We start from the raw sequence: 70992 nt of genomic DNA, 5'->3' as shown, positions 1-70992 counted from the left end.
ACCCAAACCCTAAACACTAAATTCTAAACCCTAACCACTAATCTGTTAACCCTACCTTTTAAACCCCTTACCCCAAAATATAAAAACTAAACCCTAATCAATTAACCCTATCTTTTAAACCCTTAACCCTAAAATATAAAAACTAAACCCTAAACCCTAAATATAACAACTAAACCATAAACCCTAAAATATAAAAACTAAACCATAAACCCTAAACCCTACATACTAAATTCTAAATCCCAAACCCTAAACACTAAATTCTAAACCCTAACCACTAAACAATAAATTAAAAACCCTAAATTTTAAACCATAAACCCAAACCCCCTAACCCTAAATCCTTAAATCCTAAATTTTAAACCCTAAAACCTAAGGCTTAGACACTAAACCCGAATACTTAAACACTAAACCATAATGACTAAGTCCATAGTTTGTCATTGTAGATAGTTAAAAAAAAACTAAGGTAGAGAAAAGAAAATAACTAACGTTTCTAACTAACGATCAACACCAATGTCACTCAACCTCGATTGATCCACTCCATTTATTTCAACTTCTAAATGTAATTTTATTTCATTAGAAGTACACATTCAAAAATAAGTAACTGACAATTTCATTGAAGACCAAAAGGTAAATACATTGAACAAAACCTAAAGCAATACAAGTCACTCATCTAACATACATAAATCAATTAAATGAATTACTCCCACGGTCAGATTGCATTGGACATCGGCGCCTATTGTGTCCTTCTGCTCCACAGCTACTACATTTTTGTCGGTGGTCAGATGGTTCGACCCAATCCATCTCATTCCTTATCCTTGTTGATTTTGGCCGACCTTTCGCACGAATTATAGTTGGGTCAGGGATTAGTGTCCATGCCTCATCAAAAGGAGGAATTGCTGCTTCATTCCCAAGAGGCCACCACTGTGCGGAGTATGCTTTTAAGATGTGTTCATTGGCGTAAACAACATCTATATATTGGTAGTAGTTCATGCTCACGTAACCACAAGCTGCAATAATGTGTGAACATGGATAGTGAAGCGCAGAATACCTTCCGCATTGACAATAATGGCCATTCAAGTTAATTGCCCACTTTTGTCCGCCACGTTGCGTTATAGGATTGAAGGTCTCCTCTACTTCAAACCTTGTCATGTGGATATCATACACGCGAACGATGTGCGGAGAAGCTTGTTCTTGATTTTTCCTAAGTTTTGTAACAAGCTTAGAACAATAAACTTGGCCTTCTCTTAATTGTCTTTGGGCTTGGCGACCACGATCAACAAAGTACTTTCGGCACCTACTATATGTTGACTTTACCAACGCTGTTATTGGAATGTTGCGACAATCTTTCAACACCTTATTCACACATTCTGATAGGTTGGTTGTCATGTGACCATATCGTCGTCCAGATGTATCGTAAGCCATGCTCCATTTTTCCTTTGAAATGCGATCAATCCATCTTGCTATGGCTGGACTCAATTGACGAAATTTTTCTAAGTTTTGATCAAACACATGCTTGCAAGGAGTGTACGCTGCATCAAATTTGTTATCATCAAAAGTTGTACGTAGACATGAAACTCAAATTAAATTAATGTATAAAATAAACCTTACCCAATTTCTTGAACATCTCTTTTTGTATTGCGTTGTTGAATTTGCGATTGAAATTGCTGGCTATGTGTCGGACGCAGTACACATGATAACCGTGGGGAGGTTGCCAACCAAGTGCTTCGTTAGCGACAACAGACTTTATACTCGCGTGACGATCAGATATTAGACAAATTCCATTCTTATCTGTGACATGTTCACACAAGTGGGCCAAAAACCATGACCATGCTATTAGCGTCTCGCCTTCGACCACGGCGAATGTTAGAGGAAGAACACCACCATTTCCATCTTGCGATGTGGCCATTAACAGGGTCCCACGGTATTTGTCATATAAATGTGTGCCGTCAACTTGTATGATTGGCTTACTGTACTTAAAAGCCTCTTTGCATTGACCAAATGTCCAAAATACTCTATGAAACTGACGATGTTTGCGACTCACCCTATTACCAACAATAAAATCGTCATGTAGTATTTGAAAGTAAGAGCCAGGAGAATGATTTTGCATGTGTGTTAGCCATGACGAGAGTTTCGCATACGACTCTTTCCAATCGCCATATTCAATTGCAATCGCCTTTTGTTTTGCCATCCATGCTTTTCTGTATGAAACCTTATAGGAAAATTCACTATTTATCCTTTCTTGAATCAAAGAAATTTTTATTGATGGATCTTCTCTAATAATGCCTGTAATTCAAATAATAAAATAAAATAACAAATAACACAAAAGTAGGATAACATGAACATCAAAAACGTACCTACTACACAAGTCGCAATTAAATTTGAATCAAGCTTCTCATGGTCTTGTGTCATAGTCATATTTAGACATGTGTGCGGTCCACCCCATTGTGTCACTTTCCATGCATCAGTTTTTTTAGATAAAATTGCCCTCACATAAAAAGGGCAAGGAGACTCTACGCTGTTGTTGGGGCAACAAACGATATATTTGTGTGATTTCGTTTCAACAACCTTAAAACTTTGATGCACCTTCATCACATATTGTTTCAGTGCATTTTTGACCGCATCTTTACTGTCAAAATCCATGCCAACATATAATTCTTGTCCAACATTAAAAGTCGTTGGCATGTCCAAACCACAAATGTCCTCCTCGTTCGGATGACTCCAATTGATATTATTATAATGCAAAACATCATTCCAAAATGGATTTTGAATTTCTGGTACACCTAATAACTTATACAAAAAATCACGTCAACAGACTACTCCTATTTAGTTACCATTAAATACAATTCTCATAAAAAGATAGATGTATTCAACTAATTTTGTATTTCACAAACATTTACCTTCGGTTGGGTGAACAATTGAAACTGGTTCAACAATGTCGATGACTTCATCGTCTGTATCAGATATTCCATCATCACTATCATCTTCATCGAAAGACTCTTCAACGTATGAGTTAGACGCAAGATAATCATCATCATCATCTTCATCATCATGTAAATTGCTTATATTTCTTGGCAGTTCCGACTCATGATGAGATACATTACGTCCACATGACGTAACAAAATTTGCAGCATGAAACATAGAACCACCGGCAACATCCTTTTCTACGTACAATTCTAGAACTGACATTTGTTGTTGTTGTTGAAAACATTCGATCATAGTTTCAACATCTTCGTCATCACAAATTTGCAACGCAACATATTTTCCTGAAACTAAAAATCTACAACTTATAGTAGAAATAATTTCATTATTTTCTAACTTTACCTTATCTCCAATTTTTTTTCAAAGCATTGAAACTAATTCCGCGTTTAATCTGAATCGTCTTTTTATTGCCTTCAAATATTACACCATCATTGTCTTCATATACTCTTCCGTTGAAATACAACATTGTAATAATTGAATTCATGATATACCTACATCAACAAAATTAAAAATAATTAATCATAACAACAGTATTTTTAAAATAAATAAGTGTATTTGCTTGCTTCATCTACTAACTTAAACTTAAACTTAAACTACAGATTAAAATTTCATTCTAACTTCAAAAAACTAGAAGGGAATCATGTAATTATTAGTAACACCTGTCCACCCATGAACAAATGCTTGAAAATAATTAAACATTATAAAAATTAACTCCAAACTAAAAAACCTAATTACAAAAATTAATACGCTTAAACTTCACGTATTAATTTTTTGTCTAAAAATAAATAATTACTGATAAAAATTAATACGTCTAAAAAAACAATTATTACTTCAATTAAATATTTTGTGAATGATAAAAATAAATAAATCTATTTGCTTGCACTATTAAACTTAAACTAGACATTGATACTTCATTCTAACAAAAAAATTATTACTCGAATTAAATAATTCTAAAAATTTTCCTTAACTTCCAAAACAACTCACCTCTAAATATTTTTAAGTCGGAAATAGCATCAACAAAACCTTATTACCCGAAGGGTCACACGTCAAATTTCTAAGCCACAAAAACCATAAACAAAAATGCTTACAAATAATTACTGATAATAATTTTAAAATAAAAATTCTAATTCCAAAAATTATTACACTTAAACTTTACCTTCAATTTTTAGTCTAACAATAAAATTTATTACTTCAACTAATATTTTGTCAATCATAAAAATAAAAATATTTATTTGCTTGCTCTATTAAACTTAAACTAGACATTCATACTTTATTCTAAAAAAAGTTATTACACTAATTAAATAATTTTTGAAAAATTCCTCAACTTCAAAATCTGTGACTATCACATATAAATATTCTTAAGGCTGAAATACCTTCAACAAAGGCTTATACATGGAAGAGTTACACTTAAAAAAAATTTAGACAGAACAACCTATTTCAAATAATTAGTGGTAATAATTTTCAAATTCAAAATCTAATTCAAAAAATTATTACACTTTAATTTCAGCTTCAAATTTTATTTTAACCACAAAATTTATTACTTCAAAATAAACAATTTGTAAATGATACAAATTATTAAAAAAATTAAGTTGAAACAACATGAAATAATGCTTCTAACAAAAAAATTAAGTTGAAACAACATCAAAAATTAAGTTGAAACAACATGAAAAAAATTTTGTTCCTTAAAATAAATTAAAAAAATCCTTACTTTCAGTAGAACTTTGAAGTTGAAGATGAAATGAACTAACTTCAAACAAAAACAAACTTCAAATGTGTTTCAGCCTTTTCTTTCTCTCTTCAAACTAGTTTCTTTCTTTCTTCTCTCTTGCTTCAGAATGTTGTGAAATTTTAAGTTATATGATGCTCTATTTAAACAAAAACTACACACACTAGCCATTATTAAAGCATGCTCCCGAAAGTCACACTGGCCATTATTAAAGCATGCCTTTGCAAGCTACACTGTATGCATGTGATACTTGCACAAAATGCATGTGAACTACAACTCTAGCCCTAGCCTGCATCACGAAAAAAATGCTTCAGTCTCTGCACAGAATGCATGTGAACTACAACTCTAACCTTTGAGCCCTAGCCTGCATCACGAAAAAAATGCTTCAGTCTCATCATCAACAGTGGCATCTTCAAACCTATGCATGGCGTGAACGTGTCTCGCTGGAGCCAATGGCGGGACTGTCCACGTTGGCATGTCCCGCCAGTACCAATGGCGGCATGGGCTCGTGTCTCGCAGGAAGGACTGGCGAGATCAGCATCTTTCCTACTCAGCATGTCCTGCCAGTACGAATGGCGGCATGGACAGTGAGTCACAGCATGTCTCACTGTTGTGAATGGCGGCATCGTACTTTCTCGCCATTGCTGATGGCGTTACAAGCTTCTCGCCAGTAGAACTGACGACATCCATGACCATAACATACCCCCTTTCCAAATACTTTAAAAACAAACCCTCTTTGATAAATAGTTTTTAAAAAGACCCGCATAGAGTCACCATATCAATTCTAGCCACAACAACTCACCCCACCCTTTTGCTATATAATGTATCTTGTATTTATTCTTCATTATTTTCACACATGCATGAGTAGATGTACCTTGTTACATAACCTATGTAGTACAATTCACCAATTGCAATGACTGTGATTAGACTAGTTAACGTCACTGACTCTTTACACTTTAGCACGTTTAGTTTAATTCACTTCTAGCATAATTAATTAAAAATTACTATAATTTTTTTTATAAATAAATATTAATTTTATTAATAAAGAAGATTGAATTCATAATTTTATTTTATTTTTTTAACTATCCAATTAATTTTATATTTTCAAATTAAGATAAGACTGAAACAACAAATAGTTACTTCAATTTTTTCAAGGTGTTATCAAATTTTACGGATTAAAATCAATTCTCACTTATTATCCAAACACACTGTTAACCATACTTGCTTTTAATAAATTAATTCCAAAGCTCACTTGATTCGGCGCTTGGTTCAAATAAAAAAGTTATACAAAATCTTAGTCAGACAATAATGTCCATTCTTTATATAAAATTTAATTATAAGCCGTAGAATACATGTAAACCCTTGAATGAGTCATTTCATTACGTGCATGCACTTAATTTTTTTTTTCCAACTAAGAATGTATAACTGTACTCCTTGCACCTATAATTGTGTGAATCATTTGCTAAAAAATACGTGTTGTTATTTACTAAGGATATACTTTTAGTTTGCCTATTTTTTTAATCTCATTCGTATCCTTAAATTTGTTGTGTTAATTGTTTTCCTTCTTCTAAAATTGATGTTATTTTAGGCTCATTTTGTGATGTATACTAATACAACCTGTAATGATTATTGACTCCCTAACAACTTTTTTTTGTTAATATTCTAAAAACGCACACTATTTTATAATATATTGCATATATTCTTAACATTACACAATACTTTATTATATAAATTATATTTGTTGACTATTTTATTGAACATAATATAGTTGTGATCATATGTAAAACTACTTTAAAATCACAAACAGTTCACACTCAAAGATTCCATCAACAAATGAATTTAGATAAATAATTAATAAATTGTCAAGCCGTGCATAATACAGAATTAATCTAATTTATGTTATATATTAAAATTACACTTTTGTAATAAAAAAAATATAACAATCCAATACATTGTTCTCGATTTAATTTTAGCTCCCGGATCAAAGGTTGACACACAAACGCAAATAAGACATCCCAACTTAACATATCGTATATAAAATTACGCATATAAAACACCCCAACTTAAGATGCTATATTAAGATATACTTACAGGCAACACCAACCTGGCACAGGGGCTTTCAGTTTAGAATAATGCTATTCACAGTTGAACCATTTTATTATTTAGTTATAATTGGTTTCTCCTCATATTTATGTATTTCCATTTTCATTTTATCATCTCATGCACGCGAATATAAAGTGATGCACGTTATCGCATATAAATCCTTCTATATTTAGTCTGTAGTGTCATTCAATTGTAATTTTAGCCTTTTTCTTCATTTTACACCTTTTTATTTTATTTCAATCTTACCTATTCGTACACGTAAACATAAGTTTATAGCTAGTGATGTGTGTACTTCTTTGATACAGTGTACCTTGCATTATTCTCCAATTTGTTTCCACAGTTCACTTGTTGGTTGTGAGGTTGTAGAACATGACACGCAGATACACACACACTCCATCAAGCCTAGCAGAGCAAAGCAACTTATCTCACAGCCTTATAGGAAAAGAGAGAGAGAAAAAAACTTCACCATCGCACAGCCACAAGTTCACCAACGTCTCTAACCACTCTTAATAGCTCTCTTTCGAATCTTTAGGTAAACATAAAGCATCACAGATTTTATTTTTCGTGGATGAGAATATCCTACTTTACAAGATATTTTTTAGGTGACATTGTTATTTTAATTAAAAAAGAGTGAGTATAAGATTTGTCTTCTTTCAGTTTGAGCCTTATAAATCAAATGTATAAGCCCCATTTGTTTTCATAGATAAAAGATTGATTCTCAAAATTTTAATAAAAAAAACAAACTTTATAACATAATGTTTATTTTTCTCAACGTTTTCAATTATTATTACTCCAATACCGGGCACGAAATTGCTAGGTACACCCTTTTTAATCATTCCGTTCATCATGTCATAATTCAATGGGTCAATACTCAATTAATTAGCTTCATGAAACCCAAACAAGAGATAAGCAAATCATGAAATGATATACACAAAATATATATAAAAAATGGAGATTTTATATATATATATAAAAAAAAAAAGTTACATCAAGATGACATCGCAATGTTTACCTTAAAAAACTGATAAAGGAAAACTCCACATTAATACTACACAACAATAAACCTAGTCAAAAACCAACAGTGTTATTGTAACTTGTAAGCGGTTAGATTAGAAGTTAATGATGAAAGAGCTAAAAAATATCTTGGTCGATCGTACGGCTGAGAAAACTCTTACTTTCCCCATCACGAAACGACGTCGTATGCCACACCACTCTTTCCTTCAACGACAATTCTCCGTCACACGCAACCTCCGTTGAGACGCCCAACCCTTCTCAACACCCTGATTTCAAGCGACAAACTAAAATAAGTAAATAATAAATAATTATTCCTCGTTCGAAACAAAAATAAAAATAAAACAAACCTGGGATCAGGATCGGAAGAAGCATCGTCGTCGTCCTCGCGCTGTCGTTTCAACGAGGATGTTGTCGTTTCCTGTTCCGAGGCGGAAAAAGAAGCAACGTTGTTTTTGCACTCCGAGCATTCGCTGCCGGAGGAGCTCGACGGCGGCGGCGGCGGCGGCGTGGAGGACCACGGCACGACCTGGTTGTCGACATCGTCGTCGTCCTCGGTGTCTGGTTCGTCGTCATTGCCGGCTTCGCTCTCTTCCGTCTCTTCCGCGGCGGCGCAGCGGTCGCAGACGGAGGCGGCGTGGGCGAGTGAGGCGCCGGAGGCCTTCCAGGGCGTGGGAGAACGACACGTGCGGCAGAGTAGGGTTCGCACGTGCCTCGCGACCAAGAAGTTGGCGCTGTGAACCTTAGCGTCGCAGTCCCAGCATAAGCTAGCCTGGTCCGACTCGCAGAAGATCCTCGCCGGAACTTTACACAGTTCGCACTTCTTCATCTCACTCACGATCGTTTCGAAGCTTGTTTGGTGTTTTATTCTCTTCTTTTCTTTTCTCTCTCTCACTCTGGGATTTTACTTTTAATTTTTATTTTCTCTCTCCGTTGATGAGTACTACTCACTGAGGAAAGAAAAGAAAAGCAGAGAAAAAAAGAACGTTTAATCGTCGGCGAAATTTATAAAGAAGAAGAAATTCCTAGTTTTCCGTCGAAGCCCCAAACTGCCCCTCTGCTGCTTCTCTACTAAACAAAGAGCGTTTCATATTTTCCCTTTGAAAATCAGCAATGCGTTCATATTGCAATTAGAGTCTTATCTAGAAGAATATTTTAATTTCAATTACCTAAGTTTAATTAAAAGTAATACTCCACATTCGCAAATTTAAAACAGACATGAATCATAATAATTTATGTTTCTTAATAAAATTATTTAAAGTTTAATCCTGATTTTCTAAATATTATGGTTAAAAAAATATGAAAATGCTGCACATATGTAAAATGGGTCAAGACTTTAAATTTTGAATACAAATAAAATGCAAACTTATTTAGTTAAATTTAGTCGTAACTTGAGTTACAATATGGATTTATCCTACAAAAATTCATTAAAAAAAACAAAACAAAAAAAAAAGCCAAACAAGAAAGTTTGGACTTCATTTTAAAAATTCAAATTGAATTTTTTTTTTCCCTTCCAACCCACTATAGCTTACCACACACACTGGCTACTGAGCCAACCCACATGGTCGAGTTAACTATTTTGCCACTCCTTATGCCATCTTTATTACAAATTAAGAACTTTATTTTATATATTACCCGTTTAAAAGGTTTACAAATTAATAAAATTTATGATAAATATAATTTTTAAGATAATTACTATAAAAGTCAAAAAAATATTATATATATATATATATATATGTATAATTGAGATTAAATGATAGTATATTTGTTTATATTATTAATACATTTACTATTTACTTATATTTGAATACTTCAATCTTTCTGAGTGATAAAAAAAATTGAATACTTCAATTAGTTCGGTTCCTTTGGTCACGGCCGGTATCGAGAAGAATTTTCCCTTGTAACTTTCTTTGTTTATTTATTTTTCCTTTACGTAATTAATATATGAGTTGAATTATGTATAATTCTAGTTTATAGAGTAGTTTCTGTTAAAAAAAAATTATAGAGTAGTTGTTGGCAGCATGATAAAAAATTTGACTAACGCTCCAAATTTAATAAGCCATTATAATAATACAATGCCAAGTACATGGAGTATGATTATGAAATAGAATAGGTTAGCTTTCCTTAGCCTTTTTACCTTTGAAAATTACCAATGGAGTGCATCTTTTAAAACAATTACCAGCTTGAGATTATTTGATGAGTATGGTTTTCTTTTATTTTTGACTGAAATAATTTCTAGCAGTCTTTATGAATAAATTCTGGTAGTTTTGGACAGACAGAAATATTTTTTTAAAAAAAGAGCTGAAATTCTATGTATTGTTAGTGCAAATAATTTAATTAATCAACTAATTAGAAATATAATGGATATATATTTTATTCACCAAATAATAATAATAGATATATCTTTTAAAATAATTACTATAAAATTTAATAAACTTATTCTACATATTAGTTTGTAATTGAATACTAATATATATTTTTAAAATCATTAAATTAAATATTTACTAATAAAAATAAGAAAAATCATGGTTTTCAAGTGAGACTTATTCTAAATTGACATTTTTTCTTTTAAAAAAATATAAATTAGTAATTTTAAAAGAAAATTACACAGATGTTGTAAAAAAAAGAAGCTTTTATCAGTGTCAAAGACTCAGAAAGAAAATCTATGTGTTTTAGTGTTTAATAAATACAGTATTTTGTTTAAAAAATAAATACAGTATTCATGTGTTTAGGGAAAAAAAAAAACTGGTCGGATTCCATCTCTTTTGGATGCATTTCCAGAAGGGGGAAGCTTTTGGCCTTTTACAAGCTATGTTGTGGTTAATCATCGATTGGGGCTTCCAATCTATTACTTTTGAAACAGATTGTAAGTTACTAGCAGATAATATTAACCGTGGGACTGTTGAGAATTATACAGAATGTGGCATTCTTATCGATCACATTAGGGAGATATTTGCTGTTTAACATAATTTCAAGGTGCAATTCGCTAGAAGAGAAGCAAATGGGATGGATCATCAAATGTGAATTCTAGTCATTATTTTTCATTGTATTTCTCAATATATTAATAACTTCATTTTTTATAAGCTGGTGTAGTATAATTTTTAACAAATAGTGTTACCCTTTCCTTATCTTCAAGAACTAGTAATTGGTAAAACCCCTAATAGAACACATTTAAAAAGCCCTACAATAATATCACAATATCATAATTTTTGGTGTGTATATATATAAATTGTGAAAATGATTACACACTCATAGTATAAATTTTTTTACATAATCATCTAATTATAATTCATTATGTATGATAAATTTATTGACTTTTAAAATAATTATTTTAAAGTGATTTAGACGATGATCTATAATTGAATCAAAGTATAAAACATTCAACTCTCTCTATATATAACCCAAAGATCCTTTTTAAAAAAAGCATAATGGACATGAAAAATAAGCAGACTATACATAAGGAGTCTTGTCTTAATTATATCATCCTCAACTCGAACTTTTGTTACACAACGGTGATTTTTGGTCCCGAGATCATTGATGTCTTTAGATTCATTGGGATAAAAATTAATTCTACTTGTGATATGTGATTATCGTTGATCTAAAAAAATTTTACAAGTGGAGGAAATCAAACGCGAATTTCTTCATCAAATAAATCGTTCCATCATATGTGAATATAATGAGATTTTACATTATTGCATCAATTATGAGTTACACAAGACTATGGCTGGTTATATTATTATAAAAAACAAACATAAAGTTCTGTATTTTTTTTCCTTTTTCTTGTTTTTCAGAAAATCAAGAAACTACTTTTGGTCCAATAAAAAAATATGATAGTTTGTTTGATTTCTTTAAGTAAGGTCTCAAATTTAAACTTTACAGATAAAAAAGATAAATATTCATTTTTGTCCTTGAATTCATTAGGCGCTGACAGTTAAATTCCTAAAAGATGAAAAATTAAAATTTTGTTTTCAAATTTGCAAAAACTGCAACAAATTAATCATACCAATAGTTTTCTCCATTAACTCAAATGATTGTGCCTATATAACACTTTCGGTAATGATATAGCAACTTATGATTGTTACATGTCAAAAAATTGATTTTTCGATTTGGTCTTTGAACTTAGCAACTTATTGTCATTTTAGTCCCTAAATTTAATCACTTACTGACATTTTGGTCCTTGAACTTTACACGTACTGTCATTTTGATCCCTAAAAACACTTTTAAATTTTCAATTAAATTTCATGTTACATGAAATTATTAACATAGACATTACTAACAATATTCTATAAAGTTTCAAACCAGATATTCTATAATGTTAGATTAATTAGTTAATAAATCTATTTTATGAAATAATGTTAATGACGAAAATACAATTAAAAAAAATTGTCCCATTATAATGTTTGAGTATAAGAGGACATGAAAGTCCCAATCTATTGTGTGTGTGTGTGTGTGTGTTTGTGTGTGTGTGTGTGTGTTTGTGTGTTTGTGTGTGTGTGTGTGAAAAAAAAGTGGATTGAAACGGATCGGCCAGAGTTCCAGAAATGGATTTTCCTTGCACCGACTGCTTGTTTTCCTCTGCTTCACTTTCTCAACTTCTGTTGGCTTCCTTCGTGTCTAAGGAAACAAAATATGTTTCCTTTCCTTTTATATGCCTCACCAACCAATTGGTCAATCAGAGCTCTTTAGTGCCCTTAGCGTGACTCTCGTGCTGAGAATGCATTTCCAGTTGGATCAAGTGGCCACACACTAAGTGCAGGATGCGCGCTTAGCACGCTTGCTCGTGACAGTTGTCTTCCAATGTGACTCCTTGTACTAAGCGGTTAGCTTGGACTGAGCGGTTATGACTCGCTGAGTAAGGAGGTTGCACTGAATGCGACACTTCTGATCATTCATCCTCTTCCATGTCTCTGCTACAATTCAACTCTACACAAAATACAACAAAAATTACTTTAAAATCATTAACTTTAGTATCTTGTGAAGAAAAACTTAGAAGAAGCTAAGTCCTATTGTTTTAACACAAAATAAACAATAAAAGATAAGAAAATAAGACAATTGTTATGTGATTTTAATATACAAATAACGTATGTATAACACCTATCAATTCTCAATGGAGAAGATAGTTGTCCTCTGTCATGTTAGAGTATATAATATATGTGACCTACAAAATTGAGTATAAAATATAGTTCGATTATATTAGTCATGTTCAAGTATAAAAAAAAATACAATAAAAGATAAAAATAAAAATATCTAATTTCGTCTTAAATTTTGATCGAATTAAATGATCAATTTTGTATCTTTTTGCTTTTTAATTTCCTCCTTATATAATTAACCAACTTTTAAAAATAAATTATTTGTTAGTATCTATATATTTATATAATTAACCAACTTTTAAAAATAAATTATTTGTCATGTTTCTTTATTTTCAGTTCAGTTATATTATTGTTTACACTGTTGTAATATTATTTGTTAGAATTTTAACTTAATAAATATAATAAATAAATCAATAGTGATTTCTAATATAAAATAATATTCTTTTTATACTTGACAAATATTTTTCATTCAATTTTCATTGTCATAAATAGTTGTTATCATTATAAAAAATATCATTATGCTAACAATTTATATATAGTGTGACATCTAATTAAGAATTTAAAACTGCTTTCAGGAATCAAGATGATAATATATAGTTAAGTTTATGGACGAAAATATTAATAAGTGATTTTTAGAGACTAAAATAGTCATAAGTTGTTAAGTTCATAAATAAAATAAAATAAATAAATTTTTTGACATGCGACAGACAATCATGTAGATAACACGTGATAATTAGGTGTGAATGAGACCTAACAATTACCAACTATCATGTCATTATTGAAAATGTCACATAAACTAACTAAATGTCTAATAAATTTAAGGATAAAAATTAATATACATCCTAATAAATATAATTATATAGGTGGAAAGATGTCATTTAAAATGACTAATTAATTTCTCTGATGAAATTTATTATTGATGAAATTTATAAATACTTTAAACCATTTTAATCAATAATAGGTTAAAAAAATAAGATAATGATTTAAAAAAGATAAAATAAAAGATATTATCGGTGTAAGAGGACAAAACAAAAGGAGGCGTGGTTTTGTAATGTAGGGTGATAATTGTAAAACGAAAATCTAGGGCAGTGTGGTATGTAGAGTAACCATGATGAAAGGACCTGCAAAGCAATGGGGTGTGTGTGGTGTCAGGCAACGCCAGGTGTATGCTCCAGAGGGAACACGAAACCTTTTTTTTGTGGTCTGTAAATACATTAATAATGGATAATAAACAAACATTTCCCTCAGTTTCAATGGTTCCTTTCTTGTGGGCGTTGAGATATTTTTGTGTGAATGTGAAGCGTCGTCTACGTGGCACACGAGATTCCGATTTGCTTACGTGGCAAAATATCATTCACATGGTGGAGGCTCCATCATGAGGGATTCGCGTGATTTTGATTTCGCTTGTTGCCGCCACCTCTCACGCGCTTGCCGCCTGCGTGGGTGACGGCAATTATATATAAATATATGACTTTATCAAATTATACTTGCTCAATTTTTTAAAAGGAAAAAAATTAAGAATTTATACTTTTAATATATTTTTTAAAAAATTGTAATTATAATCTACTAACTCACTTTTTTTCTAAAATTTCATACGTATTTATTAACATGCATCCACTTATTTGTGAGGAGAAATATGTTAGTAAGCTAATTATAATTATAACTTATAAACTTATTATGTAAAATAAAAACCTTGCTAACTTATTATTCATTTGATTATCTTATAAATTTATTTGATGAAAATAAAAGTATTTAATGAACAAGCGTATCTCTCTAATCTCTAATCATTTTTTCATTTATTACTTCAAGTAACATTTAAACTTACAACTTGTTATTTAACATTCTTTTTCATATTTACCCTGATTCCTTAATAAAATCCTCCATTTACGGTCTCATTTAATAATATATTATTTTTTGAAAAAATGTTTAATACTATATGACTTGACTTAATTGTTATGGTATTTAACACTTACTTATGTTTAAAAGAAAATGTTAACTATTGTATTTAGAAAATTAATTAAAAAATATTTTTATTAAGATACACAATATAATACTTTACATAATTTTTTTACGTTATCTTATGATTTGTATAATAAATATATTTTTTAAATTTTTTAACAAATATTTTAATAACACAAACAAAACCTATATTTAAATTCAATCTTATTTAAGAACCATACCATTACAGGTAATATTTTGTAGATATGAATTGAGTCTTGATTTAATTATAATTAGATCCTAATTAAGGAGATGGAACAACGTTGACCTTAACGATCTCTTGTGAAATAGTACCAAACGTGTGGTTTGAGACTCAGAGACAGCCTCCCAGGCATGTACGGCATTGCAAATTGTGTTCTCCCCATTTAAGAGACGCATACAGTTTACTCTAATTAGTAATTACTTCTCTGATTCTCTCCATGATCATGTCACATTGACTTGAAGTTGAAGAAGAAAACCTTTATGGAAGGCTTACAACTCAGAGCAAAGTCCAAGCATTAGAGATCAGAGCTTTGAACGACTATTATTTAGTTTAGGGTTTTTTTTTTTATAAAGGGTGATTATCTTTGTTTGGTTTTACAAATACATTAAAAAATCTTTTTGCTTTTGAAGATAACTTCACATGTAAAAATTATATATGTAGAATCTAAGGCTAATCCATTTTCTTAGTACTTTATTAATTTTTGACACCTTTAAAATATGTGAAAATGAGGATAATTTAATCAAATATATATTATTGTTTTGTTTATTTTTATAAAATTTGATAAAAATACTTAAATTAATATAAAATAATATAATATAATGATTTAGTTGCCAATTGTTCCAATTCATATAAAACTATTAAATAGTATAAGGATGATGAGTCTAATTACATTAAATAGTTGAATGGATACAATATAAACAAATAGTTGAATGGATAATAATAAAAGGATAAAAGATAGAGATTTATATAATATTTTTTATTTGATTTTTTTCTCATTGCATTTGTTTCTCTTTTTTTGCACATATTTTTTGTCCATTTTTCTTCTTCTTAAAATTACTAAAATAATAAAAATAAAATAGAAATTATTTAATGATATTTATTTTTAAAATTTATAAAAAAAATTAAGAGTGGATATGGACATAGATAGGAGAGAACAAGGAGAGAGAGAAGAGAACAATGAAAGAAGGTACGTGATAGAGACATAAAGAAAGAAGAGAGTGAGAAACCAAGTTTTGTTTCCTAAAAACTCACTTATCTAACTTTTTCTTCTTCTTAAAAATAACTACTTATTTTCCTCTTCCTCAAAAAAGTTAAGCTATTTATTTTTTAAAGGTTTTTTCACCAACGTATTTTGCTCAAAATCGTATTTTAAAGAGAAGAAAAAACAAAAAATAAAAAAGGATAAACACTACCTCAAAGAATTATTCTCAGGCACACCATGCCATGACTATCAACTTTCATGTTCATTATCTCTCCTTTTCTTTTTATTTTTTTGGGGTCATTACATGTTCGTTATTTATAAACAGGTTGAAAAATTAAGCATTGGGCTACGAAGTACCAGTTTAAAGGATACTTATTGATTGGCGCTTAAGGTTGGGCCTGCTCGGGTTTGCAGTTGGGGTGTTGCTAGGTGCACCCAGCATTATTGCTGGTGCACCAACACTTAAGGGAAAAAGATTGAAATACTCTTGATTCATAAGCCTTTTACGAATCAACTTGATCCATAGAAGTCTTATGGGCCAACTTGATCCGTAAGCATTTTATGGATCAAGTTGATCCGTATGTGCTTAATATCAACATACGGATCAACTTGATCCATAGAAGCCTTACGGATCAAGTTGATCCGTAAGCCTTTTAAGGATCAAGTTGATTCGTATGCACTTAATATCAACATACAGATCGACTTGATCCGTAAAAGACTTAAGGATCAACTTGATCTGTACGATTTACAGATCACCCTCACGCACACTCATCACAAATGCGAAGAAAGTGCAGGAGCAATTTTGGCATTTTTAAAAAATGCTGGGTGCACCTAACAACACCCTTGCAGTTGCATCATGCTGTAAATAGCCCGCGGGCCTTGCTACTGGCACCTCCAATTAACTATTTAAACTCCCGTCTTTCCCATTTTTGCATTAAATCCACTTTTGGTCCTATAGTTTTATGTTTATGCTGTTTTGGTCCCTTAAAGAATTTTATTGCACATTTAATCCCTCAAGTTTTTAAAATTTAATAATTTTGATTGAGTTATGATTTATCACCAATTCTTTATTTGTATTACTAAGATACTGATATATGATAATTCGACACATTGTTGACATGAAAATTTTTAGTATCATGTCTATATGTTAATGTCACATCAACATATGTGTTAAATTATTATATCATGACATTCAACAATTTTTATTAAAAAATTAATTAAGACTAATGATGGACAAATATTGCTAAATTTTTTAAAACACAATAGACTAAACATGCAATATTTTGTTTTGAGGGGCCCCAGTTCCAAATTCATAAAACTATATGCAAAGTTGGATTTAAGCTCTTTTTTTTTTTTTTACAAAAATATCCCAACTGAAACTTGTTTTCAGTGTGTCGGTGAGGGTGTGAATTCAAAGCATACCATACAAATTTGTATTAATTTTTTGATAAAAAAAATAACATAACGAAAACAAATAATAAAGTTTTTCCAAGAAAAATCCAAACAAACACTAAGTCATACATAACAATCTAAATAAGAAATTTCTTGATCTTGCCCTTACAGTGTACTCCGGAAGAATAATATAAGATAAGCTCTAGTGTTTAACCTTCTCTCCCTAGCTTTTGTTTTTTTGAGAGAACCTTCTCTCCCTAGCTATAGCTAAACAAAAAAAACTATTAATAAGTTCATGCTGATTTATTATTGACACATGATACACGTAATGACTAGTGCTTTGTACGTAATTTAATTTTTCTTGTACAGTAATGGCCATTGTTGTTTTCTTCTGAACAAAATATGGGACCAGCATCAGACTAAGTGTGTTCATCTTGTCTTAGTGTCAGTCAATTGACAGACATGAATATTAAAAGTGTTTAACAGCTTATGTGTAGCTTGCTAATAATCTGTTTATAATATATAAATATATAAATTGTAGCGTGGCCATGTAAGCAATATTCAACAACACAATTTTGCCACATCTGTTTTTCAGCTTAGTTGTCTTAATAACTCTATTTTAATTTTCATCAATCTTAATAATTATCATTTTTCATAACTTCCAATTCTAATTAATCCTTATATCCACGTTCTAATAGAAACATGGACGACCCTCTCTTTCTTCTCATTTTTCATTTATTTTCCTTATCACTAAAGCTTTCTCTCTATCGTTATGACACTGAGAAAAAAGGGAGGCAGATACTTAACAGAGAAAAATGAATATAAATGGGTTCATAGAGGCTTTTACAGAGCTCTACAACACCTAATCACCTATTATTCTTTTCTCCTCTCAATCTATTTGACACTTTCTCTATCATTATATGATGTGCAGAAGAAAAAAAGGATACAGCTGCTGAAGTGCAAAAATGGGTATAAACATGTTGGTTGACAAAGGCTTTTGCAACACATAATCACCTATGCTTTTCTCCTCAATCTATCTCACACCATACGTATTCATTTCACACACTAACTCCTCAATTTTTTTTATTCTTTTCTTTGATTTCTAATTTTTTTGCTAACTTCAAATATTTTTTGTCTCTTTCTTCTCCTTTTTTCATTTCCTTTTCCTTTGTACTCCGTCAAAAGTTCATGATCAGGACAAGTTTAACTCTTCCATAGGATAAACTCTTCAACCATTTTCTTCTCCCTCCTTGAAGAAGTCTTAACTGAAACAATTGGTAATTAACCATTTTTTCTTTTGTTGAAAATCAAATCAAGCAGTCTCTCTCGAGAAGTCCTTCATAAGCACTATTATCACCAAGGTACCGCTGGATGTCATTGTAAGTTTCTTCATTCGACACTTTCATGTTCTTCCAATCTACAAATCTGACTTCACTAATTCTGGTTGCGTAATTTATAAGGAGCAGGGAGAGTTTGAAAAGTAGTTCACCATTTCCATGTTTTGTGAGGTATATAAAGTTGGAACTAGGAAAACAGAATTGGAGGAGCCGTGGCTTATGTGCATAACATTATATTATGTTAAAAGATCGATTATTAGTTATACTTTTCATATTCAGATATAGTATTAAGTTAATAATATAGATATAGATATAGGAAATGGAGGTTGTATATATACATGTATATTATATTATGTTTTGTTAAAATAATTGATATATGTATGCCTATTAAGTATTGAAAGTAGAAACGTTGCCTCACCTCATTTTTGGGTTTCATTGCCTTGGTAGATATATATTCCTTCTTCTTTTGACATATAATTTTATTCTCTCTAAAAAGGTTTTAAATTTTATGAGATTTGAACTTGAACATATGCTTGTGTTTTTTAATACAATAAAATAGAAAGAAGCATGGCATTGTCTTTTATATGAGGGGGCATTGCACAAGGTCATGAGGAAGCGAACATCATAAAAATTACAAAGTTAAAAGTGAAGGATATTTTCAACTTTTTTATGCCATTTGCACCAAATTTACAGATAAATTTTACTTATTGTGTCTGAACATTCACATTCAAATTAATTTTAATGTCAAACATTTTTTTTATATAGAATGTCAAACATTTTTTTTATTGTGTGTGTGTGTGTGTGTGGCTATAGAAATATATACTCTTATTTTCAAACATGTAACACCTTATTCATAAACTGAATGACCACATAAAAGGATGAATTTCTAAGTTTTAGTGTAACATTATTCTTTTCTGATATGTATATTTAATAATATTTATATGCTATTTATTATTTTTTGAATAATTGTCATTTTTATTAGAATGTGTCTCTTAATTACAAATTATTCATTAATATAACTGTTGATTCAAGTTGTAACAACACTATAACGTCGCTTAATTACAATTAAATTATTAATATACAACTGCTAATTAAATATAATTTAAAATTATATTGATTAAAAATTGTAACAATATATTTTTTTCTAAAATTTTAAATTATTAGTTAATTACATAATTCAAATTAATACAATTATACAAACTTTAATTGTATTGTCACTCTCATTAATGTATGATACTCAAGACATATGTTAAAATTAATTTAAACCAATTATTAAACTTAAAATAAAATTTAAATTTAAATTTTTAAATTTATCTAAATTTTATTTCAAATTTATCTATCTATTTTCTATTTATAATGACTACTAATCAATATCGCGCTAGTAATCTAGGAGAGCATTTTATGTTTTGTGTTACTATATTAATTTAAAAAAACACCGACCAATAACCATTGATATACTTTAATAAAATCAATAACTTCTCACATTAATAATAATTTAAATTATTTGTAATATTTAATTTTACATATTGAATTAATATAAAAGAAAAATTATTAAATAAAATAAATGTAAAAATTTCCACTAATTTAATATTACTATGCACAAATTGATTTATTTTTATAATTAGTTACTTTAAAATATATTTTTAGAAAAATAATAAATTAAATTCATGACTTTAAAGCTATAATATAATATAAAAAATATAAAAATTATATATATATATATATATATATATATAAATTTAAAAATAAAATTATGAATAGTTATATTCAATGTTAGTTATTTAAATTAGAACTAATTAGATAAATGTAAATTAATGGTAGAAGACTAATAATTAATATAAATATAAGAATTTTTACATTATTGTTATTGTAAGTTTTATTTAATAAAATAATTTTTTTATAAAAATATAAATGTAATAATTATATAATAAATATTATTGACTTCACTTTTATATAAAAACAACTATACGTAAAAATATATGTCAAAAAAACTTATCGTATGATAAAGTTAATATTATTTTTTTAATTTTAAATTATGTTTTTCAAAATAACTTTTTGTTCAATGATAAAAAAATTAATTATATTTTAGATTATTTTAATACCACATTCAAGTTACACAATGAATATTAATAAGACTTAACCGTTACATGTGTTAAAATACTATTGAATTATATTAAACAAAATCAATAGAAACTGTTGTATATACATGAATTTTAAGATTGAATTTTATGTAAAATAAATAAATAAATAAATAAATCTAAACTCTAAGTTAACTTATTTGTGAAATATAGTTTTTAATTAAGTTCATCCATTGTCATTTAAATTTAAATATATTAATCCTAATTATATAATTTTGATACCATTTTAAATAATAACTTTCACATTAATAGTAAATTAAATAATATTTAACTATGCTTAATTTTTTTAAATAAGGTAGATTAAAGTATATATTTCACAAAATAACTAAAAATATTTATAATATTATATACTATAAAATAACACATAATAAATTTTTTCTAAGACATTATTATTATTATATATAATAAAATAGTAGACATTAGTATTATTATTATTATTATTATATATTAAAATAACATAATATATTATTTGTTTCTTCCTTTTTTTATTTGGTTCTTTATAAAAATTTACTATTATTTAAAGCTTTTAATAATGAAATTATCTTTAAAATTAATAATATTTATAGTCATTGATTATAATTAAAATTGTATTAACGTTTTGACGTTCATTATCAAATTGATGATTTCATTTTCTATATAAACTTTACTTCAAAGGATTATAAATATCCATCAAATTTCTTTCAAGTGTGTTTTCTATCTTTTTTTTTCTTTTTCATTATTATAATATCATTTTTTTCATTCTTTATTTTTATTTTTATGTATGAAAAAGGATACTTGAATGTGTTATTGATCATCGTCAGAATTTAGAATTTAGCTCTTTTAGATTGATAAGATATAAGGTGAATCTATATTCATAATTGATAAAAATTTATCTGTTTAAATTTTTATTTTCAGTGTTATTTATATTTATATTTTGATTTTATTGTGAAATTGAATAAACATTTAAATAAATATCATATTTTTATTAGAAAGTCTTTATATGAATCATTTATCCAATACATCTTGTGAGAAATGACAAGTGAAAAATGAAGATCATATTTCATCAAGTATATCATCTTACTCTTTGTCTTTTATCATTATTTTTTTCTTTGCAAGTATCACTCCTGTTATTTTTTTTCCACTGTATTGTTATGTTATTATATGTTTTGATTTAATATAATTTATTTTATTATTCATTTTTATATATGAAATGATACTTTGAATGTACTATCGATCATCATCAAAAATCAAAATTTAATTCATTTAGATTAGTAAGGTACACTGTAGATTTATATTCATCAATGATAAAAAGTAAATTTGTTTAAATTTTTATTTTTAGTGTTTTTTATATTTATATTTTGATTTTAGCTCTATTTTTTAAAATAATTTTTGTAAAATTGAATAAATATTTGAATCAATAGCATGTTTTTATTAAAAAGTTTTTACATGAATCATCTTTCTCTTTGTCTTTCAATATTTTTTCTTTTTTCTCTACAAGAATCGCTTCTCTTTTTTCTTCTTCTTCATTTTAGTGTTATATTATTATAAGTTTTAATTATTATTATTGTTCAAGTTTTTATATATGTTTCATGTTTTTTCTTCTATAACTATTATATTAGAAATCTTACTTTTATATTATATTTGTTCAACAATCCATGAAGAGATTTTATTATTGTGACAATTTTTATTTTTTTATCAATCATATTTTGAATAATTCCATTACAAATTTTTTTTCCTACTCAAATTAATTGTCGAATTTTTTAACTATCAATTGACTAATTTATTTTCTTTAAAATACATGTTATTAGTGTAAATAATTTAATAATTATCATTACTGCAATCGATTTAATAATAATATTTTTAGTTTTAAAATATATTCTAAAACTTACAATAAATAATTTAAATAATTAAATTGATAATAAATATTACACAATAATAATAATAATAACAACAATAAAAATAATAATAATAATATAATAGTTATTTATAAAGGTTAATCATAAGAAGCTATAACTTAATATCCTTATACATTTAGATCATAAATGATAATAAACACCAATTAAATATCATTAATTTGAAATAGCTAATAACTATGAATCTTGAAGGTTTTGATGATGTAAAAAGAATTTACTTGATAAAGGTTGTCATCATAAAAAAGGGGAAAAATGTGAATTATGCAGGTTTTTGATGATGCCAAAGTATAAGCAAATAAGATTGCTTCAAGAAATATTCAAGGTTAAGCAAACAGAGATTACTTCAAGATTAATTCAAGCTCAAGGCGCTGGTATTGTAATCAATTACCAGAGACAAGATTGCAAATGTGCTTTTCAAAAAGGGTTTTAAAATTTAAATTTTAAATCTCGTAATCGATTACCAAGTGTCTGTATTCAATTACCAATCATGATACTTCAGAAAATACTTTGAAAAGTCATAACCCTTCAAAATATAACTGTGTAATCGATTACCAATGTGAAAATTTTAGAAATTTTTTTTGAAAAGACACATTTCTTCAAACTAATTTGAAAAGACACATTTCTTCAAACCAATTTGAAAAGACACAATGGACCTATGTATGTGTGTCTGACTTCGAAAAGTAAAAAGAGATTTTTCTAAGAGAACTTAATTGTCAAATACTCTCTAAATAACTATTGGTCAAACACTTGCAAATATATTGAGAATTCTTCTAAGAACTTCAATTTGTATTATCTACTCTAAAGGAGAGGAATCTTTCTATTCATCTCATAAATTCAATTGTAATCAAGTTTAGGACTGGACATAGGCACATGGAGTGACCAAATCAGTATAAATTGAATTTACAATTATCTCTTCCCTTATCTCATTTATTTTATTACAACTGATTTTGTTTTACACGTTTAAAGAGCATTGATTAACTTAATTGCTTCTTCTTCTTCTACATTTTGAGACTTAATTCACCCCCTCTTAAGTTATTGAGACCACTTGTCCAACAATAACATATTAAAGATTAATATTAAATACAATAATTGGTGACATCTTTAATAAGTTAATAAATAAGTAAACAATAATACTTAAAGTTTGAAACATATAACTATTTTTATAACAATGAAAATAAAGCTAAAACTAAAGGAAAATAATAATAATAATAATAATAATAATAATAATAATAAGTAAAATTATATTACGTCAACATTATTCAATTTATATTGCCTGAAGATTATTAAATCAAGATTATTCAATTTATATTATTTCACAGTGAGATTAATTAATTTAAATTTTAAAACTTTAAAAATATTACACAAAATTAATATATTCAAAATAAGTAAAATTATAGTTTTAAAAATAATTAATGACCATATTTATTTAATATAATTTATACTATTTCAACAAATTTAAAAAATATTTAAATTTTTATCATAAATGTACACACAAATTTAAATAAATATTATATATATATATATATATTAATTATATTTATTATTCTTTAACTTCTATGTTTCATGTTGGTATGACATTAATATCACTACTTGAAGAAAAAATAAATTATTTAACTTCTATGTTTCATGTTGGTATGACATTAATATCACTACTTGGAGAAAAAATAAATTATAGTAAAATTCAATATACTTAATAAGTTTAAAGAGAACATGTGTTTATTAAAATATAATATTTAATATTATTTTTTAATTTTAATATTTATATATTTTTTTCACTACTAAAAATCTTTAAAATAGATAATTTTATTTATGTACATTTATTTTTTAAAAGATATTACATCATCATTATTATTTAAATGAACAAAAAATTATAATAAATTATAATATACTTAATTTTTAAAGTAAAATTAACTCAATTAAAAATATAATTAATTAAATTTCTCATTAATAATATAATTATGTTTAACATAATATAAAATATTTAAAAATTATTATTTTTATTTATTTATATAAATAAATAAATATAAAATGATATATATAATTTAAAAAACAACCCGTACAACGCACGGGTTGAAATTCTAGTTTTTTTTATTTTATTTCTGGTTCATGAGAATTTAATTTTAGTAATGATGGTCATGTCATCTAAGAGATTGGAAGAGCTGGAATAATTATATCTCATGGTGATGGATTAATCTTTTCAAAAGCTTAAATTATTAAGTGAAGACAATATTTTTTATATTTCCAATTAACATGTATATATCATGTCTCCTAAACTGATAGTTTGACCTTATGCGTGAACAATAAGTAGATCCATAGAATCATGTATAAATAGCTCAAATATCAGGTCTTAAACAAATTTTAAAGTTTAAGTTGTTATTAAAAACATAGATTCTTTTTATGAAATTTACCTTACTTAATAACGATGCTAATACTAATACTCCTAATAATAAATAATTTACTAAAATTTTAATTATTATAAATACAAACATGTGGTACCTCGCTAGAGAAAAATATGAGAAAAATATAAGATTGGTTGAGTACTTAAGATAGAAGGCAAAGTGAGAAAATCATGAGTTTGACCCCTTCTGTTAACAAAAAAAACTAACAAACTAACCATTAATATTTGTTGAAAAAAAAATATAAAAGAAAAGATAAAAAAAAACTAGAGCTGCTTTGTGTGCGAGTTATTTACTGTTATTTATTTCTCCAACAATTTCTTAGTCTTTAGTTGTTGTGAGGCAAGGAAAGAGGGACTCTGGGTTCACGACACAAAGTTCACTCTTTTGGGGTTAAATTAGTGTGTCATGTATCACTTGTCAAAAGCAACCCACTATAGAGTCTTTGCTCGAGACTTGAGCGGTGCTGGTTGGCTTTTTTGAATAGGATTCATCTCGTGAAAATTGCACCATAATTAAAAAATAATAATAATAAAAATCCTCAGTATCCGGACATGATTTGGATTTTGGAACTGCTTAATAGTGCTTCTTGTAGAGTAGATATCACATTGTACCAAGACAAAACGATGACTAATAAATCATACAATATTACCATCCAAATCCAATATATTATCTTTTATAAGTAGGCCAGTCTAGAGTACTTTTCGGATTGGTGCACCCTTGTCACCGTTGGTGCATGATTTTATTGACAACTTAAGTGTAAGTTAGGGACTTAGCTGGTATGGTGATGGAAATTAATTACCATTAATTGCATGGATTAATAGGAACAGACCTCTAATTTAACTAATGGTCTCAAATTTAAATTTTCAACATACTACTGTGCTAAGTGTGCAGGAAAGAATTTTACTATTCATAATAATTCTACTAGTTCAACCTGATTCGAGTAATATCATCTCAGGTGAAAGATAGCTTATTGGCCTTTATAAAAACAAAACACCCTCTGATTCTTATGATCCGTTGCTTTAGCCCATTGATGCATATCCCTTCCTACTTTAGCCAACAGATTTCACTGTTCAGAGAGAGCTAATGAAGACGAAGTCAACTTTTGTGGGTCAACAAAAAAGTGGGTAGTGGAGTAGTAGGGCTGAGACACTGAACAGGGAATAAGCTTAATTTGTCTTGGTGTGGAGACCTTTCAAAACATCACCTAGAAGCTGATGCCTCTGAAGAAAAAACATGGCGAGGAGAATTTGGATAAGAATTTTCATATTTGTTTAGATTTCAGAAAAGACCGAGTCACTAGACTGGGAATAGTTTACTATAGACAGCTGAATGATAATTTCATCCTACGTACCCTACCAAAAATAAAAGGCTAGAAATTAAGCATGCATGATAGTATGCATACTTTTGTAGGATGACTCATGTAAATCTCGTTATCTTAATTCCATTTGACGTCAATGAACTTTGAATCAATAATTTTTTAATACATTAATTAAAATGGATATTTTTCTTCTCTGAATGTTTCTTCACCTGATGTGTATTACTTCTCATCTTTAATATAATACACTTTAAACATAATTACATATATCAATAAAAATAGTTAATTAAGTTAGTTTTATTATTTTTTTTAAAACATCACTAATATATCAATTTTATTTTTATTAATAATCATTAAATTATTATAAGTGATATAAAAACATTAAAGTCTAAGAATAGTTAGTGTATCATTATCAATAAAAAGACAAATACTTAGAGTATTTAATAAAGATAATTAATAAAAAATTAAATATTTTATAAAAACTATAAAATATCTAATAAAAAGATCATCTAATTCTTTTTAAATTACGTCGTCTTATATTAAGGACTTATGGGAGTACTTCCAACCAAGTGAGCCAAGTTTACATTATTGCTCTAGGTAACTTAAGTTTTACATCCATAGAAACACAAAACAAGAGACCTATATTGACTATTTGATCCAAAGGATACGCTTATATTATAAATTAAATGTCACTTGTAAGAAGATGCAGAAAAACCTAAGCGAAGGGGACCCAGATGAAAAAAGTTAAAATTGACAAAAATATATGAATGAATTTGACCTTACTGTCCCTTATGGTTTTCTTCAATCAATCATTCAAGTTTGGCAATACTATATCAATCGTATTGCAAATCATTATTCTAGTGTTGTATTAGAATTTACAGCAGACACATATTCTTCAAGAAGCTTCCATTTCTGGGCTTACGTGTTCCCAACATTTTGAAACATTTTTGGCCTAAAACTGATGATGTATACATGCATAATACCAAAAATTGATCCTAGCAGCAAAATCCAAAGCAAATCGTTTACAGACAATGATTTTGAATATGTGCACAACAGATTGCATACGTGCCTAAAAAGGACAGTTTGTTGAACTACCTCTAAATACTATGCATATTATGAGATAGATGGTATCATTTCACATATTTGCTCAAGGGGTTTTATTGTCACAGTGAATGAGTCATACTGAAATTAAATCCTACCTAAATATGCGTCAATTACTCTACCAATAAACGTCAAAAGCACAAAGTGCTATTTGACAAACTTTACTTAAGGTGGTGTTTGAATTCAACTAGTGGGAGAAAGCCACTCTACTTAAGAAAATCTCTAACCATTTGAGTTCTGTCAAATGGTAAACACCAAGGGAGAGACCAGAAGGATAATTATCCTTAACTGGTGTTCTAGTCACATGTTGTCTATCTTCATCTTATACTCATTCTTTTTCACTTTTAGTTTCAAGCATTGCTCAGCAACAGATACTATAAGTATAACCATTAACAACTTCTTGCAAGATGGGGGAGGGGATACTCTAGTTTCAAAAGGTGAAAATTTTGAGCTAGGATTTTTCACTCCTAATGGAAGCTCTAGTGGGAAAAGATATTTGGGAATATGGTACTACAAGTTGACTCCACTAACAGTTGTGTGGGTTGCTAACCGAGACAAACCACTTCTAGATTCTTGTGGTGCTTTTGGCATAGCAGAAGATGGAAATCTAAAGGTTTTAGACAAAAGTGGGAAATTCTACTGGGGCACAAACCTTGAAGGATCACATTCACAACACAGAATAGTTATGCTAATGGACAATGGGAACCTTGTTGTTAGTGATGAAGTTGAAGACCAAGGAAACCATCAAGTGAAGATTTTGTGGCAGAGTTTTGCTAATCCAACAGACACATTTCTCCCAGGCATGAAAATGGATGACAATTTAGCATTAACTTCATGGAGAAGTTATGAAGATCCTGCACCAGGGAACTTCTCTTTTGAGCATGATCAAGGGGAGAACCAGTATATAATATGGAAAAGGTCCATAAGGTATTGGAAAAGCAGCGTTTCAGGTAAGTTTGTTGGAGCTGGTGAGATTTCTACAGCAATATCTTACTTTTTGTCTAATTTCACCTTGAAAGTGTCCCCAAACAACACTGTTCCCTTCCTCACTTCAGCACTTTATACTGACACAAGGTTGGTCATGACTCACTGGGGTCAACTCAAGTACATGAAGATGGATTCGGAGAAAATGTGGTTGTTGGTTTGGGGTGAGCCAAGAGATAGATGCAGTGTGTTCAATGCCTGTGGAAACTTTGGAAGCTGCAATAGCAAGTATGATTCCATGTGCAAGTGCTTGCCAGGGTTCAAGCCTAATTCCATTGAGAGTTGGAATGCCGGAGACTTTTCGGGTGGATGCAGCAGGAAAACAAATGTGTGCAGTGGGGATGCCAAGGGTGACACATTTTTGAGCTTGAAAATGATGAAAGTAGGGAACCCTGATGCTCAATTTAATGCCAAGGATGAAGAGGAATGCATGTCAGAGTGCCTCAACAATTGCCAGTGTTATGCTTATTCCTATGAAGACACTGAAAAGGGAAGGTTGGGTGATAGTGGGGATGTAGTTTGCTGGATTTGGTCTGAGGACTTGAACAATCTTGAAGAAGAGTATGAGGATGGGTGTGACCTGCATGTTCGTGTCGCAGTTTCTGATATAGGTAAATTTTTTTTATCATCCATGTATTGTCTTTACTGAAGTTTTAGACATAGTTGAATATAAATTGCAAACCTTTGTAGTTGGACTCACAATTTAGCCATTGATTGAAAGAGAAAACCAGTTCTTGTTCTAAAGCTTTTGATCCTAATTCATCTTGCTTGTCTCCACTGTTGGCAAAAGTGTGTACATAAATAAAATCACCACCTAATGACTATTACTCATCCCCATTGTCCAGAGGCTCTTCGCTATGCGAAGGTATGGGGGAGGGATATTGTACGCAGCCTTACCCTTGCATATGCAAAGAGGCTGTTTCCGGATTCGAACCCATGACCAACAAGAATGACTATTACTCATAAATTTTATAAAAATTTGATTTATAAATTTTTAAAAAAATAGTGTTTAGTAAGTATTTAAAAGATATACTATTAAACAATTTGGGATTAGGCCACTAAATATGGTGATCTTACTCATCTGTATTTGCTATAGGTGGCCTTCATAATGAAAATATTAAATATGAGGGTCATGGAATCATTGTCAATCATGGCTCATGTATGTATTATACACTTGATAGAGACTCTATTGCAGATTATTGTTTATAATGTGGCAGAGATTCTTCTTCTGCAGAATCCACTGGGAGAAATTGTGGGACCTGTGGTACAAACTTCATTCCATATCCCCTTAGCACAGGACCAAGTTGTGGTGATCCCATGTACTTCAGTTTTCACTGCAATATCTCCACTGGTGAGCTTGACTTTGAGACTCCTGGGGGCACATATCAAGTGATAAGCATAAACCCAGAAGCACAAAAATTCTTGATCCACAGAAAGAATGTACTTAACTGTGATCAAAGTTCAAGGGATAAGTTTCTGCCTCTCAACAAGTCGTTTCCGTTTCATCTTACCAGTAATTGCTATGCTGATCCAAGCATTTTTAGTTCTAATGCTCCCATGAAACATGGAGTAGAAATAGAATTGAGTTGGGAGCAACCATTAGAGCCTATTTGCTCTTCATTGTTGGACTGCAAGGAGTGGCCAAATTCAACTTGCAACACTTCCAGTGATGGCAAGAAGAGGTGCCTTTGCAACACAAACTTTCTTTGGGATGGATTGAAGTTAAATTGTACTCTAGGTAATGACACTATAGTATCTATTGTGTTGATATATATGCTTGTTTTTGTAGTGTATAACATTTATCCCTCCACACATCATGCACTTTGTTTTATACAGAATAAATTAAACCTTCTTTATTTTACTGTCTATGACTTGATGGCAAGGGAGGAGTTTTAAAACTTTGTTTATATTCAGACTAGTCAATATTGTTGTTGTTACAATATATTGACACAAATCACAATGTAAGTTCCTTAATCTGGTGATTCTGGTTTCAACCAAGCATTATTTGTAACTTGTTCAACTGCAAATTCATTATTGTAACTTTCATTAAATGTTGTGTGAGCTTTCTATATATATGCAAAAGTGAAATTCTTTTTATATATTGCAGAAGGAAATCATAGCTATCAACCAGAAAGGCAACTGTCCTTACCTAAGATCATTGTAATTACTTTAACAACTGTGATTGGCTTGATTCTTCTCTCAACTACTAGCACATGTGTTTACTTGAGGAAAAGGAGACAGGCCAAACCACAAGGTAACTTAACTTTTTCTACATACTCAAGAAAAAAAATCCCAATATTCAAGGGGATACTTCACCAGCAGTAGCATGTAACTCAGATCCCAGTTCATCTGTTTGGCTTCAGATAGCAGGGGATATGTTCAGAAAAACTCAGGGATTAACTTGTATGACAGTGAGAGATATGTAAGAGACTTGATTGAATCCAGTAGGTTCAAAGAAGATGATGCACAGGCCATAGATATTCCATATTTCCATTTGGAAAGCATACTTGATGCTACTAATAACTTTGCAAATACAAACAAGCTTGGACAAGGAGGGTTTGGTCCTGTCTACAAGGTAACTCAAATTTTTTTTGGCACTTACTTTCATTTTCAATTTCATGGTGATAGTGATAGGAAAGGATAATATTTTTGAGAACTTTCAGGGAAAGTTCCCTGGAGGGCAAGAAATAGCAGTGAAGAGACTTTCAAGTTGTTCTGGACAAGGTTTAGAGGAGTTTAAAAATGAGGTTGTGTTGATTGCCAAGCTTCAACATAGAAACCTAGTTAGACTTTTGGGTTACTGTGTGGAAGGAGATGAAAAGATGCTAGTATATGAATATATGCCAAATAGAAGCTTGGATGCTTTCATTTTTGGTAAGACTATTTCTTGCATTTGAAATATTCTGTTGGCTAAGCCTTTTTTTGTACACTCAAAATTCTATTTTGAAGTAGACTAATGTAATGTGTCATGCCCCTAATGAACTACAAGACCGGAAGCTGTGTGTTCTATTAGACTGGGATGTGCGCTTCAAGATTATTTTGGGGATTGCTCGAGGGCTCCTTTATCTACATGAAGATTCTAGGTTGAGGATTATTCATAGGGACTTGAAAACAAGCAACATTCTACTAGATGAAGAGAAGAATCCTAAAATCTCAGACTTTGGCTTAGCCAGGATATTTGGAGGAAAAGAGACAGTAGCCAACACAGAAAGAGTGGTTGGAACTTAGTAAGTTTCTTGTCAAAGCATAATTCAGTACCTTTAAGTAGCATTATAACAGTTCCATAAGTATTTTTAGTGTTGTTCTCCAACTGAAATTGGAGTTTCATCTCGGTAATTCATGTTGACAACTTGACATTTAATGAAAATATATGCAGATTATCAAGACAACTTAAATTCTGATTGGAGAACTACACCAAAATTACCTAAGGAGCTGTATCTATGTGTTGTCCTTATTAGTATTTTCTCACACTTTACAAAATGATACCAGTCAGATCTCTTATTTGTTCTACACTTCACAATTTTTGTAATGCAGTGGGTATATGTCTCCAGAATATGCACTTGATGGACATTTTTCAGTCAAGTCTGATGTCTTTAGCTTTGGTGTTGTTGTACTTGAGATTATTAGTGGAAAAAGGAACACAGGATTTTATCAAGCAGATCATGAATTGAGTCTTCTAGGATATGTAAGTATAGTGAGTGCTTGTAATACGTTTCATATATGCAGCAAACACTACATATTACATTAAATAGCCCCTAATACATTTCACTCTTTGATTCCTTTTCAGGCATGGCTTTTGTGGAAAGAAGGAAAGGCGTTGGAGTTCATGGACCAGACACTATGTCAAACATGCAATGCAGATGAATGCTTGAAATGTGTGATTGTGGGGCTCTTGTGCTTACAAGAAGATCCAAATGAACGCCCCACAATGTCAAATGTAGTTTTCATGCTTGGTAGTGAATTCAACACTCTTCCAAGTCCTAAGGAACCAGCCTTTGTTATCAGGAGATGCCCTTCGAGTAGAGCATCTACTTCAAGTAAATTAGAAACCTTTTCACGTAATGAATTGACAGTCACTATAGAACATGGCAGGTAGAAAATTCTGATTTGCAAGGTTTCCAAAATAGTGCTTAATTTAAGGAAAGAATATTTGGTCTCGGTTTTATCCTTGGTCAAAATATATATGTGGGACATGTAATTTCTTTATTTTTGCTTGTCACTTTCTCATTATGCATTCCTCCAAGTGGGGTAACTTGAAATGGTCAATTAGGCAACTTCTGGTGAATTTCATATTTGGATGGATTAGATCAATTTCTATCCACCATAGTGTCACAAGGGCAAATGCCTGGGTGGAATTGATAAAAGGTCTAAACAAAATTGTTTTGTATTTTGACTTATTTATTTATTTTGCATTCCTTGCATACTTGCTAGAAAGAAAGCTCCAAAACAGCAAGACAAGGTTATTGGTCAACCGGCCTTTTTGAGATTGGGCAACTATTCAACCAAGACTTCTCAGATTTGTGGGTCTTAGGAATTTTTCCTCCCAATTCCGGATCATCGTCAATGGTCATTTCATGCCGTAATGAAACTAAAGGATAAAATAAACCTACACAATAGTAAAAGTCTAAAATATAAACAATTTTATTATCATTTATGTAATATAATTATGATAATCTATATTGTATATATAAAAGGAGTTGTCTTATTCATTTTGTTATTTGGATTTAGACTTTGACACGTTGACGAAGAAATTGTCATTTGTCAATAGTTAAAAACCAGGGTTCTGTTACTCATTAGTATTTTGCCCAAAAATATTTTGTTACTTGAGAAAAGACTTCTTTGAGAAGTAATTCCACTACTAATTAAATATAGGATCTTTAACTAGCAGTACTCTTACGATATGGTTAAGAAATTAAAATGGAAAAAATATTTATTATATAAATCATATAAGAGCGGAAAAAAAATCATAAGTAATATAATTTTTTATTTTTCGATAAAAATATTTTTATTTTAAGTTTTTTAACCAATGTCCTTATAATCACTTTACATTAAAGTATTAATAGCATAAATTGAAGATAGTCACTTTTTGTATTAATGTATTAATGTCATTCTTGACATTAAAATATTTAAAAATTATATTTAATAGTTTTATGTTTAAAATTTAAATTCCTAATGATTTTCTTATTTATTTATAATATGCATTGCTTATAGAGTGTCATTTAAATTTATTATATTTGAATGTTTAAATATTTAAGTATAACTTTTTATTTTTTTCAAATATAAAAAATCATATTCAAATATTATACACCATAATAACATTTATAATAAATTATTATAATTCACTCTATATTTTTATAAAGCCAATGTACAAATATAAGATCATATTAGTTAAATGTTTAAAATTTAAATAGTTTTAAAATATTTTTCTTTCAATAAAACAAGTATGCTCATTTCTTCATCACCAAGCATATGAATTAATTGTGGTTAGATCACCCTAATGACCTGATCTGTTCCCAACCTAATTTTTTTCCATGAAAGATACACATGGTCTTTATTAGAAAAAAATATTCTTATTTCTCATTTTCTTCTCTAAGATTATCTTATAACCGATCTTAGTTATATGATGGAGGGAACGTGCAAGGAGGGAATGAAGGAGATAACAAGAAATGGTGCCAAATTTATGGATGGACAAGAAACGTATGATGTTACAATCTGGGTGTCTAATAGGTTGTTGGGTGTCCAATCAAGCCTCTTGATTAAACGGAGTAATTTCATTTAGAATTTATTAAGTGGAGGTGTTTTTTAATTAATCGAAATAAAGGTAAGTGTTAGGAATTTTTATGACTTTGGGTAAGAAATAATAAAAAAGTTTACGACTTCTGTTTTTTTTCCTAGTGATGTCATAAATAATGTAATGACTCAAGAGATTTTTAAAAAAAACTTATTTATGTAAAGTTATAAATTCCGCACGACTTCAATGTTGTGCTACATTTTTTTAATTTTTAAATTAATTTTAAATGATTCTAAAATTGTTTTAATTTTCTATTTTTTAATAGTTTTTTTAAAGTTTTCTTTTATATTTTTGTTACTCATATTAACAAATAATATTAATGACGTTTATCAAATAATATCAAAAGTAATTTTTAATAATTTTTTACATTTATCAATTAAGTAAACTAATAACTTTGTTTGATTTGATAATATTAAAATAATTTTATCAAATAAAATTAATTAATAATATTATCAAATCACACGAAATTTTAAGTTTACTTAATTGATAAATGTAAAAATAATTAAAAAATATAAAAAATAACTTTAATATTATTTGATAAATGTCGTTAATATTACTTGTTACATGAATAACAAAAGCATAAAAAACATTAAAAAAAACTATTAAAAAAATAGAGAAGTTGTATAGTTAAAAATGATTTTAGAATTGTTCAAAATTTAGTTAAAAATAAAAAAAAATGTTGCACGAAATTTATGATTTTACATAAATAATTTTAAAAAAAATAACATTTCTAAAATGATTACATTATTTATGAGTTTACTAAAAAAAAAAAAGTCAGAAGTCATAAATTTTTTTATGATTTCTTACTCTAAAGTTGCGGGAATTTCTATAACTTATTTCCATTTGACAATTAATTCAAAAGTAACTCTCATTTAATAAATTTTAAATAAAATTATCCCTTTTGATCAAAAGCCCGTACAACATCATCATTTCTATTGTAATATAGTTATGTTGCACACGTTTCATGAGAAGGTGCCAAAGTTGCAGGTTTCGAATGGTCTGTACAAGTCACATACACATAGCTATACGTAAAAAATATAAAAAATTCAAAATTTGTTTCTAAATATGCAAAAAATGCAACAAATTATGTGATCAATTTAATGATAAATTAGTCCCAAAATTTTTTGCTTAATTTAAAATTGGTTCTAAAAATTATAATTTATTATCAAATTTGTCTTTGAATATTACAATTTAATAATAAAATAATCTCACAAATTTAATGATAAGATTAATCCGTCACACTTTTTATCCTATGAGAGATTAATTTAATTTTTTTTTATTTGTTAGAAATTAATTTATCACCACCTCGTACTTTCACACTAAATTCAAATTAAATGTAAGAAAAAGTTCCACATACACCTCAAATTTGGACAATATATTTGTTTATCCTAAATTTAAAAATAATTTATATATTAAAAATATTTATTTATTACAAATTTTAGTTATAATATAAATATATATTTAAAACTATTTATTCTTTTTTATATTAATTTTAGTTATATAAAATGAATATTTTTTCTGTGTAATACACATGAAAATATTAGTTTTAGTTATATTTTGATATGTGAAAAAAGAAACAAGAAATTTACAACAACTTAGGCATCATATTCAATCAATAAATCTTTTCACTAATTTTAGTTTTTTTTATATATAAAATAGATTTATCCTGCGGAATGCACACGATAAAATACTAATCATTTACAAATCAACTAAACTGGTAAAAATAAGACCCCAATAAAATTGGTGTGAACAGGTGGATCAACATTTTCAACCGATTTTTTCAAATGCTCCAAAATGGGCATCTTACAATTTCTAAGAAACCACAATGGCCGGTGGCGAATCGTGGAACTTACATGTACACATTCACATAATATTTCTGCTACCTTTGCTTTCTTTCATTTGCTTCCTAATTTTCCATTTTGATCTCATTATTTAGTTAAAACAATTTTTTTATTTATAATTCCGTATCTGATTATTAATTATTACTTCTTTAATCATAATGAATTAACTTTCATAGGATTGTTCTCTTTTAATAAGAAGTCTTGGATTCAAGTCCTAGATATTAAATATTTGATTTCAATTAGATCAACAATTATTTTTTTACCGATATGTTATACCACTAAACTTGAAATCAATATTTTTACCGTTCCAATGAAGCTTCCAATTTTAAAAGCAACACAAAGGGTTGCATCAGTTCATGAGTTGCTTGTTCAAAAAGTGTGTGCGAGGAAACTTAATTGGGGTTTCCAAATTCCAGTTATAGAATCCACCGACTCCGTCCCTTTGGAACCAGCCAAGCATGACAATTTCCTTCATTTATTTTTTGCTTGATAGATGAAGCACGACAAATTCTCATTCCTTAGGTTGGTTGGGTGTTTTAATTTTAAATAAAATTGTGACCATGGGCTGTGCATTTTGACCCAATATTCTTGGTTTAGCCTCCCCTTCGTGTTTTGACTACAATCTCAGAATCTCAATGTGAATTGTGGAAGAAATGGCAAACTACAAGTCTACAACTACAACTAGCCTCCCTAAGATTCTTCACATAAACTCCTACGTTGTTTCCCTCTAGCTATTAAATTTCCCCAACCAACCAATTGCCACTCAAAAGCATTGAAAATTTCCATTTTAAATTAAATAATTTTTGCTTGATGTTATTATAAATAAATGCCACTAATATACGAATAATGTTATATTTTCCTACTCATACTAAACAATATTAAAATATCTTAGAAATATTAAAATATTCAATACTTAATTCATCTAATAATAGAATTGTTCATATTGTACATCTAATCCTATATCATATTTATTTTGTCTTCATAATTAACAAAAGTGGGGAAAATAAATTCAAAATCTTTTGATACGAAAATATAAGCTTAATTTTTACGAATTATTAACATAAAATTTTTCATACTACTACCCGTTAAAAAGTAATTGTTAAGTGTAACTTTTAAATAACTAATAAAATTATTATGAACCGTAAAAGTCTAGAATTCATTTGAACGAAATAGAATAAAATTCTTATTTTGATTAAATTAAAATAATCTCACGACAAATTTATCTAAACATTTAGAAATTGTACATACAATAAAATTTATACATAGAGTGTTTACTTGAAAAAGATATGAATACAGTGTATTTATATAGACCGAATTAAGCAAACCAGCAAAAGCATTAAATAACTTTATGAAAGCTTATATTAAATTATTACTAGTACCATGACCCCAGAAGAAGCAAGCTTCTAGGAAACAGAGAAGCAAGCGCGGTTCCTTAAGCAGAATCAAAGGCGATGAGCGAATAATTCTCTGTTCCTAGGCTGTCATCCAAGCAGGGATCATTGCTTACATCCCTTTCACTTCTCCTTCCTTGACATCTTTTCCCATTTCTCTTATCCCACATATAAATAAACACAATCACTAGTCACAAAAACCAAACATTATTCATAATTCAAATTCAACACTTTGTTCTCTCTTTGGCATACATCATTGGATTTTACAATGGCTGGGATTGGATTTGAGGACTTGCTACCTGTGATGGCGAACAAGCTGGGAGGGGAGGGGCTGATGAAGGAGCTGTGCAACGGGTTCGAGCTGCTGGTGGATAAGGAGAAAGGAGTGATCACATTGGAGAGTTTGCGACGCAACGCCGCGCTTCTCGGGCTGCAGGACTTGAAGGAGGATGAGCTTGTGAGTATGATGAGGGAAGGGGACCTTGATGGAGATGGTGCACTCACCCAGATGGAGTTTTGTGTCTTGATGTTCAGGTTGAGCCCTGACTTGATGGAGGAGTCATGGTTTTGGCTTGAAGAGGCTCTCCAACATGAACTCAACAACAACAAAAACTATAACAATAACAATGATTACCACTCTTCTATTTAGTAGTACTTACCTAGGAACAACATTTGATCATGATTCATAGGGATTTCGCGTTCTCTTATTGTGGTGTTGTTAATTCTGACTTTTTTTTTTTAGTTGTTTCGTATACAATTCCTGTTGTGGAAAGCTAATGTTGAAAATAATACAGTTTTTTTGGATACCTTGCTTTCTTTCAATCTTGTTTTACCTGATGCCGATGCACACTAGAAATTATATTTAAAGCATTGTGTAATCATGGTTTTTGCTGTTTCATAGTACTGGCATTAATAAACTGTTAATTTCTCAAGACTCAAGAGTGAAGAGGGTCCAAAATCATATAGTCAGAACAGGGGAATTCCTCTGTAACTGGTTGGTTGGTAACTTGGATATCGAATTGATTTGATTTTACAATCCAACTGTTTATGTAAATAAGCTATTGTGATGAGTGTTGGTGCCTAAACAATCTAACCAATTAATTCAGGCTTTTCATTAATATGTATCTCTCTTTGGTTGCATGATATCATCAATTATATGAATCACTTATCGCCACAAAGTTGTTAGTTTAAGTGAAATTATCTTAAATAAAATCTTGAATTTAAATATGTTGACAAGAAGAAAAATATCGATCCCTTATTTTTTATTTCATCTCTCTCTTGATCTTTATTTTAAGATATCACAAAACATTTTCTTATTATAAATTACCTTATTCCGATGTGAATAAGAATACTCATTAGGAAGTTAGAGAAAATCTGTATTGTTAGTAGCCATCTTTTTTTTCTTTTTTGCATATTGGGCACCAGAGGAAATCATATAATTAATGTTTTTACACCTCAATTTTAATTTTTTTGCCTTTCATTTCTTTATTTATCTCTCTTTCTCGACTCATCATCTATCTGCAATGGGTGTAGAAAAATCTGTTTTGAGTTAATTATGATAGCTGATTATTAAATAATAATATATAAATAATTTGTTGACCTAATGATAGTAGAAAAAGATCAATTATTGACATAATGCACTCGTGTATATCAAGCATAGAAAGTTAGACAAGATTATCTCTCTGCCACAATCTTTTCCACGGCAAATCTTGATTTTGAGTAATTATAACACTGTACTCGCGGGGAAGAGGTATATTATGGATTAAATTCATATGATCTATGCTTCAATTTAATCGTGCGTGGAACTTTCGCAGAATCTGTTTCTTTGTTCATGAGTTACACAACTTGCAAATAGCCGTTGGAAGAACATGTCAATTTGCCCACAACCTCTAATTCTTTAACCTAGAAGTTCAGAACCCCATCTTCATATCCAATTCTCCGTTATTTTTATTTTGTTTTTGTGTCTTGTGCCAACCAGATCTGCTACATATATTAAACATTCAAAGTGGTCGGCAACAATGAAACAATTTCAAACAAGAAAAATGTTTGCTCAGTTCTTGTGTTAATGTAATCTCCAACATTATATTTAAGAAACAAACATGATTGGCAAATCTCACAGCTGAGGTTGGTTCTCTTAGGCAAGAAGAACATTTCGTACATTATTACCTTTATTTTTTGGTGGGTGTTTAGTATTTGTTGATAAGCATGATGTCCTTCCTTAATTAAAATTGTGGTATAATTCTGCTCACTTGTCCCATTTTTTTTATTATCTATCTATTAATACAATGACAACTCCCAAGATAGCTAAGATACGAATAAAAAACTCTAAGATGCAAAATCATATAGTCATTTATTTATTAAAATAATGATAGAGTGGGAAATACCCTTAATACTATAGAATACAACATCAATAATATATTAGGGCTTCCATCAAAGGCCTACATAGAAGATTGTACATATCCGAACCACAAATAGTTTAACCTAATTACAAATACTTAATTAGTCCCTAGCGTTAGGGAGTCTCTTCGAAAAAGATTCCTCGTTAAATGAGAAAAGTGACATCAACGAGATTTGAATCCACACCTGTAAAAAAAAATAAAAATTCATTCTAGATTTTTAATCGCATTGACTCCAAAATAATATAGTTACACTTATTTTTTTTATTTAAAAAACATAATATTTTTTTATTATCATAACATAATTAATATTGCTCTGAATTATCTTTATGTGATTACTTTCATACTCTTCAAGTTCAAGGTATCAAGGTTATCTTTCCTAACTATGCATTAACTTGCTCACTACATAAGCTGTACTTTTCTTTTTTTTTTTAGCAAAAGAAGATTGATTAATTATGAGAAGAGAAGACTTTCAAACGAATACAAATTGAGAGAAGACTTTCACACTAACAATAAAGCTCTCCCTAGCCTTACAAAATTTGTTACTTTTTTTTTATAGGAAACTACACACTGCTAAAAATCCCCCAAAATCTCCCCAATTTCAATAATATGCATTGGAGTTTAAAAAGAGGCTAGTGTGAAACTACCAACAGGGTTCAAAGTGATGCCTTGCCAGAAAATGATTCAGCAACATTGTCAACCCATGAACTACCCATTTTGTGTATTCTGGACCGAATGGTTTCGTTTACTTGCTTTGGGCCAAGTCCACAATAACAGCAAACGTAAGAAGTCTTCCCATTACCTCAGACCAGCTTATTTAACTATTTAAAGCACCCTGATATCTGCTACTAGGAAGTTAGTGCTCAACAAGCACTGAAGCAATCAACAATTTTATAATATATACTAACTTCAAAGAGGATACCGAAAAGATGGTGCTTTTGATTTTAGTCACAACCAGTATCTAATTTTGATGAGATCCAGAGATCATATTATTTCTTTTATCCAATCTTTTATGCTTTGTCTAATAAGAAAGAAGAAAAGGAAGAGAAAGAATATGTGTAGTGTAAGAAAACTCTGTCCAGGTCCTAAATGGCTCATTATGCCAGCTTACTTGCAACCCAGACCCAATGATTACCAACAAACAGTGTTCTCATTTTTAATAGTCATGGTACCTCTAAGGATAATTTTCCCATTTCTAAAGATACTTTTCTTATCTCTAAAGATAAAGATAATTTTGTAGCAATCACAATTATTATTATTACAATCATAAGGATAATTTTTGTTGCAATTACTATTATTATCACATTATCACCATTCATCACTATTATTACATTATTGTTATCATTATTACTATTACCACATTATTGTTATCATTATTATTATAATTTTTGGGGCTTGTTGTCACTATCTTCCATTACCATAGGCTTAGAGTCACAAGTTTATAATTTTGATAACATGAAATTTACTCACACAATAAATTTTTACAAAGTGAACTTAAATATTTCAAAGAATATTGTGGTCCAAGGGGAAAAATCAGAAACCAGATCCCTGTCTGGCCATCTTCATTTGCTATAACCCAAGCTTGTCCACATAATTGGTAAAATGATGTTCTCTTCTATTGGATTGCCTTCCATGCTTTGCTGCTTCAACTTCGCACACATGAATAAAGACTTCAGCACACGTGAAGACTGATGACAACCCCCCGTTTTAAAGTCTCTGTCCCCAAGATCTTTTCAGAGCATTTGAAGAATAACTATTGTTCCATACCATTAGTTCAAATAATGAGTGGTAGAATAAGAACAATAGGAAATAATGTTTCTTTGTAATTATTAATAACAGAAGAGCTACAGTGCTTTTTGAAATAATGTGTATCATACTACCAAAGTAAAAACCACTGAGATCGGCCTAGTAGTGAGAGATTTAGGTAGTATGTATGAGATGATAAGTTCTAACCTCAATACAATTATTGTACACCAAAAATATTATCAGAGTATAAAAAAGGTGTACCTCGATGGTGTTTAATTAACAAATGATTTTCTTAGTTTTTGAGTCTAACTCACCCATACAAATCCGACTCCAACGAACTCAATCCTCAGTTTGTAAGGATTGAGTCCTTCAAATCTTTTGAACAGTACACTTCACATACTTAATACAAATCTAGTCTAGTCCTCACCCACCCGTATTGGACCTGCTCTTCACATTTCAACAAGTTTCTGGCAGGAGGGATCACTATTCAAATTTCAAACATAATGCCATTAGCTCCATTTTAATGCCCTCTTCCAATTCCTTACAAAAGCAAAATGTGCTGTGCATTTCAACTTTGAACCTACCATGTGATGGAACTGAAATCTTAGGGTGGGACAAAAAGGGCACCACTTAAACAGAACACAATGATGTCTCTACCTTACCTTCATCGGGGGTATAAAATATCCGGAAGACAGAAAAACAGTTCTCTTTCAGGTCAATAATATGCATAGGGGGTAGGGGCACATGCCCTTGTAGCCTCATATGAAATATATGATAGTAATCATACTATCCACTATTTGTTAAACATCTTCATTGTGCTACCCTCCATTAACTAGATTTGCTTCACTTTTTTTTTTTTTTGTCTCTTTTTTTCAACTTGAAAGAAGCACAACTATATCAACAAATATTAAAGGTCTACAAACTCCACTACACATATTGTTAGCACTGTTTATATTGGAAAATTGGGTCATTCATCACAAACCCTATTGCATTTGGATTAGATGACACATGGTGTCTACTTTTGCCATTCAATTCCATGAACGTGTTGGAGTGCTCCCTACCTTAATTTGTTAGCCTTCCTTGTCAATCTTTGATCCTCTTTCTTGGAAGTTTAGCAAGGACAAAAGGAGGAATGCCCCCTCCAAAAGGTAATGTGGAATTTAATACGATGTCTCTCCTCCACTTATTCATCTTTCCTGTGGAATGTTATTTCGAGTGTACTTTTGGCTCAAGCTAGTGTTGGTCATGGGCAAAGGTCCCATGTGTTAGTCAATCTGGCAACATGAAAGTATGGGCATAAAAATTCATCTCATGCATAGCTTTGAAAATGTCATGAACAAAATGCATCAAATTATGAAAGCTGCTTTAGGATTATTATTTTCTTGGATACTGGATTTGTAAACTAAACACAAAGTCATATATACTTGCTTTTTGTTGATCCTTAGTGCTTTTTGCTTGTCCATTATTTTATTTAGCTATCATCACAATAGATTCAATCAATGGCAGTAATTAATGGCGCAATAATTTACGTATATTTTTTTTCTAATGCAGATATGAGAGTCATGTCGATATTTTTGGTTTTGGGAAAATCACTACTGTTAAGGCCATTTACTAGTGCACCAATGTGGGGAACACAAAATTAAAAGAGGCAACTTTATCCTTGTAGCCCAGTCTGATTAATTTGCTGGGAAAGAAAATAAGAGATTTTATCCATTCAAACTTTCTTGTGTGTAATATATAGTATCAACTAATCAACGATCACTGACCAGGAACCAAAGCCCAAATAGTGGAACATTTTAGATATAGTTTAGGTTAGTTAGAATGAGGTGATTGATACAACAGATAGATGAATGATTTTCTTTTCTATTTTTTATCAATAAGGCTACTAACCAGAAGCGGAAGTTAATTTAATTGGAGTTAATTACTTGCTACCCCGTGCCATTTTACGTTGGTGAAATCAGTGATACTGATATACGTATGTTATCTATGCATAGTTTTAGCTGGTGTTGATAACTCAAACTCACAGTATTGTTTTATAATCAGCATATTGAGCTTAGTGGCCGTTTCTACTTCTTAACCATATAGCGTTGGAGGTTGTTATAGCAATAGGCTCATAGCACATTTTTAGAACAAATAAACTCATCTCTTTTTAATGTTATTCCTTCTCATTATTTTTTGAGGGACTTTTAAACCAAGGAAAATGATTGAAAGAGATGAGAATGAGATAAAGTGAATGATGTGACAGACATAAAAGAGATAAGAAAAAAAATGTTGTGAGAGAATATTCGTAAGAATATTATTATGAGAAATGTTAACTAAGAATCTATTTGAATAAGGTCAAAAATCCTTTTATCAGTCTTTTGAGAGTTTTTTTATTAAAAAAAGTTTTACATTTCTAATAGATAAACTTTTCAAAGCATTAATACCTTATATCTAAAGAGGTCCTAACACATTATTATTGACAAAACTTTATTAGAAATCATAATTTTGTGTGAATCACTTCTTATTTTTAGAGTTTCATTCATAATTTTATAATTTCTAGTACGTTTTTACTAATAAGCAAGATTGTCTCTCTGAAATAATAAGTAATATTGGAGTGTATAGTAGGAGGCTCCTCATATCCTTATTTATCTTTCTGTACATTTACGTGAATGTGTCTGATATCTATATTCAATCTCTGAAATTCCACACTGCCAACTGAAGTAAATGGTCCTCCATTTTGCATACATCATATATGCATGGAAAGCAGTGCAAATGTGGAAATCATGTGACTATGCAGAGAATAATGTCTCCCTAACTAGCTAGACTGAGCAAACTTTATCGACACAAAGTTCTCGGTGTGCCGAGGAAATGAAAAAGTTGCAGTTAAGTAAATAGTAGTAGAATTACAGTGATAATAATAGTTATCCTTACAATGAAGAGAGTCCTCATCGATGATGCACATAAAACTTACCTTGTTAACTATACCAAAATGGCGATTTTTATTGCACTGAACTATGATATAGTATATCCAAATTTAAGAACACAAGAAGCTAAAGTTTGAGTAGTATAACTATAACTTTAACTTGTTATGTTGGTTTTGTGGAGGAAATTATAAAAAACAGAGGAGAGAAGAGAGACAATACATATATGGAGGAAATAGAATTATTATATTCTAATTCAAATTATTCTCAGCAGCGATACAATGAATAGCAAAAGATAAACTAATTAGATAACAAGATATTAACAAAACAGAATATTAAAACTAATATGCTCCTTAAAAATAGGAACCACTTATTGACTAGGCTAATCCATTAAAACTGACTTACTCCTAAAATATAGGAAACCAACTTATTTACTAAATCCTATTTTAAAAACTGAAAAATAAAATATTATGCAGTTGCAAAAGTATATCTTCAACACTCCTTCTTACTTTTGAAACTACAAACTCCAATTCTTTGAGTTCAAGTTTGTTGATAGGTAGTGAGTTTGTAAACATGTCAGCCAGTTGATCTTTAGACTTACAGTAAATTAAGTTTGCTTCTCCACTTTGTTGCATCTTTATCAAATAAAGAACCTTAATGTTGAAATGTTTAGTCTTCCCATGACACATGGGATTGTTTGCAATAGCAATGACTACTTGATTGTCAACAAAAATTCCAGTTTTGTTCTTTTGAGAAAATAGAATGTTTGGCCTTGTTGTAGTGAGATACATTAGACATCCAATCAAGCTCCCATAATATCCTTCATCAATGTTATCAACACTTTCTTCCTTGTTGAACTTCACCTTTTGATTCATTGGTGGGCTAACAGATTTGCATTCCTCCATTTGAAACTTCTTCAAATTTTCTTTTGCATATTTCCTTTTTTTCATGTTTAGCATTCTTTCAAGATGGCAATGATCAAGTCTCATGTGCCAGAGTTCCGTGGGTGTGACTTGAGTGAAATAGGTTGTATGCTTCTCCTCTGCTGGATCAAATGAGAAACTTTTACCTTTTATTTTGACCCTTAGAACTTCCCGGTCAAAATTGTCATAGATAAAGCAATGTTGATGTTCAAAGGACACTTTAAATCCCTTTTTAATCAATTGACCTACACTTAACAAGTTTTGTTCAATGTTAGGTACATAAAGAACATCTGATATTAATTTGATACCTGAACACGTTGAAATTGCAACAGTTCCTTTTCCTTTTACTGGAATATAGCCACCATTCCCAATTCTGACCTTTGAGACATTAGTTGGCTTCAAATCCTTGAATAGAATCTTATCATATGTCATGTGATTCGTACAATCACTATCAATCAACCAACATTTAGAACTACTCCTCATTGAATAACATGTTGCAGCAAAAATATAATCTTCTACCTCCTGCTCAACAACTTGGGCATTGACTTCTTGTTGCTGAAATTTGCTTTTACAAATTATAGCTTCGTGTCCAAGCTGATTACACTTGCTGCACTTTGCGTTTGGACGTTTCCAACATTTGTATGGTGGGTGACCCAATTTTCCGCAATGCTGACAAGGTGGATAATTTTTCTTTTTATCCTTGCCTTTGTTTTGGTTGTTTGCACTATTTTCGCTGCTTGTTGGCTGATTCTTCTTGAAAAAATTCTTTTTGCTTTCATCAAATTCATGATGTTTGGCGGGCAAAGCACCTTCGACAACACGATCTTGCCTCATCAACCTTCGTTGCTCTTGAGCTTGCAGGGTATGTAGCACTTCTGTCAATGTGATTTTCGACAGATCCTTTGTGTTCTTCAATGAAACTATAGATGCTTCATACTTCTCCGGCACCGTTACCAAAATTTTCTCTACAATTCTCGAATCAGCAAAATCACTTCCCAACAACTTTATCTTGTTGGAAATACCCAACAATTTGTTTGAGTATTCTTTGATTGTATCTGATTCTTCCATCCTTTGAAGCTCAAATTCCCTCTTTAAATTCAGCACTTGCATGCTTCGTATTCTATCATCTCCAACGTATTCCTCTTTCAGATAATCCCAAATTGCTTTGGGTGATTTAAGAGTCATGATTCTAATGAATATCATTTGTGAAACACCAGTGAACAAACATGACCTCGCCTTTGCCTTCTTCATCTTTCTTTCCTTGTGATTTTTAATTTGGGCCATGGTGGGATTTTCAGGCAGCGGATATATTTCATAATCCTCTTCCACAGCATCCCACAAATTCAAAGACTCCATGTAGGATTGCATTTTCACTTCCCAAAGATCATAATTCTCTCCATCAAAGATTGGAAGAGTTATGTGGAAAAAACTTGCTTCACCTTCCATGGTACAAGTCCCGTAAGAATAAGGCTCTCGATACCAATTGTTGGTTTTGTGGAGGAAATTATAAAAAATAGAGGAGAGGAGAGAGACAATACGTATATGGAGGAAATATAATTATTCTATTCTAATTCAAATTATTCTCAACAGTGATACAATAAATAACAAAAGATAAACTAATTAGATAACAAGATATTAGCAAAATAAAATATTAAAACTAACTTGCTCCTTAAAGATAGAAACCGCTTATTGATTAGGCTAATCCATTAAAATTGGCTTACTCCTAAAATATAGGAAACCAACTTATTTACTAAATCCTATTTTAAAAACTGAAAAATAAAATATTATACAGTTACAAAAATATATCTTCAACATGTTCTCAACGCAGAGTTGTACCCCTGTATCCCATCATAACTTTGATGCTTTGAGTAATATGCCATACTTCAACAACAATATGCTATTGAATGATATTGGCCATTGTTAACTATAGAAACAACTGAAGAGTAAAAATGGAACAAAAATCAGACGGATCTCTTGCTAAAATGGTTTTATTTATTTATTTCTGAATGAACTCATGCACAGATAACACTATCTAGGAGAAATTATTACGTAATCCATAAGATTGTTATTATCTTAGCTAATATTCACTTTATAAAAAATAAAGTGTTATTAATTCTTTCTCATAAATTATAAAATTTAGATATATGTTATATAAATAAGTGGGTATATATAAAAGATCACTTAACAAGTTCTCCGTTGTCCCGAGGCCAACAAACAATGGAATCACGTCCATGATACCGACTCAATACTCAGCCCATTTCTTCATGTCCAATCACACTCTAGTAATCACTTGCCGTTCAATTTCTGAAATCATGCAACCACTTAGGCTTTGTTCGTAGATATGAGAGAAATAGAACATATGAAAATAAGTGAGAAATAAGGAGATGAATAGAGACTTGAATAAAAATAGAGTGAAAAATTTGGCTCCTACCAAATAGGGCGTTAAGGTGATCTACAATTGAATTTCTGACCATTCATGACAAGATAACAAATCACCAAACATGTCACTAAACCCTACAAATGTTTTCATTATCACTTCATAGGTACTTTTGATTATTCTACACATAATATTTTCCACTATTAACTTGAATGTCGGAGATACACCCTTTTGTGTGACACTCATGAAAACCCTTTAGCACTGATGCAAATACACCGACCGGAGGAGTTGATGTAGCAATTGAATCAGAACACGTTTAAAATTTTTGGAACTGTTAATCAATTTCCTTTCAAAAGTGGATTATTTAGGGCATCTTCATAATGTGATACCAATTGATTTTCATCCACACAGACATGATAAGGAAGTATGGTCTCAATTGGATTAATTACTGTTAATTCAAAACGTTGTGTAGCCAAAATGGGAAATTTCATCTTTTATTAGACTAGCCTTGTCAAGTGGCAAGCGCCACGAATAACGAATCTTGTTTTAATCAATATACAGTGAAAACACAGTGTTATCGTTGTTACATCTTACATGATCAATGGAACAACCAGTTGAAAATGTATACTAATTTGAACAGAAAATGGTATTATTCTCCGACACATTATTGATGAGAAAATTACAGGCCAACTTGTGGGTGCAAATATCGTTTGCCATTAGTTAACAGTTGATGTCGCTGTCATCGTGCATGGCCACAACCAAAATCAAGAAAGAAAGAGCCAACTAATTAGTTTGTGTTTGATTTCACCCATCCAGAATTATCTTAAAATACCAGTTAATGTAATTTTTTTTTATAAATATTCAAATATTTAATTTCACGTTAAGAAATTAATTCTAAATTCAGAATTATGTTTCAACTGAAATAATTTTTTTTAGTTTCTATGTATATTGAATAAAACAATATAATAAGTTTTACTATTAATTTACTTTTAAAATTACAATATTCAAACATAAATAAGATTACTTTAAAATCAATTAGGTAGCCTTCATTTTGCAAAATTGAAAGGCTTCTTTGCACTTGCCAATTGTGCACTATATATATCCTATAACCACCGTTCATAGTTTTTATTTCCTTAAAATGTGAATTAGTAAATGAGAAACATGATCATGAACGGATGTTTCGCTCAATTTGCACATAGAATGTGCTCACCATTCCCAAGCAGTTGTTTATAAATGTACATTCAAGTGGATATAAATTTGTATTTCATTTTAGGTAATGCGGTAAACATTAAAAATGTTATTTAATGATTTATGAAATATTTCCTTTAAAAGAGTTGTGATAATGACAATTTTTAAAATACATACATCAATCATTGGTGATTAATTAAGCCAAATGATTAATGTGATTTGTATAGTGGATTTCACCTAATAGAATAGGATTTTGTTCTAATAATAATAGACAAAAAAATCTATAATTACATTTATATGTGACGATGTAATGAAATAGTATTAATAATTATGTTTACGAAATTCAATTTTTTTATATTAATACTAATAATTTAATTAAGATATATATATATATATATATATATATATATATATATATATATATATTAAGTACTTTATATATAAGTTTATAAATATTTAAATTAAAAGAATAAATATAAATTTCATAATATATGTATGATTTTTCATAAAATTATATTCATATTTAAATTGAATTTATAAATATTTCTAAGAAAATATTAACATAAATCCTTGGAACTGATTTTAAACAATAAAAATGATTAGATTTAATTTAAAAGAAAAAATATTACTAGTTATTTAAGTAGTAATCTGACTACGTACCAACTAATAGCACTTGTTTGAGTCTCTATTTGCATATGCAAGGTAGTAGACGTACATTTGTAGAAGCGATCCTTTTGTATCTTTGGAACTCAACATACCTTCAAAGTTTGGGCAGCAATTTCTCAAATCTAGGCTAACTTATAATCTTTAATATTCATCACCGATGGTATGAAGCTGATTTATAGTTCTTATTTTTTACTATAATCAAGTTTTTTTTCTTCATAAAAGTCACTCGAGTTAAACAAGTGAGTAAGTTTATTCCGATCGCAACTATAAAGCTTGTGACTCGTGAAACCCACATTCCTAATTGGCTTAGCGAGTGGGCCCACATTTGACAAAAAATTTAAAAAATAGAAAATTAAATTTTAAAATGTAAAATTTGATTCATTTTAAATCATTTATAAATTAACTATAATTGTCTAATAAAAAAATTATTTTCCCAAAATGATAATATAATTTGCATCTTAAGTAACCTAAAAAATATTTTCTACATCATGTTTATTTAATTTATAATTCTACACTAAATCAGAATATTATATAATCATTTACTAATCATTAATTGAATCATATAGAAAATATTTAAATTTTATATTTTTATTTTTTACTTTATTTAACCCTCTTTAATTATTAGTATTATATTTTGTATATTAAAACGTAAAAAGCTTGTGGATAAAATCCATTTAACCCTAAGGTTAAGTGGACCGATCTAAAAAACCCACAATTTAAATATACTTAAAATATTAAAATCTATATAATGTGCGGATTATAGGTTTTGTGGTTGGCCCACTAGCCCAAACCCGTTTTCCCTACTCTAGAAGTCATGAGGTGAATCAAATTAGTTGTGTTTGTGTGAGAATGCAAAAAGTAAATTTGGATAATAGAAGGACTAAATCACACAAATTATGTGACTTTTTTTTAATAAGTCATCTTGTGATCTTTAAATAACTTCTAATCCCAATTATTCAAATATATAAATTTTGCTCTTCTCACTCTTTCATTATAATGGCAGAGCCACAAAGTGATTTGATCATAATATATTAATTACAAATGATAAAAAAAATTCTTTCGTTATAATTGCTCATTTCATTTGACCACCTCATATATAAGAAAGGGATGAATTCATGTATTATTATTGTTAGCTCCCCTTGTTGCCGCTGTTTTTTCCTGGGCCTTAGATTCGTAAGGCTTTTGTATGTTTTCCTGACTTGGCACAACTTGTGCTTTCTTTGGGACTTTTTAGTATATTTCATTTGCTTTTAAAAAAAATATAGAAAGGCATGAAATTACACTTTTGTAAGAATAAAATAGTCACTAGCTAAAATAATACAGTCCCATTCCGTTGATCATGTATCATAAATTTAAAATATACATGGAAGGAGATGGGAGTATGTGACCGTGGCCCACCAAAAGCAATTAATTAAATGGAGAATAAGATGGAGATCTTGGAATAAACATTCTTGCATTGAAGAGATCAAAGTCCCAGAAGAGTGATCTCCTAATTCCTAACACTTGCAATTTTGGTGCTTAAGCAAGTTAGGATGGTGAATTGAGTTTAGTGTTGGAAAAGTGGGAGGTGTAACAGGTAAGAAACACGTGAAGTTTGAAAGTGACTATAACACGCGCGAAGGAGACAGCAAGAGCTATGCCCGCGTGGGACCACGCCCAAGTCAACACCTCCTTGTTTCGTTGTTCCCCCCCTTCCCGGCGGCTAAGGTTGTTAATGGTGGGTTGGGTTGTGGCCTCTATTCTATCATCTATTCCCAAAACTATTCTACTTCTCTTATTGCACCACCACTCCTCCTTAAAACTCCTTTTTTTAAGACATGATCAAATGTTAAATATAAGCTCTTTATTTTTTTATTTTTTTACAGAGATTTGAATCTTAATTCATTAGATCGTAAAATACTAATTAACCCATTAACTAGACCTATTTAAATTTCATTGATTATGTACATAGAAAGACTTTCTTTCATGTTCTTATGAGTCTCTAACTCATAAGAACATGAATTAGAAACTCATAAATTATGTTCTTATGTGTATATGTATGAGTTTCTAACTCATACATATACACATATCGCATTCGTTGTGTATATATATAACATGTTTTGAAAATAATTTATGCGTAAGATTATTTTTCTTAAAAATGAATAATAGATTACATGAGATAGAATCAATCATTTATAACATAATGAAATAATATATGATATATACTTACATGATGAAGCAGTGCTGATCTAGACAAAATTATTTCAATTTTTTCATAAGACTTAAATTTGAAATATTATTTTTAAAAAAATAAAACTCCTTACAACTTGAATAGCTAGGCTTGATGAATCTTTCCTACTATGTATAATTAAAGTCTAGTTTAGATAAGAAAACTTGGAATGAGATAGCTGGACCACATGATAGAAATATATAGCTGTCTCTCCTGGGCTTTCCTCGTGAATAATTATAAATCTTTTTTTTTTTTACATTATTCATGCAATACTTTTTTATGATAGTATTTTTTATAATATCTTTCTTTAAATCAAAGACATTCAAGTACTTCGTTAAGAAGAAGTAGATCGACCAATGTTTCTTCGTCTACAGTCCACTACTGGAGTCAATACCTTATTGATCTAATCACATTCTCGTATCTCGGAAGAAATAAGTTTTAAAAGACGTGCAAGTAATAAACAATCTCCCCTCTCAATAATTACATGCAATTATCTTCAACTACTAGCTATACGTATTTTCACCATCCTCTCTTGTATTCATACTATATCCTACTTCAAAACACAATTTGTTTTACTCTAAAATATTTTATTTTCTTCCGTACATCTTAGTAATTTCTTTTATATGTACATATAATGTGACTCTTCTAATTTTCCTGCAGTTAACACATCAAATCCGAAAATCTTAGAGGGACTGCAAGATGAGTGGAGAGAATAAAAATATTAAATTTAGAAAAAACAAAATAAGTGTATAAAAACCAAAGCTAGAGACAGAGACTTCGAAGTAAACCCTAGTTCAGTGGAAGAGTGTGGTGTGGCACGTGGATAATCCGTGGTGGCTGCTGGAATATAATTGATGAATTAAGGTACAACAACTTTGAAGTGGCAACTAGCTTTTATCTTCATCATCTATCGCTATCTTGGTTGGAAAATAAAAATAAAAATTACTTTCTTTCTTCATTTTGGGCATGCAGCTGTCGGATGAATTGGATTGTTAGGCAGTTAGAGTGAAGCTAACGCAACAGAGAAAACCATTTTAATCGTGAAACTGATAAGTCTTTAAGGAAAAAGCAACACACTTTAGAAGCATGCATGGAACCTATATGTGTTGTATTACACAAAAAGTTGTATGTAGATAATAGATATTCAAAGCACAAGTCTTTTTCCCTGTATATTTTGTAAAAGATAACACGTCTCCGATACTTAACTATAATTCATGATCATCATATCATCGACCGGTTTTCAAGTTACTAAATTATTGATCACTTTACATTACAATTTATATTGACTAATAAGATGAACATGAACCTGTTTATAAATTAGGTGATCGAGCAAGTAATAATATATTCACTTCTGATTTAATTTATATTGTCCCGAAGATGTATATCAATTAAAATTTCGTAAGGTACATTGCGATAAATTTATCTACAATTTTAATGTGCCAAATATTAAGCTTTTAATTTTACACACAAAATAACAAGATAGTTTTCAATGTATACATTTTTCTTTTCTCAATTTTCAAAATGTATGTCTTTTTGCATTCTTTTTTTTTAAATGAAAAATAATTAATTTCATTAAAATATTTTCTCTCTTTTTTGCATTAAAACTTAATACTAGGAAACTTTTTTCTATTTTAAAGTTAAGACAAACTACTATTCTTATCTAGCAAAAGATTTTATTGTCCATCATTAATATTATAAGAGGCATAAGAGAAAAAAAGATAATTAATATTATATTAAAAAATAAAATGACAATTTGAAACTTATTTTTTTATACAACAATTATTATGGACAGAAGGAGTGCATCATTTGCACCAATATTTCATTTTGAAAAATGATCATATGAAAAATAATCCAACTAATGAAAAATGCAGAGAACATCATGAAATGTAAACACAACGAAACTGTCTTTTAAAAAAAAAATTAAAAGAATTTAGAGGAAATAAGAAGGTTAAAATTTCTAAAAAATAAGACATGCATATTACAAATTTCAGTCAAAATTAAGGGTATTTAATTATAAATGAAAAGTTAGGATTAGGAACTTAATATATATACTACATGAGTCAACCATGAAGGCCGCCAAAATAAGATTATATTGTTTCATGTAAGTATATTTATACATTAACAATTTTTGAATGTGATATTTATATTTATATATTTTAATCATCAATTCTAGGATGATGAAGCAGGTGAAACAGAAAGTGGTGCGTAGGCGTAGAAGTAGAGAATGAAGTTACGGAGAGCGCTTGTGGTTTTGCGAACAAGCGGCGGAGTACACGCACGCGTGTACCCAGTACACACCTGTACTTTCCCCTACTTTACTTGATATTTCCCCTATTATCATTCTTTCTTAGATTTCTCTTCCCCTCTCTCACCCTCTTTCCAAAAATGTAAAAAGAATTGTGCTAAGCTTAAATATGTTTTTTTTTTTAATAAGTTAATGTTTTTAATTTTTTGTTTTTGTAAGTTTTTTTAATTTTAGTTTTTATAAATTAATATTTTTTTAGTTTTGGTTATTGTAAGATATTTTTTTAGTCATCATAAATTTATATTTATAGAAATTAAAATTAAAAAAACATAAGTATGCAGAATTAAAAATAACAAAAGATCTTATAACTTATAGAAATTATAATTAAAAAATAAATTTATAAGGACAAAAATAAGCTTTGACTTACGAGGAAAACATATTTAATTAAGATAATGAAATAATGAAGTAGTATTTTTTTTCTCCAAAAACCTATTGATTTTCTTATTTTTTATTTCAAAATAGATAATACATGCATTGTAAATGTAAAAGATTTTTACTGTGTCATGCAATTATAAAATGTAAAAAAGTATACAAAAAATAATTTCTAATGAATTAATAATGTAAAAAAAAATTGTTTTTTTCTTTTTAATTATCTTCAATTTTTTCTTTATATATCTTTTTTTTTTCATGTTACGTTACGTTGTTTCCTCTACCCTAATTCAAAACCTAGAGTTAGCCTTTGCCCCTACCTACCAACTATCTAGCTAGGTAGAAAATTTAATGGTATCCCTCAAGTGTTAGGACTAAGGAATATAGTGCCAAGTGATGCGTGCCATGATATAGGTAAGAGCAACAGTTGATCTACCCGCACATGAAGAGCGATTAGTAATAAATTAAATATCACACTGACAAATATTTTATTGGATTGGATTATTTAACACTTTTGATTAAGTTGTTTAATTTATTCTAAATAAAAATGAGGTTAAATAATTTTATCATTTTTTTTGTGTAATTATTCTTTTTTTTTTAAATAATTCCACACAAATCGATGCACCTGTTTAATAATTTTGATGCAATTATCTTTTATTTGTACTTTAAGATGATTAGTTGTAATTAATTATTAATTAATTACACAAATAAGAAATTATAGAATGGTTTAATCTCATTTTAACTTGGGGTAAATTAGAGAACACCTTCATAAGTTAATAATGGTTAGTATAATTTGATGATTAGTTAATAAAACATTAAACCTAGCTAAGCTTACCCCAAACACGAACCTTCTTGGAATATGTCATTTTAAGTTTATATATATACTGTTTCATTTTTATATTATTTTTTTGTTTTTATTGGACTCCCATCTCTCAAGTAGTTTTCAATTAGTTCTAAGTTCTAACCACCTTCCCTTGCTCCCTATATATATGTCCTATCATTTGGATTTGTTTTCCAACACACTTCTCTCTCTCAAGTCCAAATTCCAAAGTCAGGTCTCCACTACAACATTGTTCCTTCAATTCCAGTTCCATTCCCCATTACCATCAACACCTTTTCAGTAGTATACTTGTTATTACACTCTCATTAATTAGCTACATATATAATTTATATCCATAACCATGCCTGAGGCTCATAGCCACTACCTTTGCAACAAGCCAAATGGCAAACATGATGGTGCTACTAATACTAGTAGCATCATCGAGCACAACAACAAGAAAGCTCTGAAATACATTGAGGATGTTACTAGCAACGCTGATGAAATTCAGAAAAGGGTCCTTGCTGAGATCCTTTCTTCTAGTGCACATGCTGAGTACCTTCAACGCCATGCCTTGGATGGACGCACAGACAGAGAAACTTTCAAGAAGATCATGCCTGTGGTGACATACGAGGATTTAAAGCCAGATATTGATCGCATTGCTAATGGTGATACCTCCCCAATTTTATGTTCCAAACCTATTTCTGAGTTCCTCACTAGGTCAGTATATAATTATATTTTAACCTCAATCCTCTTCCTTTACATTTCTCATTTTTTTAGTTTTAATAATATTATTCTTCTTATAATTGAAATCTCCACCTACACCTGATAATAAAAAGTGTGTTAAATTAATTTTTCCCTCTAATTTATTATTTAGGTTGAATTTGGTTTATTATTATTTTTGTTCAATTTGATTTTTTATTTTTAAAATTACTTTATTTTTTTAAAAAAATATGTATTCTGTGATGGTTTAAAATCAATGATAATTTTGAATCCCGACAAAATGTGATTTTATATAATTTAGACTAAAAGATCAAATTAAATCTAAAAAAAAATTAAATGTTCAAATTAAATCTAAAAGCTAAATCAAAGGACTGAAAAATTAATTTAACAAAAAAAATCTATTTCTTTTTTCACCGAAAAATATTTTGATGGTATATTCATGTGTTATTGTTGACATATACCTAATTTTTCTTTCTTCTCACTTTCATTCAAATTTTCCCCATTATTTCTCTCTTTGTTTCATTATATTATTTATTACATATGTATATTTTTCTCTCTTCTTTTATTTTTTTTCTCTCCTACTTTATTTCTTTTCATCTATTCATCTAAAAAATGGGGTGCTACTTGTACTCTACTTTATTGATATTATTTTTAGCAGAACACGTTGGCGTGGAAATTTAATAGGAAAAATATAATAAACATTCATAATGATGTAAAAGAAAAAGGAGATAAATATAAAATAAATTAACAAATTAAACAAAAAATATAATAAAAATGACGTAGTGTGAGTCATGGTGCAGGAAAGAACCAGTATTTTTTTTGGGACAAAAATATTTATTTTACATCATTCATTTTTCCTTCAATTATATTGTATCTCATGTGATAAAATAACGTGAGACAATAAAACAGCAAAAAAAGCTTTTTTGTGGAGTGTAAAAGGAACGTGCAAAAAGGTGATGTGAAGTGAGTTGTCTTTGGAACATGCATATATATTTTGCCCAATTAAGAGTAACTGATGTTGATATGGGGCTAGCTAGTTCTATATTTATTTGAGCAATATTACTTCAACTCTTAAACATAAATTAATTTATTTTCTTTCATTTCATTTTTTTTCACTTTCTTTTTATTTCTCTTCTTTATCATGGTTAATATTTTTTCCTTTTTTTTTTGCCTGGCCTAGATCTCAAATGGAGTGTACTATTACATTTTTCTACACTAGTTTAACGACTAGATACTCCTAAATATATATATACTCTATTCTCTTATACATATTTCACTTTTATCTCATTTTTTTTTCTTATCTTTACGTTTTCAATCGCATATATATATATATATATATATATATATATATATATATATATATATATATATCAATTTCTCTCTCTATTTTTTCTTTATTCTCTTAAGGACAAGTTTTTACTAATTAACACATCTGTGATCTCCCAATAAAAAAGAAATAAGAAGAGAAACAAGAGAATGTGAATTATAATAAAGAAAATTATGAAAAAAGTGCATGTTGTAAAAAGAGTGAGTAAAATAGCATTATTCTGTTGATTTAATTTAGCTCTGGAACATCTGGTGGGGAGAGAAAACTGATGCCAACCATAGAAGAGGAGCTAGAGCGAAGATCATTACTCTACAGCCTCCTGATGCCAGTGATGGAGCAATTCGTACCTGGTCTAGACAAAGGCAAAGGAATGTACTTTCTGTTCATAAAATCAGAAGCCAAAACCCCTGGTGGACTCTTAGCTCGTCCAGTTTTAACAAGCTACTACAGGAGCTCACACTTCAAGAACAAAACACATTGTTTTGACCCTTACACAAACTACACTAGCCCCATTGAGACCATTCTCTGCCTAGACTCTTACCAAAGCATGTACTCTCAAATGCTCTGTGGACTTTCACAAAACGAGCATGTTCTCCGTGTTGGTGCTGTTTTCGCCTCAGGTTTCATCCGTGCCCTTAAGTTCTTGGAAAAGCATTGGGTGTGTTTGTGCCGTGACATTAGAAATGGCACCATTGGCCCTGAAATCACTGACTCATCCGTTAGAGAAGCCATCATGAGGGTACTCAAACCAAACCCAAAACTTGCGGATTTTATAGAGGGTGAGTGCAAGAAGGGGTTGTGGAAAGGGATAATTACTAGGTTGTGGCCTAATACCAAGTACGTTGATGTTATTGTGACTGGAACCATGGCTCAGTATATTCCTATGTTGGATTACTATAGCAATGGTCTCCCTCTTGTTTGCACCATGTATGCTTCTTCTGAGTGTTATTTTGGACTCAACTTGAACCCTTTGTGTGATCCTAGTGAGGTGTCTTATACCCTTGTTCCCACCATGGCTTACTTTGAGTTCTTGCCCCTTAATAAGACGAAGGAACATGCGAATTCAATTTCTTACACCGAGCAGGAACTTTTGGTTGATCTTGTGGATGTGGAGCTGGGGCAAGAATATGAGCTTGTGGTCACCACTTATGCAGGTGAAGTTCCAATTCTATTCAATTTCAAAAAGATCATATGTTTTTAACAAAAATAAACTTTTTTTCTCTCCACATGTATACCTGTCACTCTCTTTTGATTGGCCAAAGAATCTTTCCTAACATTTTCCAAGAAAGAAAAAAAGTTCCTAAAAAATAGCATTACTATTTTGTTTGATTTATTTAGCTTCTAACAACTATGCCACCATGCACAACCAAACAGGACTTTACAGGTACCGGGTCGGCGACATCCTCCGTGTAGCAGGATTCAAGAACAATGCTCCTCAATTCAATTTCGTGTGCCGAAAGAACGTGGTTCTTAGCATTGATTCCGACAAGACCGATGAGGTTGAGCTACAAAACGCTGTGAAAAATGGAGCCAACCACCTTACACTATTCGGTGCATCACTCACAGAATACACAAGCTTTGCTGATACGTCCACTATCCCTGGCCACTATGTACTATACTGGGAAATCAGCATGAACAAGAACAACAACATTGATCAAAATCAAAACCCAATTCCAAGTTCTGTTTTTGAGGAGTGTTGCTTTGCAGTTGAAGGGTCTCTCAACAGCGTGTATCGACAAGGAAGAGTATCAGAGTCCATTGGGCCATTGGAAATCAAGATTGTGGAGAATGGAACTTTTGATAAGCTTATGGACTTTGCTCTTAGCCAGGGTGCGTCTATAAATCAGTACAAGACACCTCGTTGTGTGAAGTATGCTCCCATTGTTGAGCTTCTTGACTCGAAAACTGTTTCCAATTACTTCAGTCCAAAATGTCCACTGTGGGTTCCTGGTCACAAGAAGTGGTGCATGTACCCTCTTGACAACAAATAATAATAATAACGTATGAGTACTGCTATAGTATAGGCAATGGAGATATTGCTTTTATCTTTGATTTGTTGTATTAAGTCGTAGAAAAACCTTCATGGTCGATCGTCCATTAATGTTGTAGTGTCTCTTTTGAAGTTCTTATTTATCCAATCTAGTGTAAGATCTTTTTAATCTACGGTGGCTAACTATTATTGCAAATTACTTATAAGAGGTCTCTAAGTTTGAATTCTGTATAATAAAAGATATACGTAGTTTATAAAAAAAAAAAAAAAAACTTAACTTATGAACACACATATGTCTAGTAATCAATCAAGTATAGGGAAAATAGTGTCTAATAATATCATTGCACGGAGGGACACATCTATAAGCATAACAACTAATTAAAGGACATATCAGTGAGTTGTTTGAGTTCAAAAAAAAATTCTAGACCTTTTTGGCAATATGACAATTTCAATAGTCACTCTACATCATCACTCTTAACCTGCATGAAAAATTCTAACTAGGTTTAATGAGTCAAATTGATTAAATTAGGTTCCTTTTAGAAACTTATTTCCAAAAGGGGCTGTTTTGAAACATTTTTCTGGGGGGTGGTGGACTCGCCAGTGGAGTTGGCGAGTTGCTGTCCACGTGGCGGGTCCCGCCATTCGTACGGGCGAAATGCTTTTTTACGGAAAAAATTTTTTAACTTCAAACGGGTATAACTTTTAATAGGAATGTCCGTTTGAGATCCATAATATGTTAAAATGCTCGAAATTGAATGAAGAATCCCTTGGTAAATTGCCAAAGGGAATTTGGTCAACTCATTTTTCCAAAACACGTCTCTAAGTAGCTCAAAAATAGGATTTAAGATTAAAAAAATGGGTGGTTGAATCTTAAATCCATTTTTTGGAAACATGAATTGACCAGGAATTTGCCAAAGGATTCTTCATTCAATTTCGAGTATTTTGACATATTATGGGTCTCAAACGGACATTCCTATCAAAAGTTATACCCGTTTAAAGTTAAAAAAATTTTTCCGTAAAAAAGCATTTCGTCAGTACGAATGGCGGGATCCGCCACGTGGACAGCAACTCGCCAACTCCACTGGCGAGTCCACCACCCCCTAGGAAAAAGTTTCAAAACAGCCCCCTTTTGAAAATAAGTTTCTAAAAGGGGCCTAGTTTGATCAATTTGTCGTTTAATGATATAACAGCTCTGTACCGATCCAACTAAAAATGAAATTAATTGGGTCTCCGAGAAAAAATGCAAACTTGGACGAACTAAAAGGAACAACAATTTTTTATTTATTTTATTTTACAGGAGAGCAATAAACTAAATTGTGTGTTATGAGATAACTTGAGTGTAAGCCTAACATAAAAAAAAGTCCAAATAATAATTAAATTTTTTTACTACAACTTAAAGAATAGTCCGAAACTAAAATGATACGCAATTCACAAACTAAACCAACAAACAGGTGTAAAATATAATAGGGTGCTTGAGTTTAAGAAAAATTACACTTATAGAATATATGACAACTCTGTTAATGAATCCACGCCATCATTCTCTCTATTGGGACTCTACGAGGCTAAGACAAATTTCAACAAGTAACTTATATAATCACTTCGGATCACCTCAATTTAGTAACAAAATGATGAGGTGCAATTAGAAAGGCGTAAGTAGAATTCTAGTTGAAATATCGACTTCCAAATATCGGGGAATTGACTCACGCCACATAGTAACAGTAGATGTAGATGGATCAAGAGGGGCTATAATTTGGGTTTGCCATGTAGGGTCAGTTCTTTCTTTTTCTTGCCTATACCTTTTCCCACTCACCATTCTCCCAATTTCAGGCAAAATACATGCACCAAATTTGATTTCCATGCGTCTCGATCTCATTTTTTTTTTTAAAGGAACTTATCATTATCTTGACTTTAGTGTTTAAAAATTAGTGTACATTTATTTTTTGGATAAAATACATGGTCCTATGCTGTTTAACATCTCAAGAGAGAGAAGTACATATATGATAAATAATATAATTTAATAAAAAGATGGAAATAAAAAAAAGAGAATGAGTATAGGTTTATGATACATTGGTATCACTATCGTTATTTTTGAGACAAACTCATAATTTTTTTTAATCTTTTTCTACCTTTTAAATGTGGCTCCTTAATTGAATAAAACTAAAATTAATAGTCTCAGTTATTGATAAAAAAATAACTATTGGTACTATAATTCACATATTTTTTTTATACATATATACTTAATATAAACTATTTTGAGTTACTTATAGTATGTTTAAAAACGCATAGAAAAGTGTTAAAAGTATATTTGCAATGCAACTATTATAGTTGCTTTTGCATAATTTTTTTTATGTAATTTTACTTTAAATATGATTTTTGGAGATGGAATCAAATATGCACTTATTTTATCCTTTAAGTTCCCTTTTATGACTGACAAAGCTAGAGCTTATATACTTAGTCAACCGTTGTATGCCGGTATAGCTTAGTGCCTGGAACGTACTATCACCCTCTGATGGCAAAGTTCAGTGCATATAAAATGATGGTTGGTTTACTTAATGAGAAAAGGATGATGATTGGGTTCGGCACCTAATTCTTGCTCTCCTGTTATGTTTGCCAGCTATTTTCTTTTGGTCTGATGCCAGCTTTAATATGGATAAAAAAATCATTTCATGCACCAAGTTTTTTCTTGTATTGGAATACCCAAAATATGTTGTAATAGTGATTAGTTTTTTTTTTTTTCAGCATTACCGGTGATTAGTTGAACTCTTGAAGGAAAGTAAACTGTGATTTAATTCATAAAGTTTTTACTTTATAAAGAGTTTTACTTTAACATCTTTAATTATAGGAAAATGAACTTCGAATTTAGATATAAAGTGTTTTATTTTTATCATATATAATGATTAATGTAGTGTGTGACACATAAACATGATAACCGAGACTAAGACGGGTATGGTCTCTCTAGTTTTCGACTCTAACTCCCTAACATATTTATGCATCCCTCTCGGATATATGATGGATTGAAATTTATTATTTCATTTCCATACCCGTTGAGTATTAAGTATTTTCGCCCCTATTTCGCTCTCGGTTCAAATTTGTAAAATATGTTGTTTTTGTAAAAAAATTATATTAAAAATCTGATTTTAGAAAAAATAAATTGATTGTTACACATTTATTTTAAACTATTTGTATATCAATAAATTTATTATTACGTATTTGTCTACAAAAATTGTCAAGAAAAGAATCATAAATTATATAAAAATTCTAAAATAAATTTAACGAGTAATAGATAAAATTTAATAATTTCATCATCGTAACGGATACAGGACTGATAGTGATATCCTTATTCCCGATCCCGACCTAGATTAAAAGTCGGATAATCCCTAAATCCAACCCATACCCGGTCAACTTAAATATCTTTTGTTAAAATCAGGATGAGTTTGGAGGAATACCCACAAATATAGGGTTTATTATCATGCTAATGATATAATTATAAGATAATTTTATCCTTTTACGCATAAGAGAAGTATTTTTAATTAAATCTCAAATTAATTTCAAGAGTTTTTGATTCTCGGTTCGAGATACTTTGTATTCACCAAAAAAATACTTTTATTATCATCTGTGACATGAGAGATTAGTCTCTTAGTTATACTTTGTAAGGATATTTTATTAAAAGTTAAATCAAAATATTCCCACTTTATTAATATTGTCGTCTCATTCGTTAGTGGGAATATCATGGTATTTATATGATCACATTTTATAAATAACTAGTGTAATAATTCAGGGATCGCACAGGATTAAAATTATTATTTACAAATATTTAATATTATTATTATTATTATTATTATTAATGTATTTCTTAATAATTCTTTTACTTTATATAAATATTTTTTTTGTAAATATATATACATTTAACTAAAATATAAAAACTACCAAATGATGACACATGTCATATAAACCTTGAGAAATTGTCTGATTTGGTCACATATCATCTGAATTTACTTATGGATTCTTTAATTTAAAATTATAGATTATAGATTATAGATTTAATTTTTTTTAATTTTCAAACATAGCTTAAAACATAAAACATATTTCATTGTTCAGATAATAAATATTTAAAAGAAAAAAGAATACTAGTTGTGTCTTATATATTTTAATACTCTCTTTAAACAAGTTTTTTTTTTTTTTTACAAAAGGAAATCACGTCATTTCATTAATAATAGTGTCATAGATATAAGAAGGTATGTAATCACAGACTGTAGAGCTACCATAATGTTTTGTCGCTTGAGCTAAAGAGTGAGCAAAATTGGCTAATCTCCTAACATGCCTATCACAGAGTGCTGAAAAAAAAAACTGAGTTTGTATTTGCAAAAGTGAAGGATTGCACCAAGTTGAGACTATACTAAACAAGTCTCCCTCATGTCATCCACTACTAATTTGCAATCCATTTCAAAAATAATATTATCAAAACCTAGGTCAGCCAACCAGCTTATAGCATGGCAAAGAGCAATCTTGGCTTTCACAAAACCATAAAAAGAGCAATCTTCTACTGTTGGTATAAAACCATAAAAAAGAGCAATCTTGGCTTTCACAAAAAAACCTCTATCATTCCTAACAAATAAACCAATCCCAAAACCCTTTTGCAAACTAAAAACAACAACATTAATGTTACATTTCAGCATATTGCCAGGACCCGAACTAGGATGATGAGCAATATGGAGCTTCTTCACATGGGATCTCTCTTAATCCTGAATATTGTCCATGGCTCTTTGGCTAACAACAACATGATTATGGGAAATGCCTTCCTAGATTTTGCTATTCTGCCTTCACGAAAGACTCCAAAGCATCATAACAAAAAAGTTTTGCTTGGTTTGAAGGAAAGACACCTTGCATAGAAAAGATTAGATCAATGAAACTTTGAGCATAATCCACATGGTTCTTGAGACATTATGCCAATAAGAAAAAACTTGAGGACAAACCACAAAAATGTGTCATTCATTTTCTAAGTCCCTTTCACAAGAACTACAACAAGGAGGACATTGGACGCCATTTCTTTGAAGCCATTGGCGAGTTGGTAAACAACCTCTAGCAAGCTCCACAAAAAAACCCGAACTTTATTAGGGACTTTGAGCTTCAAGATAGCATTCCAACAACCTTGAACCTTTAAATGGTTGTTATCCAACAATGTTTCCATTAGAAAAAGTACCAAATAACTAAATCGATACTTACTTCGCTACACCGAGGAATCTTTAGAATTCCAAGAACCGTTGTCCTCATTAATAAGATCAACCACAAAGATATCTTAAAAGCTCGGGACAACAGTTCTTTCCACACAAGGATTGGAAGAGCTCTTTAATCAGGTCACGCTAAACTGTAATTCTTGAGCCCTCTCCAACTCTCCACTAAAACCTCTTCTAACCACCACCTGAATAGCATGGATGCTATGTCACACAAAGCTTGGGTTGCGTCCTAGAACAACCCCTAAAAAGACCTCCCTTGGGTAATATTTATCTCTAAAAACCTTGGATAATATAGCATCTGGGTCAGTGGAAAGTTTCCACCCTTGCTTCGCTAGCATGGCTAGATTGAATCCTTGGAAGTGTCGAAAACCATACCCCTAAATTCCTTCCTTATAGAAAGACGCTTCCATTTAAGCCATTTTATTCCTTTGCCCGTCGCATTGTTACTGCCCCACTAGAAGAGTTGATCATCCTAAACACATCACTGAGAAAAACAAGTAAGAAGAAAGTGCTCATACAAAAAGTAGGAATAACTTGAGTTACGACTTTAACCAATACTTCATGACCAACTCTAGATAAATTACCAGATGAAAATTTTCTTCTACATTTTTTCTTTTAAGTAATTGAAGACAACCTTCTGTTGGAATTCTCTATTTCAATTATTAATTATTAATGTGGGCTAATATTATAAGATAATTATATTATTTATTTATTATTAGTGGATTTTATTTTATGTGATCAAATTAAGTGAGTCCATTAGACAACCAAATCAAATGATATGGACTTAAATGAACAGATGTTAGTATTGGCTCATTAGGGGATAATGAGAATCCTATTGGATTAACATACTATAGGAAGACTATGATTCCCAATATATTGAGCCGTCACATATAGTTTTTCTTTCTCCCATCTGAAGAGTTACGAATGTCCTATTAAGGAATAAAGAGGTTCCGGTTGAGGAAGAATCATGAAGCCACCGGTTACCTACGGATTCAGATTTCGCTGCGTTTGTTGATCAATCATTATGGATCCAGGTATTCCTAAAACTCTTCCTGATAATCTAATGTAATGTGTTCTTGGTGGTTATTGGTATTTTATAAGGATCCCCTGAAATTTCAACAAGTGGTATCAGAGCCGCCATTACTATTAGATTATTAGGATTTAAAGTTATTTGATTCCAATTATACTTGGATTGCTTTGGTTATATGAATCCAAGTTTTTTTTTTTGGAACAACACATATTAATTGTTGGTAAATTGGATATTTGATTTAAATTTGGGTGTATTTTGTTTTTTTAACATCACTATTTGGATATGTGAATGGCTTCTCTTCATAGCTATTGTTCATAATATATATAAGGAAGTTTTTTATGCATGCAGTTTTTTTTTTATTTGTTACTTTTTTTTGTTAAAAAAAAGGAGGGGAAAAGTTATATAAGGAGGTACATAATGAAAATGTCAAACTTGACATCAAAACTGAAAGCATTTAAGATAGAGCTTGGTGAAGAATTGCTCGTGCATTTAGTTTTGATCTCACTTACTGTACACTTTGGACAATTCAAAGTGAACTATAACACTCAGAAGGACAAATGGTCCATTAATTAGCTTATATCTCATTGTGTAGGAGGAAGAGAGGCTATAGAAAGACACATTTGAAAGTGCTCATTTAAGCTTAACCTCTGAGAATAAAAGAAAAGGAAAACTAAGGCTGCTCTAAGCAAAAGAAACAAAAGAAAGATGTTTGTGGTATTTTAAGTATAAATCAATGATAACATTAAATATAATTTAAAGATATAATATTTACTTGTCGTAATTAATGTTTTATATTTTTTGCTATCATGATTGAAGTTAATTTAGCAATACCAGATTTTTCCCATTTATTTGGCATATCTAGTTATTTTTAATTAAATTAATTGACATGATATATTGTCAAAGCAATCTCTATTGCGTAAATTAATTCAATTAGAATTGCATAGATATTAGTATAAAATTATTTATGCGAATTGTCCTTAGCCCAAAGGAAGACACAATTTGGCCAAATAATTTTTTACCTGTGATGATAAATGTGTGACAATTATAAGGTATTTTCATGTGAATTATAGTTGGTCCAAAGAAAGACTATGATTTGACAGAATTTATTGTCAATATTTAATCATTGCGTTGAGAGTACCAATTGCAAATTAGTTTCTCTGTCCAAAGACTATGAATTAATGTTGTGCTGTGTATCTTGTGATGGGTCTATTCTGTAAAATATTTGCATATTCTGTTATATATATTTTTATATAACTAAACTTGTATTTTTTGGTTAAATTGATTGAAACAACATGTTGCCTAAGTAACCTCTGTTGCGTAAGTTGATTTGATTGAATTTACATGAATGTTGCATGAAATTATTCATGCAAATTGTGCTTGACTCAAAGGAAGACATAATTTGGTAGAATAATTACATGCTTGCGATGGTAAACATGTAGCGATTATAAATAGTGTGATTTTCCATGTGAGTAATGAAATGTTCAAAGATAATCATTATTTGACTGGAATAATCATCATATAAGTTTTTCATGTGAGCAATAGAGTGTCCAAAGACAATCTTTGTTTGACAGGACTTATCACCAATGTTTGATCAATGCGTTGAGAATGTCACTTGCAGTTAGTCTTTTTCAATCCAAAGATTGAGGATTAATGGTATACTAGGTATCTTGTTTGGGTCTTGAAATTTATCATAAAGATTATTTGAGCATTGTATGTTTATTGTTCTCTTCTTTAATTGTTGTTGTTGTTACTATTATGGTTTAAATTACTCATATTATTTAAATCCCAAAGTTGCATGTATAAAATTTAGAGTTTGAGAGGAGTCAATTCAGAGTTGAAGATATTGCATAATTTTTTTTTCTAGAGAAGAAACAAGAGAACAAGATAAGGAATTTTCTTTTTGCTTTTGTAGGATGAGACATATAAAAAAGGGTCCCATTTACACTATTTAGTGTGTGAAAATGGTAAACTTCTCGTTTTTATTTGTTTTAAAGTTAATTTCGTTTTGTATCGAAGGACGTTTGTAGGTAGATTTTGGTTCTACTACTCACAAAAGCATGTCTATACGATGCTACCTATGGAGTCATCCGCCAAGTGATAATGAAAGATTCTTCTATGTGAGCGATGACATAAAGTTATAGTTGAAGCTATGAGAACTTTTATGTTGCTTTAAAAGACTCAATTTCATTTGAATTTGGTGGAGACATATATTGAGCTATTTATTAAACCAAATTTTATTTCTAATTTGGACAAATTCAGTTATTTTTGTTCAATTAGAAATAATAAAGTTAGTTTCTTGTGTGATTCAAATGTTGCAAGTTATGAGTTCTTTTATGGATATTTAAGTGTTCCTATTGCAAACATTTTTTTGGGTGGTACAAAACTTAAAATTAAATGAGAATTTTTTTACTTTATAACATAAGTGCTTAAGTGATATCACTGCGGCGCAAGGGACTTGGGACCCATGGCCCACTTCAGCTCAAGATGACCCCACTCCACCTCAGGACGATCCAGCTCCAACTCAGGATGACTAACGTTGATAGGACTTGATTTAATTATTTTGCTTTTTGAACAGTTTTAATTTAGCTTTTATTTATTTACTTAGTATTTTACTGCTTTTGAACATTTTTCTGGTTTTGAAGTTTGATAGTGGTTTTATTTTGCACTTTTTGTTTTTTAATTAGCAATGGTGTTTGTTTTAATATTGGTTTGATCTGAATTGATTGCATGATATGAGTGATGTGTGCCGATAAATCATATACCTTGAATAAGTCTGTTGTATGTAGAAGAGAAAAAGCATGGAAATTAGGGGCGCGAGTGAAAATGTTAGCTTGTAGGACAGGTAAATAGTGAAGGTAACCAACTTTTGTAACCCGATGAGTTGTGTGAATCTTAAACTGTGAGAGAACGACTAGCATCAAGTACCGATTTTTGCATGAATCTCTGAATATTGAATGAATGCATGATTTGGAAATGATGAAGGCCATGATTGAACTGATTTAGCCACTTAGCCAAACAACCTTACCATGTTCATGAATGATTGGACCCTTGCACCCTTTTTGAGCTTGAATATGAATGAATGAGTCATTGAACCCTAAACCTAAATGTAAATGCGATCTCTGCTTACCCAACCTTAGGTTATAGGAGAGCATTGTATGGTTTAAGACAAATTTGTCCCAAATTTGGGGGAGTGTGTTTGGGTGATTTATATTTCAAGAATGTAAGTAACAACTACATAAAGAGTTAAAGTCTCAATCATTAGCAGCAATTAAAAACTGCTAAAAAAAAGAATATAAGAAATAAAAGAAGCTTTGTGTGCTATTAATTGTGCTGTAACTTCATTGCTAATTGTGGGATGTCAAGAAAAGCTGGAAGGGCAAAGAAATAGGTAATCTATGGATGAATGCTCTCCTAGAACCTAAGTTTTGCATCCTAGAAAAACCATGAATTGTTTGTAGCCCAGCCTCATTATAAGCTAAAGAAAGTCCTTCAGATTCATTTTGTGTGTTTATGACTGTATGAAATGAGATTAAATGCAAAATTTGGGAATTGTGTTAGTTGTCTATTTGAAGAATTACCTTAAACACTTGTGCATAAGAGAGAAATAGTGGTCGTAAGGATTAAGCTTGGTTTACCTTCCTTGATACTTATCATGCTTGCTAGCTTATTTCACTTTTGCTGCTTCATGCACATGCTCATATCTTTGAAAATACTGCACTTCACTTTGAAAGGTTCTTGGTTGATGCATGCGTAGTTATCTCTATTTGTGTGATTGATACATTTGAGACAAACACCATTTTGGTTAACCATTGTTAAGTCATTTTGCTTGAGGACAAGTAATCTGTTATTTTCTTTGCTTGAGGACAAGCAAAACTGTAAATTTGGGGGAGTTTGTTAATTTCTATTCATGAGTTCTTAGTGCAGTGAAAATTTGTAAGAAAATAGCAATGTGTCTCCAATTTATGGTTCTTTTTGTGGAAGTTGTAAATATTTTCATTCTTGTGTGAATTTATAGAGTAGAAACTCCATTTTTGTGATCTAATGTTGAATTCAACTCAGTTTGTAGACTAAAGAAGAGAAGGTGTAAAAAGTTGTTGATGAACTCGCCTAGCGAGGCAGATTGGCTAAGTGAGCCTCATCCGCTTAGCGAGGCAGCCAGCTCGCTTAGCGGATGCAAAACCCTAGAAGAGGATAAGTCAGAGATCAACGTGCTTTGCGCGCAGCCAGCCCACCCAGTGAGGACGTTGTCTCTTCTCACGCTTAGCACGCCCAAGCTCGCTTAGCGGATTTTCACTTATTCTCGCTCAGCGAGACATGTTCGTTGAGTGAGCGTTCGTGTGCCGAGAAGTCCAAGAGCCTTTAAAACATTGAGTTAGTGGGAAACCAAAGAACCAAGCTAGACACAGCTGAAACTACGTGAAAACAGAGAGAAGAAGGTAGAGAGGCTGGAGAGAAGACATTCTTCTTCAACCTTTTCCATTTTCTTTCACAAAAATATTCATTTTCTTGTTTGTATGAAGCTTTTCATGTTAATGGAGGGCTAAGAACTTCATTGTTGGGGAGTAGTATACTGAACTCTTAATGTAAACCTCTAACTATCTATTTAATGTTATTTTATGGTGTTCTTTGCTTCTATCTGTACTTATTTTACATGCTTGTAGCTTGATCATCCATTTGTATGTTTAGTTAGACTTTTGAGTATTGGAAAATGCTTTAAATCCTTAGAACTTGATAGAGCAAGCTAGAGGCCTGTGTATCTAGGAATAGAATGCAGTAATCTAGTATGTTTTGCACTGTATGCTTATTGCAACTCTTTTAGAATGAGTTTGTTAAGGAATCAAGAACAAAAGCTAAGAGAGTTAGGCTAATTCTTGTGAGGAATCATGGTCTGAGTATTTACTCGGTGCAAGAGCGCTAGAATAACGTTAAATAGAGAAAAACCTTTTTATACGATAAGAGAAAGTTCAATAGAAAACTCCTCGATGTTTTTATCTTGATATTTATCACATCTTTTACAGCTTTGAGTTTATTTCATAAGTTGATAATGAGAACCTTATTAGGTTAACACACTATAAGAAGACTATGGTTCTCAATATATCGAACTGTCACATATAGTTTTT

General features: G+C 30.2%; 4 protein-coding genes across 7 annotated transcripts; 3 read left to right on the top strand and 1 right to left on the bottom strand.

Moving 5' to 3' along the window:
* Positions 1–7743: 7743 nt before the first annotated feature.
* LOC114378484 (B-box zinc finger protein 32-like) lies at positions 7744–8907 on the bottom strand. 2 transcript variants are annotated; one of them, XM_028337081.1, is made up of 2 exons: positions 8167–8907; positions 7744–8103 (listed from the first exon to the last, which is right to left on the bottom strand). In XM_028337081.1, exons 1-2 carry the CDS (start codon positions 8643–8645, stop codon positions 8043–8045), a joined length of 540 nt encoding a protein of 179 aa, XP_028192882.1. In that variant the 5' UTR covers positions 8646–8907; the 3' UTR covers positions 7744–8042. The 2 variants fall into 2 exon arrangements, with proteins under 2 accessions (XP_028192882.1, XP_028192883.1); XM_028337082.1 differs by having other exon boundaries at positions 7744–8085; positions 8167–8901.
* Positions 8908–27578: 18671 nt separating this feature from the next.
* LOC114378599 (G-type lectin S-receptor-like serine/threonine-protein kinase At4g03230) lies at positions 27579–33043 on the top strand. 3 transcript variants are annotated; one of them, XM_028337244.1, is made up of 9 exons: positions 28458–28612; positions 28737–29257; positions 29881–30384; positions 30754–30900; positions 31010–31221; positions 31310–31520; positions 31636–31873; positions 32181–32331; positions 32434–33043. In XM_028337244.1, the coding sequence occupies exons 1-9, from the start codon at positions 28572–28574 to the stop codon at positions 32740–32742; spliced, it is 2334 nt and encodes a 777-aa protein (XP_028193045.1). In that variant the 5' UTR covers positions 28458–28571; the 3' UTR covers positions 32743–33043. The 3 variants fall into 3 exon arrangements, with proteins under 3 accessions (XP_028193043.1, XP_028193042.1, XP_028193045.1); XM_028337241.1 differs by having other exon boundaries at positions 27591–29257; XM_028337242.1 differs by lacking the exon at positions 32434–33043 and having other exon boundaries at positions 27579–29257; positions 32023–32317.
* A 4604-nt stretch (positions 33044–37647) lies between these two features.
* Positions 37648–38601, top strand: LOC114379068 (calcium-binding protein KRP1-like). Its single transcript, XM_028337626.1, has one exon. It carries the CDS (start codon positions 37938–37940, stop codon positions 38316–38318), a length of 381 nt encoding a protein of 126 aa, XP_028193427.1. The 5' UTR covers positions 37648–37937; the 3' UTR covers positions 38319–38601.
* Positions 38602–55788: 17187 nt separating this feature from the next.
* Positions 55789–59777, top strand: LOC114379473 (indole-3-acetic acid-amido synthetase GH3.6-like). The gene is made up of 3 exons (XM_028338139.1): positions 55789–56288; positions 57856–58772; positions 58993–59777. Exons 1-3 carry the CDS (start codon positions 55933–55935, stop codon positions 59607–59609), a joined length of 1890 nt encoding a protein of 629 aa, XP_028193940.1. The 5' UTR covers positions 55789–55932; the 3' UTR covers positions 59610–59777.
* The last annotated feature ends 11215 nt before the right edge of the window (positions 59778–70992 follow it).

This window comes from Glycine soja, chromosome 12, assembly GCF_004193775.1.
Source record: "Glycine soja cultivar W05 chromosome 12, ASM419377v2, whole genome shotgun sequence".
NCBI lineage: Eukaryota > Viridiplantae > Streptophyta > Magnoliopsida > Fabales > Fabaceae > Glycine > Glycine soja.
Note: the sequence above shows the minus strand (reverse complement) of the source record. Positions and strands in the feature narration are given on the sequence as shown.

Bases quoted from the DNA above. Each gene is read 5' to 3' on its own strand.
- LOC114378484 (XM_028337081.1), bottom strand. From the start codon at position 8,645: ATGAAGAAGTGCGAACTGTGTAAAGTTCCGGCGAGGATCTTCTGCGAG. The intron at 8,104-8,166 runs GTTTGTTTTATT...TACTTATTTTAG, and splicing joins TCTTCCGATCCTGATCCCAG to TTTGTCGCTTGAAATCAGGG.
- LOC114378599 (XM_028337241.1), top strand. From the start codon at position 27,907: ATGGTAAACACCAAGGGAGAGACCAGAAGGATAATTATCCTTAACTGG. The intron at 30,901-31,009 runs GTAACTTAACTT...GTTTGGCTTCAG, and splicing joins GAGACAGGCCAAACCACAAG to ATAGCAGGGGATATGTTCAG. The intron at 31,521-31,635 runs GTAAGACTATTT...ATGAACTACAAG, and splicing joins CTTGGATGCTTTCATTTTTG to ACCGGAAGCTGTGTGTTCTA.
- LOC114379068 (XM_028337626.1), top strand. From the start codon at position 37,938: ATGGCTGGGATTGGATTTGAGGACTTGCTACCTGTGATGGCGAACAAG.
- LOC114379473 (XM_028338139.1), top strand. From the start codon at position 55,933: ATGCCTGAGGCTCATAGCCACTACCTTTGCAACAAGCCAAATGGCAAA. The intron at 56,289-57,855 runs GTCAGTATATAA...GATTTAATTTAG, and splicing joins ATTTCTGAGTTCCTCACTAG to CTCTGGAACATCTGGTGGGG. The intron at 58,773-58,992 runs GTGAAGTTCCAA...ACAACCAAACAG, and splicing joins TGTGGTCACCACTTATGCAG to GACTTTACAGGTACCGGGTC.